The 60,948-nt window shown below is 38.2% G+C and overlaps 7 protein-coding genes across 9 annotated transcripts in view; all 7 read left to right on the top strand.

The window, feature by feature from the left end:
- Positions 1-2,163: 2,163 nt before the first annotated feature.
- Positions 2,164-7,641, top strand: LOC110871565 (serine/threonine protein phosphatase 2A 57 kDa regulatory subunit B' theta isoform). 2 transcript variants are annotated; one of them, XM_035976312.1, is made up of 3 exons: positions 2,164-2,264; positions 2,433-4,683; positions 7,130-7,641. In XM_035976312.1, the coding sequence occupies exons 2-3, from the start codon at positions 3,496-3,498 to the stop codon at positions 7,457-7,459; spliced, it is 1,518 nt and encodes a 505-aa protein (XP_035832205.1). In that variant the 5' UTR covers positions 2,164-2,264; positions 2,433-3,495; the 3' UTR covers positions 7,460-7,641. The 2 variants fall into 2 exon arrangements, with proteins under 2 accessions (XP_035832205.1, XP_021975939.1); XM_022120247.2 differs by lacking the exon at positions 2,164-2,264 and having other exon boundaries at positions 2,265-4,683.
- A 3,020-nt stretch (positions 7,642-10,661) lies between these two features.
- On the top strand, positions 10,662-17,346 carry LOC110871564 (protein HHL1, chloroplastic). Its single transcript, XM_022120246.2, has 6 exons — positions 10,662-11,038; positions 12,972-13,109; positions 13,923-14,009; positions 15,630-15,677; positions 15,791-15,939; positions 17,144-17,346. The coding sequence occupies exons 1-6, from the start codon at positions 10,760-10,762 to the stop codon at positions 17,154-17,156; spliced, it is 714 nt and encodes a 237-aa protein (XP_021975938.1). The 5' UTR covers positions 10,662-10,759; the 3' UTR covers positions 17,157-17,346.
- Positions 17,347-21,531: 4,185 nt separating this feature from the next.
- LOC110871563 (protein ODORANT1) lies at positions 21,532-22,948 on the top strand. Its single transcript, XM_022120245.2, has 3 exons — positions 21,532-21,717; positions 21,796-21,925; positions 22,416-22,948. Exons 1-3 carry the CDS (start codon positions 21,585-21,587, stop codon positions 22,816-22,818), a joined length of 666 nt encoding a protein of 221 aa, XP_021975937.1. The 5' UTR covers positions 21,532-21,584; the 3' UTR covers positions 22,819-22,948.
- Positions 22,949-24,316: 1,368 nt separating this feature from the next.
- Positions 24,317-26,362, top strand: LOC110871562 (small heat shock protein, chloroplastic). Its single transcript, XM_022120244.2, has 2 exons — positions 24,317-24,587; positions 25,831-26,362. Exons 1-2 carry the CDS (start codon positions 24,371-24,373, stop codon positions 26,304-26,306), a joined length of 693 nt encoding a protein of 230 aa, XP_021975936.1. The 5' UTR covers positions 24,317-24,370; the 3' UTR covers positions 26,307-26,362.
- Positions 26,363-46,775: 20,413 nt separating this feature from the next.
- On the top strand, positions 46,776-51,645 carry LOC110871561 (E3 ubiquitin-protein ligase AIRP2). The gene is made up of 5 exons (XM_022120243.2): positions 46,776-47,054; positions 48,855-49,017; positions 49,181-49,247; positions 50,362-50,599; positions 51,270-51,645. The coding sequence occupies exons 1-5, from the start codon at positions 46,966-46,968 to the stop codon at positions 51,478-51,480; spliced, it is 768 nt and encodes a 255-aa protein (XP_021975935.1). The 5' UTR covers positions 46,776-46,965; the 3' UTR covers positions 51,481-51,645.
- A 6,990-nt stretch (positions 51,646-58,635) lies between these two features.
- LOC110871559 lies at positions 58,636-60,422 on the top strand. 2 transcript variants are annotated; one of them, XM_035976311.1, is made up of 5 exons: positions 58,636-58,941; positions 59,011-59,169; positions 59,247-59,378; positions 59,454-59,585; positions 59,660-60,422. In XM_035976311.1, the coding sequence occupies exons 1-5, from the start codon at positions 58,671-58,673 to the stop codon at positions 60,151-60,153; spliced, it is 1,188 nt and encodes a 395-aa protein (XP_035832204.1). In that variant the 5' UTR covers positions 58,636-58,670; the 3' UTR covers positions 60,154-60,422. The 2 variants fall into 2 exon arrangements, with proteins under 2 accessions (XP_035832204.1, XP_035832203.1); XM_035976310.1 differs by having other exon boundaries at positions 59,247-59,585.
- A 138-nt stretch (positions 60,423-60,560) lies between these two features.
- The window catches only part of LOC110870705, a 968-nt gene continuing 580 nt past the window's right edge, over positions 60,561-60,948 (top strand). The window contains exons 1-3 of the mRNA XM_022119882.2: positions 60,561-60,571; positions 60,649-60,808; positions 60,938-60,948. The exon at positions 60,938-60,948 is cut by the window's right edge and continues 154 nt beyond it. Coding sequence (XP_021975574.2) covers positions 60,561-60,571; positions 60,649-60,808; positions 60,938-60,948 — 182 coding nt within the window. The remainder of the gene's footprint in view (positions 60,572-60,648; positions 60,809-60,937) is intronic.

Here is a 60,948-nt window from a genome sequence, read left to right as displayed (position 1 = left end):
AGCGATTCGTATGATACGTTTGTTTTGTCATCCTCATCCGATGACGGAGCAGAAATATTATTATCAACAGTGGCGACGGTCGTGAAAGCCATTGTTGAAAATTCAGATAAAGGGACTTCCCAACCCGAACCCAAACGGAGGAAGTACATAGTTCGTGAACACGAAACCGCAAACGATTTGCTGGTAAGAGATTATTTCTCACCCGAACCAACATATGATGCAAACATGTTTAGGTGTCATTTTCATATGAGTAAAAATTTATTTTTAAAAATATCAAAGGATTCGGAGGATAATTATCCTTATTTCCAACAAAGACCTGATGCGCGTGGTAAGATCAGATTTACCAGGTGGCAAAAGGTCACGGCGGCCCTAAGACAATTGGCTTACGGCAATAGTTCCGACATAATTGACGACTATTTAAAAATGTCGGCACGAGTGGCTTGGAAAAGTCTTCATAATTTTTGTACGTATATCAATGAACTATATATGAAAAGATACTTGAGAAAACCGACGTTTAGTGATATGCAACGAAGAGAGAACGCAAAACCAAAATCTAATCGAGTCAAGACAAATAAGTTCAAACCTTCGAGCTAATTTGGTACAACATGTTTCGACACTTCGTAGATTCGACTCAATGGAAGATGAAGATGATTAATTGATTTTTTTCATAATGTATTGTTTTATTGCAGTTTTTTAAATTATTTTATATAAATTCTATAATTAATATAAAAAAAACAAAAAAAAACTATGCACATGTGGCACCTCCACGCCGCTAACCCATCCCCTACTACACCCTACTTTTTTTTGTGTGGAGTGGTGGAGCCCCCAAAAGAATTAAGGAATCTTGTATTTGTATAACTTATCAAATTATTTATATTTATGGTTGTTTTAATTAAAATTTGACCAAAGTATAGTGATGTCAACATTTTTAGAATATGAAAGTTTAACAAGAACGCCAATGTGGTACCATCAGACGACTTTAATTTACAATAAACTTTAATAAAAGACGATTACGATGTGGTTATATTGATTCGGTTAGAGAAGAAACCTTCGGTCAAAAATTTTAACATAAGTAAAGCACTCAACTACTCATGGCATGCAAATTCAACAACAACCATACCTATTAAATCCTACAAATAGCAAAGCTATTCATAAGGTCTGAGAAAGTAGGATATAGACAAACCTTGCATTTATTCCTAAGGATAGAGAGACTGCTTCCAAAAAAGACCCTCGCTCCAAAACTCATGGCATGCAAATCTAAAGGGAAAATTCAAAACTATTATTTATTCTAATGGAAAATCTTTTAATTGGTGTCATAACAAGCAATGTGGAAAGTAAGTTTAACACAGGTAAAGTATGGGAGCATACAATTTATTGTAGAGAGCTCTCGGTATTTAAGAATCAACATGATTTCTTTAGTGGCATATTTAGACGCGTGCTGGGATTTCTGCTAACAAAGAGACACTTATGAATTTTTTTAATTGACTTATTGGAAGGAACATCTATCCTTAGATCAGCCGACGTTTTAGTCTCCAGTTGAGGAGAAAAATACGCGTGTGTGGATATAACAGAGGTTTCCCCTTGTGGGCTTAGGGGTAGTGCTTTCACTGTGAGCCAGACTGCTTTAAAGGCTGTTTCAGGCAAAGTGAGCAAACACCAGAAAGCATACATTGACAACTAGCACGTGTTTATTCTATTTGCTTTTGATATTTTTGGTTTCCTTGCGTCAGAGGCTGTGGACATATTTAGTCGAGTTCAAAGGGTCATGCATAGTAATGGTATGATCCAAGATCTATGTATGTAGTTTTTAAAAGACTTAGTTTAAAAGACTTAGTTTTGCCACATAACAAAGTTACCTTTGAGCTAATATGAGACCATCACCGGAGAAATATACGTTTGAAGTTAGGAATTCTGAGTTCTGTAAACGTTTATTGAGTTGGAATTACCCCGATCAATAAGTCAAAGTTAGAATTATTAAAATCCAGCATCTGAATAAAATATCAATAACAACTTTTGAAAACACACTATTTTTATCATTCATCATAAAAACAATAAAAAATTATTACACATAAATATACATATCATTAACCTTTTAAGAAACCCTAAAAACTATTATTTACCAAATCCAAAAAAAAAAAAAAAGTACCACAAAATTTGAGTCAAGAAACAACCACAAAGGAAAAGGCCAAGCAACAAACATAGAAAAACACACACAAACATAAACAAAGAATAAGGGTGGCTACTGGCTTGGTCTTTCTTGTTAGGTGGGTTTCAAGATATTTTCTTCCTTAACACCCCCCACCCCCCACCCCCAATTTTCTTTCCATCAAATCCCCTATATTTGTTCTTTCAAGTTTTGTTCTTGATACCCTAATTCCCAATCTTGAAACTACACTAACTTGATCCACTTTTTTTTTTTCTTTTCTTTTCAGTTATTCCCTTTCAAGTGTTTGCTAAAAGAAAGTGTGAAAGAAAGTAAAGCAGGATTCTTGTGGTGTAGTGAAACATACTTTTTTATCCATCTGTCCAGCTCACAGGGGATAAAAAAAAAGCTCTTTTTTTTACATAAAAAAAACTATGTTATTTAACTTATTTTGAGAGATTTGCCCATTATCCCTACTTTCAAGTCCCAAGATTGTTAATTTCCATATGGGGTTTTTGTGTTAAATCAAAAGCCATAAGCTTTTTCTACAAGGGTCTTGATTTACACAAAAAAAAGTCCCAAGATTGTTAATTTACATATGGGTTTTTTGTGTTAAATCAAAAGCAAGAAGCTTTTTCTGTAAGGGTCTTGATTTATACAAAAAAAAGTCCCAAGATTGTTAATTTACATATGGGTTTTTTGTGTTAAATCAAAAGGCATAAGCTTTTTCTATAAGGGTCTTGATTTATACAAAAAAAAGTCCCAAGATTGTTAATTTACATATGGGTTTTTTGTGTTAAATCAAAAGCAAGAAGCTTTTTCTATAAGGGTCTTGATTTATACAAAAAAAGTCCCAAGATTGTTAATTTACATATGGGTTTTTTGTGTTAAATCAAAAGCCATAAGCTTTTTCTATAAGGGTCTTGATTTATACAAAAAAAGTCCCAAGATTGTTAATTTACATATGGGTTTTTTGTGTTAAATCAAAAGCAAGAAGCTTTTTCTATAAGGGTCTTGGTTTATACACCAAAAAAAAAAAAAAAAAAAATCTGATGTGGGGTATTTTGAAAAAGGGGACTTTGATGGTGTTTGAGGGGGTTTGTTTGAGTTTGATTCAGATTAGTGGGTTTTTATTGTATAGTTCAGATTTGTTTTTGTGTGTTATGTGTGTATTATCATAGGATTTCAAAAGGGTTTTGCTTTTTTTTTTTTTTTTTTTCCTATTTTAGATTTTGGAATAGTCTTTATGATGAATTTCTAGGTTTTTGATGATTTGGAGTAAATCTGAGTTGGGATTTTAGGGTTTTTTTTTTTTTTTTTTTTTTTTTTTTTTTTTTTTTTTAATTTGAGACATGATCAAGCAAATTCTCAGTAAAGTTTCCAGGAAACAATCAAAATCTTCCAAAAATCAAGAATCTTCAGGTACCCAAAACCCTAATTTCACCTCTGCAAGTTCAAAAAGAAGTGATTTAGCAAGTGGGAATTCAAGAAAGCTTGTGAATTCCGATATTTCGGCCCCGTTAAACACCCGATTCAATCCAAACGAATCGAAATTTCGTAATGGCGGTCCTGTAAGTGTTTCTTATGAATCTTTACCAAGTTTTCGAGATGTACCGAGCTCCGAAAAACAGAATTTGTTCATAAAGAAAGTGATTATGTGCTCTGTGATCTTCGATTTCAATGACCCGACGAAACACCTCAAAGAAAAAGAGATAAAGCGACAAACTTTATTAGAACTAGTCGATTTTGTGGCGTCTAGTAATGTTAAGTTCACAGAATCTGTTATGCAAGAGTTTGTGAAAATGGTTTCTGCGAATTTGTTTAGAGAGTTAACGCCTCAACCGCGCGACTGCAAAGTGTTGGAATCTTACGACGTCGAAGAAGAAGAACCGTCAATGGATCCGTCATGGCCCCATTTGCAAATCGTATACGAGCTTTTACTTAGGTTTATCGCATCACCAGAAGCCGATGCAAAAGTGGCAAAAAAGTTCATCGATCATTACTTCGTTCTCAAGTTGTTAGATTTGTTTGATTCCGAAGATCCTAGAGAACGCGAGTACTTAAAGACGATTCTTCACAGGGTTTACGGTAAATTCATGGTTCATCGTCCGTTTATTCGGAAGTCTATGAACAATATCTTTTACAGGTTTGTTTTAGAGACCGAGAAACATAACGGGATTGCTGAACTTTTGGAGATTTTAGGGAGTATTGTTAATGGGTTTGCTTTGCCGTTGAAGGAAGAACACAAATTGTTTCTTTCTAGGGCTTTGATCCCGTTGCATAAACCGAAATGTTTAGCGATGTATCATCAGCAGTTATCGTATTGTATTACGCAATTTGTTGAAAAAGATTGCAAATTGGCTGATATGGTGATAAGGGGTTTACTGAAGTATTGGCCGGTTACCAACAGTTCGAAAGAAATCATGTTTTTAGGCGAGTTGGAGGAGGTTCTAGAAACGACACAACAACCGGAGTTTCATCGGTGTATGGTGCCTTTATTCAAGCAAATCGCCCGTTGCTTGAACAGTTTGCATTTTCAGGTAATATTATTATTATTATTATTCTTTTGAGCATTTTTTTAATACCAAGTAGTTTATCAACTATGATTTGTTAATTTCCATGATTCTTGTTAGAATCTCATTTTATTATTGTTGTGAATAGTGATAGATATATACATAATGATGATATGGTTCTTTCTATAGGGAGTAGGGCTGCAAACGAACCAAACGTTCGGCGAACAGTTCGTGAACCATTCGGCGTTCGTTCGTTCGTTTATGAAACAAACGAACACGAACAAGAAATTTCGTTCGTTTAGTTAAATGAACAAACATGAACAGAGGTCGTGTTCGTTCGTTTATGTTCGTGAACGTTTGGTAACGTGTTCGATAGTTAATTAGTGTTTTTAGTTTTTATATGTATTTAAATACTTCAAAATTCCGACAAATTAAATATCTAATAAGTGTCAGCGTATTATATATTTTGTTTATGAACGATTGTTTGTGTTCGTTTGTTTCCATTTGTGTTCATGAACGATTGTTTGTGTTCGTTTGTTTCCATTTGTGTTCATGAACAATAGTTTGTGCTTATTTATGTTCGTCAACGTTTGTTTTTGTTTGTTGTTTAAAATTAACAAACAAACACAAACGAACACGAACAAGTTCATTTCCTTAACAAACGAACAAGAACATAAAAGCTCGTTCGATAAGTGTTCGTGAACGGTTCACGAACACATATATTTCTTAACAAACGAATATGAACAAGGCTCTGTTCGTGTTCGTTCGGTTCGTTTGCAGCACTAGATGTGGGTTTTCATAACTAAACAGTTAATGCAGTAAAACATCGGATATCGGTCAAGGACCGATATTTGAGATATAGGTTATCGCGGTGGGATATCGGTAATTTTTAATATAATGTTGGATTTATATGAATAGCAACTTAACATTTTAACACTAACAATTCAGTATACTCTCCTACCATTAACAAATTAACCGTTTGCAACTCGAAAAACGCTAACAATTGTAGCAACTAGGAACTGATCAAGACTTAAAACACTAACATTTAACAGTTAAAACTTAAAACACTAATACCAACAATAAGAAGAAAGACCAATGTAGAGCTAAGAAGAAAGGTACTGATATCGGGAAAATCGGTGATATATCGATCAGATATTAGTCCAATATCGCCGATATTATCGGTACCGATATTCTGACAGATATTTTGCACCGATATCTCACCAGGTGACCGATAACCGATGTATCGATGACATGTTGGCGATATTAACTGGATACTTTCATAATCAATGTTGTACTTGAAGAATTAGATGGTTGGTTGCTTAGAGTAAGGGATAATTTGCGAATTTTACGCTTATCTCAATAATTAGTTTTCTTGCCAAAATTTCTGAAAATTTTACTCTCCCACAATAATAAAAGACAAAGAAAGGTGTCGGGTAAGGGTAAAATTGTCAAAAGCAAAATTTCATGATGTTTTCGACATTTGTTGCTTGTTGAAAATTATAGAGTAATGATGGTGGCGAGATCCTCATTTATCGTAAAAAAAATATTTGAAGCTTTATAAATTTTGTGTTGAAGCCTTGAAGGGTAGATTTGGTATTTCCTAATGTTCATGTATTAGTTCTTCTGCAAATCCCTTTTGTACTGGTGAATTATTCAAGTTTTTTAAACGATGGTTATAAGAGATTAAGACCCTCATTTACCGCCCGATAAACCTGATGATAGTTTTTTAAAAAAATATCTAAGCTTGCTTATTGATGTTGTCGGGTCGAGGGTAAATTGGGTATTTCTCATAATCATGTATGAATTCTTGATTCTTCAGCAAACGCCCGTTCCAGTGTCTCATTCAAGATTTCTTTGAATTTACCCTCAGAACCCCCCCCCCCCCCCCACACACACACACACCCACACACACACACACCCACCCCCTTTTTTTTAAATATCTAAGCTTGCTTATTGATGTTTTCGGGTCAAGGGTAAATTGGGTATTTCTCATAATCATGTATGAATTCTTGATTCTTCAGCAAACGCCCGTTCCAATGTCTCATTCAAGATTTCTTTGAATTTACCCTCAGAAACCCCCCCCCCCCCCCCCCCAAACCCTTTTTTTAAATATCCGCTTATTGATGTTTTCGGGTCAAGGGTAAATTGGGTATTTCTCATAATCATGTATGAATTCTTGATTCTTCAGCAAACGCCCGTTCCAATGTCTCATTCAAGATTTCTTTGAATTTACCCTCAGAGCCCCCCACACCCCCCCCCCACCCCCACCCCACACACACACACACAAAAGGGATTTTTTAAGCCTTTTTATCGGCTTTTATTGATTTTAGTAATGAATGTATATTGGTAAGACGATTCTTGAAAGAAAAAAAATCAAAGCTTTGTTACTTGAAGGGTAGATACGGTATTTCCTTGTGATCATATTTGAAAAAAAAAAATCAGTGAATACTTATTTTTTCTATTGATTTTCTAGGTGGCAGAAAGAGCACTTTTCTTTTGGAACAACGATCACATCGAGAGTTTGATCAGGCAAAACCGCAAGGTAATATTACCAATAATCTTTCCTGCACTCGAAAGAAACGGGAGGTACCATTGGAATCAAGCGGTGCATAGTTTGACCTTAAACGTTCGGAAAATCTTCTTTGACCTTGACGCTGATTTGTTCAACGAGTGTTTACTCAATTTTCAAGAAGAAGAGGCGAAGGAAGAAAAAATCAAAGCTCGACGTGAATCCACGTGGAAACGATTAGAAGAAATCGCTGTGGATAAAGTTTCGAGTAATGAAGCTGTTCTTGTGAATTAGGAGTCGGGTTTGTCTAGAAATCGGTTAAAGATTCAAGCTTTTGTAATTCCATTTACAAAAGCTACAAAGTTGATGTAAATTTCTGTTGGTTGTTATGTTGTAGGGTGACAATTTGTTAAATTTAGTAAGATAAACTAGCTAAAGAAATGCATTTTGAGCAAGTTACAAGCTTTTTTTTGCTATGTTTGTTCTATCATTTTTTTACCTTTTGATTTGGTAATGAGTTTTCACTTTTTGTTTATATTTGTTTATAGGAAAAATTACAAGTTTTGTCCTTTATCTTTAAACCACTTTTCAGACTGTGTCTTTTTAACGAATGTTGACAGGCGGTGTCCTTTACTAGATATTTTGTTGCAAGTTTAGTCCTTTACACCCAACCCAGTTAAAAAACCCTGTTAATTGTTGGGTTTAAAGGACTAAACTTACAACAAAATACTTAGGTAAAGGACTAAACTTGCAACAAAATACCTAGTAAAGGACACCGCTTGTCAACAACTAACAGGGTTTTTTAACTGGGTTGGGTGTAAAGGACTAAACTTGCAACAGAATACCTAGTAAAGGACACCGTCTGTCAACATTCGTTAAAAATGGCGCCGTCTGAAAAGTGGTATAAAGATAAAGGACAAAACTTGTAATTTTTGTACTCTACTTGTTTAATTTCATACGATTCAAATTTGAGCTTGAAGCGTTGAACTCTTCTCGAGTCTTATTGTTTTATTGGCTCGTCGTTTATTAAAAATATCATTTTGCATATGACAAGATGTATTAACTTTCACAATTGTATCATGTAAATTTTTATATTGTATTGCATGAATATTAATATTATTATAATTATGTGCGTAGTAGAGGTAAGACTGTCTACATCTTACCCTTTTCAGACTCTACCTTAGCTTTGCTATTGGTGAGATTTACTGAGTACGACGATGACGATGATGTGCGTAGTAAGCTCGTTAAGATTCTCGAGTCTAATCAAGTTTGTGTTTGAGCTTGTTTATTAAATAAACTTCAACTTAGTCTTCAACCTTAGGGTAGGTTTGAATTACGTTTTTAACGAGTCAAGCTTCAATGGCTCACAAGTAGTTTTAATAATTGTAAGAAGACAACAAATCAAGTTAAGTTGTTGGAAGTTTTATTGATGATGGATTGATGGCTTTAAGTATAACTAAGGTACATGTTGGTTTAAAATATATGGATTTAACGATCGATATTTATACAAACATACTTACATACTATAAACATTTTTTCTTTGAAATTAGTGCAAATATTGACTTTTTTCATTAAAAAAAAGATGACTGACTCATTCAAATTTGACTTTTAGTTATTCAAGTTTCAACTACACGCTGTTTGACAAATGTGTTATTTTTTACTTTTTTATTGGTTGACGGTTTCAGTCTCATTGTAAACGTTGATGTGGATTTAGATGTGCTAGTGTCTATGAGCTAGGCGATAAACTACACCTTATTGAAATATATAGTGGTGTTCGTTTACCCCTCTCATTATTGGAACACTCAATCGAGTTTAATTATCAAAAGTTATCATTAGATGTGCCGCTTTTTAGTTATTATTGGTTTATCATTAATTTACTTTATCATTTGCCTTTTAGTGGTGGCACGTGTAACAAACATAAGGTAAGGATAAGGTAAGGATGAGCAAATAATCGTGTTAACTCAACCCTAACTGAATATATCAAACCGAACAGTTAACCAATGAATCAATTAAGCCATAATCGATTTAACTAAAAAATTACTGATCAATTTTTCTTCTAGCGTGCGTCATAACCAAATTAAATCAAACATAACTTAATGTTATTAATTATCAAAGATATTTCTGGTTTTTTACTCCATTCCCATGTTTGAACGTGAGTGCTGAGATCTTCACTTAAATACATATGCCTCTTCACTTAAATACATATGCCTCTACCAAATAAACTAGCCTTAAATTTCAAAAGTCTCACTAAATAAATAAATAAATAAATAAATAAATAAATAAATAAATAGTTTATTATTAATCAAATGTATAGTTTATTATTTTAGATATTTGTTGGATTTTGAAAACAAAAAAGAAAATACTTTAAATATAAAAACTACCACTAGGATTTAAAAAGTGATCATACTAAACCGTCAAACTACTAATATAACTAAATGCCGGTCATACAATGTTACAATTTACAATCTAGTTGGTTTGATTTCATGTTTTATAATGGGTTAGCTAAACTTATAATCCACTAAATTTAAAAGGAGATTATGTCACAAACCTTCATTATTCGTTATAAAGTTTCATCTTAAAACAGGATAACATACATGTCTAGGCTTGTTATGATTGTATTATTATTAATTGCTATCTCATAAGCTTAGTTGTATACTTGAATGAGAGAATTGATTAATACATAATCACTTTTAAGCAGTTACCTAGGAGAATTATGTGGAGAGACTTACACTTATTGCTTTAAGTACGAAACAAATGATGCTTATTTAACAATGTATACATTTCTCTCTTAGAGGGTATGGGCGGTCATCACTCACTCACAACTTCCAATCAATTTCCGTCATGTCATTAAACATTATTCCATCACTAGTGATGGATTTTAGTGGAAATGTCCATCACTCACCACACCCAACAATTTCCCTCAACTTCCTCAATTTCTTCATGCGTGAAACAATTGATGCGATATATAATCAACACGTTATAAAGAAGACCGGCGGCAGTGTTTTGTTGTTCATCACGCATTGTTGAACCTCCATAACGCACCGCCCTGTCCCCCTTACCGTACCTCACTACATATGAGTGTGTATACATGGTCCACAAAAAACCAGGGTGAGAACTGAAACCAATTTTGAACCCAAACCTGACCCGACTCGATGTTGAAACCGGTTTTCCTGAACTAGGAATGAGTGTGGTACCAGGACTATACCGGAAATGTTTGGTACAATATCGGTATTTGAAGGTAAAAATCGGTATTTTATCGATTTCGGTACCAGTACCAAATACTGGGTTGAAATCAGGCTATAATCCCATACTTTAAAACCGGTCAAACCCGATCTCTTCCATCCTAAACTCGGTTTGGCCAAAACTCGGTTTTGACTTTTGTTGCATGCCAGACCGGTTTCAATAAGCTTTAACCCGGTTTTGACTTTTGTTGACCAAACCCAGGCCACTAACAGTAACAGCCACTAATATATAAATACTCCTGTAAAAATAACGCAAGTTGAGCGCTCTAGATCGTTCCACGTATACAATAATATTCCTAATAATACTGGATAAGACCATTCTAGCTCGAACAACACTGCAACAACAACAACAATGGAGGTTTGTATGTCTCTAAAATCACACTCGCTTCTTCCATTCAACTCCAAAAACCTAAAACCACTCGATGACTCAATCAGACACTCGTTTTCTTCATCATCATCATCACAAACTCAACGAAAACAGCAGAAGAAGAGATTAATGGTGGTTGAAGCGAAAGGAAAACGAGGTGGAGGAGGAATGCAAGCTCGTCAGTTTCAACGACCCATGCCTGCTATGCCCAAGATTGAAGATGATGGAAACCCTAGATTCGTCATTTTTATTCGTATGGCTAATGTTAGTATCCTCCTTTAATTATACATACACCTGTTCCTTATTTAGTTATTCGGTTCGGTAATTCGGTTTGGTTCCGTTAAGAAATTATTTTATTAGCTTCGGTTTTATACACCAGTAGCTGCTAGGGGTGTCGGTTCGGTTCGGTTATTAGCATTAACCGTAACCGAAGTTATCGGTTAATCAGTTCGGTTAATTTGTTGGTTTTTGGTTCGGTTCGGTTCGGTTCGGTTAATTTCGGTTAATAACCAAATCAAACAAAGTGATACATGAAATGAAATGGAGGTATGAACAGCGGCGGATCTAGAAAATCTTCGTAGCGGTAACGTTTTATAAAATAAAGCGGTAACACTACCGCCGGAGTGCCAAGTGGCAGCGGAGGCTACCCCTCCCCCTAAGGTAGGTCCACCCCTGGGTATCAATAAATGGAGGTATAAATACATGAAATAAAAGTATAAAACATGAATACATGAAATGGAAGTATAAAAGCTAGAAATTTATGAAAATATAAATGGTTCGGTTAATTTCGGTTAATCGATGGCAAAAAAAAACGATAACCGACTTTCGGTTAGTTCAGTTTCGTCGGTTTCGGCTAACGGTTCGGTGGTTATTGTACACCCCTAGTAGCTACTACTACTTGAAGAGTAGATCAGTTTTTTGGAGCTCTAGTTATACACGTATTCAAATGATTTGCTAACATTAGTTTTCTATATCCAAATTCCAAACCAATTATCGAAATTCGATTATTCGGTTTGGTTAAGAACTTATTTTATTCGGTTTGGTTTGGTTGATAACTAATCTTATTCGGTTTAGTTTGGTTAATAACTTGTCTATTCGGTTCGGTTTTTGGTTATGACAGAATTTAATTTTAAATCGAATAAACTGAAACCAGAACAAATACACCCCTAACTATAGCAACTGAAAGAGGAGATCAATTATTTGTTGTCTGTCTATAGGGTTGTAAATGAGCCAAACCGAACCGAACAGAGCATTGAACTTGTTCACGAACACATATCGTACGAAAATTTTTATATGTGTTTGTTCATTAAGGAATTGAACTTGTTCACCAACGGTTCACCATTTTAAAAAATAGAGTTAAATGCCATTTTAGTCCCCGTGGTTTGGTCCATTTTGCCAGTTTAGTCCAAAGGTTTCATTTTTCGCCTGTTGGTCTAAAAAGGTTTCACTGTTGCCATTTTAGTCCACAGGGTTAACTTCATCCATTATTTCTGTTAGGGTAATTCGGTCATTTTATATGGCTGAATTGCCAGTTGCCCTTCTAGTTAACAAAATTACATATAAAATGACCGAATTGCCCTTCTCGTTAACAGAAAAAATGGATGAAGTTAACCCAGTGGACTAAAATGGCAATGGTGAAACCTTTTTGGACCCACAGACGAAAAATGAAACCTTTGGACTAAACTGGCAAAACAGTCCGAAGTCCAAACCATAGGGACTAAAATGACATTTAACTCTAAAAAATAAAAAAGTAACATTTTTAATCATAAACATTAAACATAATCACCTTGTTAAAAACTTGATATAATCATAAACATAATTATCCCAAAACAAAGGCCCAAGTTAGACATAAGCATAAACATAATTATACCAAAATAATGTTTCAAATATGATATATCTAACTATCTAGGTTTCTGACGACCGAACGTAAACTAAACAAAACAAACGATCATAAATGAACGTAAACAAACATATTACTAACGTTCACGAACACAACCTTGTTCATGTTTGTTCTTTTATTAAACTAACGAACGTAAACAAACTTCCTGCCAAACGGTTCGCGAACAGTTCTCTGAACGTTCGGTTCGTTTACAGCCATATCTGTGTGTAACAAACTTGAATATCGCATTTAAACAAGATGCTTCATGTTACATTTACATTATAGCGTTAAAAGATATCGAGTTTATTTATTATGCAGGTTTATCTGTGGTATCCTGTTAGTATTGTAGCAGGTGGCACAACAGCAAAAATCATGGTCTCAGCCAAAGATAATTTTCTTGGGAAATATATATACAAGGACACTCTAGCCAGAAATCTTGCAGCAGTTATTTACAAAGTAAGTTTTAGAGTAAACTTCCGTTTTGCTCCCTGTGGTTTGGTCATTTTAACGGTTTTGCTCCAATAGTTTAAAAATAGCCATTTTCCTCCCTGATCTTTCGAGTTTGTCGCCAGTTTGCTCCCTAATCTTTCGAGTTTGTCGCCAATTTCCTCCCTGATGGAGTTAGAGGCTGGGAGCAAAATGAAGATAAGTTAGAAAAATCAGGGAGGAAAATGGCTATTTTTAAATATTGGAGTAAAACCGATAAAATGACCAAACCACAGGGAGCAAAACGGAAGTTTACTCTAAGTTTTATATCTCCAAGTTGAGTTTTCCAATATAATTAAATGAAGAGTAAATTATAAAAATCGTCCTTTATGTATGTCACGTATTGCAAATTGTGTCCTTTATCTTCAATAATTATAGAAAACCTACCCGACGTTTGCAAACCCTTGAAAGTTTTGTCCTTTAGCCCTAACTCAGTTAATTTTTGTAGTTAAATCTGACAAAATGGACCCCACATGACGGTATTTTTGTGGTTAAATCTAACCGAATGGACCCCACATGAGAGTAAAATGACCAAAATACCCTCATGTGGGGTTCATTTGGTCAGATTTAACCACAAAAAATTAACCGAGTTAGTGCTAAAGGACATAACTTGCAAAGGTTTGCAAACATCGAGTACGTTTTCTGTAATTATTGAAGATAAAGGACACAGTTTGCAATAAGTGACATTCATAAAGGACGATTTTTGTAATTTACTCTTAATAGTAATGATATCAATAGTTTTAAGACCCTTATTTATTTATTTTCTTGTGTGTCATTCCTAAGGACGAGAAGGCGGTTCAAAAGACGGCAATTCGACAACATCGCGTGTTGCGAAATGCTACAGAATTTCGATATGGCTACAAAATTGTGGTATGTTCTTTTTAGCACTTGTAGAGATAGAACTAAACCTGTAACAGCCCGTCCCATATGGTTAAAAAAACGTATCTTTCCACATAAGTAAAAGAAGAGTAAAATGCCATTTTCGGCCCTGAGGTTTGGCGCGACTTTTGTCTAAAGGTTTGTTTTTTCGCATCTGGATCCAATAGGTTTGAAATCTTGCCATTTTCACCCCGCTTGTGAATTCCATCCATTTTTCTTCGTTAAGTCAGGGGTATTTTCGTCTTTTTTGTTAACTTAAAGGGCAGTTCGGTCTTTTGAATACTTGTACATTATGCTAAATGCTTGTGCTCAAAGTGAAAAAGACCGAATTGCCTTTTATGTTAACAAAAAATACGGAAATACCCCTGACTTAATGGAGAAAAATTGATGGAGTTAACGAGCCGGATGAAAATGGCAAATTTCAAATCTTTTGGATCCGGATGCGAAAAAACAAACCTTTGGACGAAAGTCATAAAACTGGCCAACAAACCTCAGGGACGAAAATGGCATTTTACTCATAAAAGAACTAAGAAACCTTATTACGCCTTAGACTTACTTAGTAAATTTTGTAAACTGTTAACAACTTCCAACATGGATTTAAATTAGAGTAAATTGCCATTTTAGTCCCTGAGTTTTTGTCCAAATTGTCATTTTAGTCCAAATAGTTTTTTTTTCTCCTCTGGGTCCCTGACTTTTCCTTTTTTTTGCCATTTTGATCACATTGTCTAACTTAGTTTAAAAACCAGGTTATGATCAGGGGTATTTTTGGTATTAAATTATTATGAGGTTTATAAATAGTGTTGTAAACTACCCCTGGTTATCACTACACAACAATTATGCCAAAAATACCCCTGGTTATAACCAGATTTTTAGACTGAGTTAGGCAATGTGATCAAAATGGCAAGAAAATGGAGAAGTCAGGGACCCAGAGGAGGAAAAAAACTATTTGGACTAAAATGGCAATTTGGACCAAACCTCAGGGACTAAAATGGCAATTTACTCTTTAAGTTAATTTAGATTTTATTGGGTTTTAACTTGGGGTGTAAACAAGCCCAAAGGCTCGAGAGCTACTCGTGATCGGCTCGGTTAAAAGCTCGAACGAGTCGAGCCTTAACGAGCCCGAGCCTGAAATAGAGCTCGTTTAGTTATCGAGCCCAAGCTCGAGCCTGAAATACAAAGCTCGTTTAGGCTCGCGAGCCCAAACGAGCCTAAACAAAATTTTAGTTTTTTATATATATCATATAATGATGATGATAACATTGGTGAGCCGAGCTCGAGCCGAGCTTTGGCTCGCTTAATCACTGTTGAAACGAGCCCGGGCCGAGCTTTTAGTTCATTTGAGGTTGTTCCAGAAATAGCTCGAGCCGAGTCGAGCCGAGCTCGAGCTTTGGGTTTTACTCGCGAGCCGAGCTCGAGCTCTGAGAAGTAGGCTCGAACCGAGCCGAGCTCGAGCTCGAGCTTCACAAAAACATAACGAGCCGAGCTCGAGCGTAGTCGGGCTCGAGCTCGGCTCAGCTCGTTTACACCCCTAGTTTTAACTTTTAAGTTGATTCAGATGTTATTGTGTCAGTTCACAAAATTGTCGTTTTAATTCTCGTGTGGATTATGCAGGAAGGTACCAACATAAGAGCGGCACTTGCAAGCAACGATGTAGTCGAGGTATTTATGATTATATATTTATACGTCACCAAATTTCCTAATAAACATTTGTATTAAACCAAGTTTCCGCCTGTTTAACTGATCTAAGAGTTTAACGTCTGATCTTTTTTAAGCTCCCAACCCAAGCCGAGCTGAAAACAGTGCTTGATAAAGTTGTTGATTTCTTCGGTGATGCCAAAGAGTCGTTTGGGAAATTGACTGATCTAAAGTCAACATCCGACACTGAGTCTGAGTCGACGGAAAACGCCAGTGATAAACCCAAGTGAGTTTTGTATTTATGGCTATATTTAACCAACTTTTGCTAGCTTAAACATTTTTGGCCTCTTCTTTAAACTTTAGAGTAAAATGCACGGATAGTCCCTGTGGTTTGGTGAAATTTCACCTTTAGTCCCCAACTTTTCAAAATTACACTCTGAGTCCCTGTGGTTTGACAAGTTGTTACTCGGATAGTCCCCAAAGCGGATGAAGGTTACTCGGATAGTCCCCAAAGCGGATGAAGGTTACTCGGATAGTCCCTGTGGTTTGACAAGTTGTTACTCGGATAGTCCTTGTCATTTCACACCCACTTAACCAGAAAAACTAACCTCCATTCGCTTCGGGGCTATCCGAGTAACAACTTATCAAACCACAGGGACTAAGAGTGTAATTTTGAAAAGTTGGGGACTAAAGGTGAAATTTCACCAAACCACAGGGACTATCCGTGCATTTTACTCTAAACTTTATTTCAAAAGTAATGTATATTATAAGAGTAAAGTACACAATGGTCCCTGTGGTTTGACAAGTTGTTACTCGGATAGTCCTTGTCATTTCACACCCACTTAACCAGAAAAACTAACCTCCATTCGCTTCGGGGCTATCCGAGTAACAACTTATCAAACCACAGGGACTAAGAGTGTAATTTTGAAAAGTTGGGGACTAAAGGTGAAATTTCACCAAACCACAGGGACTATCCGTGCATTTTACTCTAAACTTTATTTCAAAAGTAATGTATATTATAAGAGTAAAGTACACAATGGTCCCTGTGGTTTACCAAAATTCCGAATTTGGTCCTTAGCTTTCTAAAAGTACATGGATGGTCCCTGTGGTTTGCAGTTTGTAACCTATTTAGTCCCCAACTTTTCCAAAAGTACACCGACGGTCCCTATGGTTTGCACTTTGTAACGCATTTAGTTCGTAACTTGGAAATGCTAAAACCTTTAGATTTGTTGGTTGGAGACTAAATGCGTTACAAAGTGCAAACCATAGGGACCGTCGGTGTGCTTTTGAAAAGCTAAGGACCAAATCCAAAATTTTGGTACACTGCCAGGACGATCCGTGTACTTTACTCGTATTATAAATCTGTTTCTTTGAATAAAAACATCTAGTATATTGTATGCGTTAACTTCGACCCGTTTGATTCAAACTGATTTGACAAGTAAATGGTTGAAACCGTTTTTTTCTAACCACCGGTCGGCATCCATTGACAGGGTCAAAAGCTGAATGACAAGGAGAAAGAAGGATATGTGGATTCACTGTACCTTGTTACAAACAAAATACAGAAGCGGGTTTCGCACCCGAAATTTTTCTGAATATTTTTGCTTTAAATCTGTGTTCAATAGACCAACACTTGCTATTTATTGTCAATAGTACATAATCGCTGTTAATCGTTATGCCTTCTTTAAACGTTGAATGATTATTAGTTTCGTTAAAAACCGATTACAGACACAATGAAGAACATGCATGCACAGCTAACCTTGATCACATAACAAAGACGTGACCTGGACTCGTCGCTATCATCTCATCTTTCCCAACGTCAAGGATCTCGTCAACATCGTAATATCGTGGGTTAACCAAGCAACCTCCGAGACGTCATCCAACCTGTACCTTTACACTACAAAGACGTGACCAATCTCGCACGCATTAGCATGTATTAGATACATCGTGATTTGCAAAAATAGCTACGACTGTGACAGTATGGTCACAAGAGCTACGACCGCCACAACATGTGCTATGACAGACAATGTTGTAGAAGGCGCTAGGCGCTAGTCGGGCGGTGAGGTACCGCCTAGGGATTAATCGGAATGGGATTTTTATATATATTTTTTCAAAATTATATATATATACCCAATAATATAAAAATAATACTTCAAAATTCACATAAATACTTCAAGTTTCAGATAGTATGGTTCGATTTTGACCAATTTTGACCGCCTAGGACCGATTTTGACCGATTAATATAGTCCGATTAATCCGATTTTTGACCGCCTAGGACCGACTTTGACATGGCTGATTAATTGACCGACTAGCTCAAAATTAGGCAGTAAGTGACCGCCTAGCGCCTAGGCGCCGATTAATCGGCCGCCTAGGCCGATTTCTGCAACACTAATGACAGTGGCGGCTAAAAAAAGAATTAATAAATGAGAAATTCATCACACAAGGGAGACGATGAGGGAAGAGAACCGACAACCAACCAACATTTGGTGGCATTGAGAGGGAGAGAAGTAAAAGGCAAGAACGCTAAGGCCCTGATACCATGTATAATAATGAAGACTTCGTAAGGTCTTGTCACTGTTGTGTTATATTAATCAACTATGTATATGAGTAGAATGACTAACCTTAATCTAAACCCTAAAATATGTATTTTATTTATTAACAAGACCATATTTGTAATCTACTACATATATTGTGACAAACTATAACGCCTTATCTAAATCTCCAATTGGTCGTGGACAAGAGTAATACTAGATTAAATATAGTGTATCGTGTTATCAGACAATTCACAGACAAAACATACCCTTGTTCAATTTCTCGAAGTCAGAGTTGTATCCGATTGAATTATTCGGGTGAACCACCAAAATAATTTGATCTGAGAGTGATTACACGCCTCTCTGATCATCCGGTTTTCTGAAATTCCCCAACAGGCATGACGTGTTTTATGACCTCAACGTGATGAATCCTATCAAAACGTCACATTCACGTATGTTAGGTGAGAGAATTACCGTGATAGTGAAAAACAGAGTTATGGGAGCAAACTCCAAAGTGGACAATGTCATGGTTGTGATGAGAGTTTTACAACATAGGATTGGAGCAACTCTTGTATCGTTTCGGATCGGATGCATGAACAACTCTATCAAGGATAATAAAGCCTTATTAGATTAGTTGAATTTCACATTAGATACAGATAAAATAGATGTCGATGGTCTTTTGGTCTAGTGGCATCAGTTTTTTTTATCTTTTATCAAAGTGATGTCGGTTTAAATTACATAGTGGGTAATAGGTGGATTTTAGGAGGAGGTGTTCACCGTAAAAAAAAATACACATAATGATAATCCTATGGTAACTTCATAATGGAATGTGATAACTTCACAATTGAATGTGTTGATACGATAGAATCTCCAAGAAGGATGATTTTCTAGTAAGTTCTTGCAATATTATCAAAAGAGTTAAAAGTCATTTTAGTCCCTGTAGTTTGGATCATTTTGTCAGTTTAGTCCAAATGTTTCATTTTTTCACCTGTGGGTCTAAAAAGGTTTCACTGTTGCCACTTTAGTCCACTGGGTTAACATCATCCATTTTTTCTGTTAACGATAAAGGCAATTCGGTCATTTTAAATATAATTTTGTTAACTAGAAGGGCAATTCGACCATAAAAAATGACCGAATTGCCCTTCTCGTTAACCCAGTGGACTAAAATAGCAACGGTAAAACCTTTTTTTGGACCCACATGCGAAAAATAAAACTTTTGGACTAAACTGGCAAAATGACTCAAACCACATGTACTAAAACGACATTTAACTTTTATCAAAATAAAACCTTTAAAATGTGTAGTAAAAAACAAATCAAATAATGATCATGGAGACGTGTTACGCAAATACCATTTTATTATATAAATGCACTACTAAAAAAGTACATAAAAAATTCAATGAATGGAGTGGGTTTGTACCATGCGCAGCCTGATATACTTATTTTTATTTTTTCAATGATTAGTTTTAATTAAATAAAAACTTGTTTAGCAAATAAAGACTCATTTAAAGGGAATATTTTCATAAAGAATTACTTAAAGCTCACCAACCCAAAGAACATAAATAAAAAAGGTTGCTCCCCATTCATGAAACTTGACAACCATAAGGGGACCTTGCAATTATAGACCCTATCCAATATTTTATTTAGAAAATCAAACGTTTTTAAATATAAAACAACTTTGGAATGTTAAATTAGTGAAATTGAACATAAATGTCATATCACTCCATTGGAAATTAAGTTTATGAGCCTCACAAGTAACAAACAATAATCCTTGCACATTCTTATGCATATGTTAATTTTAAGAGTAAACTGCCATTTTGGTCCCTGTGGTTTGGTCAATTTTGCCACTTTAGTCCAAAACTCAAACTTTTTGCATCTGGGTCACTGTGGTTTCAGTTTTATTGCCATTTTGGTCCAAAAATGAAATCAGGTCATATTTTTCTTATAAAATCCTGTTATTTTGTCATTTTCTACAGGGGCAAAATGATCATTTCTTTTTTATAAATAAATACCATATTTTATAAGACAAATATGACCTGATTTGCCCCTGAGGAAAATGACAAAATTGCATAATTTTATAAGACAAGTATGACCTGATTTCATTTTTGGACCAAAATGGCAATAAAACTGAAACCACGGGGACCCAGATGCAAAAGGTTTGAGTTTTGGACTAAAGTGGCAAAAGTAACCAAACCTCAGGGACCAAAATGGCAGTTTACTCTAATTTTAAAGGTTGATATAATGGTACATGTAGTATTCTTTGTTGTAAGTTCATTACTAATTCTTCGATTCCTTGAAGTCGACTTTGAATACTAGGGGTCAACTTTCAAGATTCGTATTCGAGATACTACAACAAATACATGGCGAAGGAGAACCGTCTTGTCAAGATGAGTAGACGAAAATCCATTCTCTATCCTTAAATAGTATGAGTTACACAAAAAATAAATAAGTTTTACAGTCGAACTATCATATAAAATGCGAAACTCTTAAAACCTTAGACACATTGATTAGACGAGGATTATGGGGTAAAGTTATTCTACAAAGGCTCTTAAAAACAAAAAGTGTACAAAGACACAATGGATCGCAAAATATAACACAATAGCGAGCAAAATATAACACAATCCCGAAAAGTATAACACAATATCGAAGAAAAAACACACAATGACTCAAATATATAAAAGACACAATGATGTAAACAAAAGTCCAAAATCTACAAGCTAAACATCTAGAAACAAAAACCTAAAATCTCACATCGTAGAGTTCGATGAGACGATTCCAATGCAGCTTCAATGAGGTCAAACTGAGTCTGTTTGATACCATTCTTATGACTTCTTATTTTTAATAGACTTTATATTTGATCCTAACACGAGCTTTATCTATCATTGAGTTTTGCTTCCAAGGGAATACATATAATTATGCTTAAGTAAGTTCGGTAATGATTGGTGTCATATAATTTATCCAAATAACTTATAGATTAAATTAATTTCACAAGACTTTTTGTGATACTAACTCATAATAATCACAAATAATTAAAACCACAGTCGAACTCATCCTTCTCCCCTTTCTTGATTACTTTTTTGGACAACAATGATTAATCATTGTCAAAAGATAATGAATCTTTAGTCATAAAGTTTGGTGCTTTCTTACTCAATCATGAGTTGTGATAGTTGGCAGAATCTTCACTTTCAAACTAGCATGCAAACGGTACAAGTTTCTATCCTCTATCAATCATCATCATGATTTACAATGTCCTTATATGCATATATAGACATATATATACACACACATGCATACATATATCTATCTATACACACATATATATACATCATACATATATAGTTTGTTTATCAATCTTTTACTCATTGCTACATCAACCATTTGATTTCTAGTTCTTGATGCAATCAAGATGGGAAGACAACCATGTTGTGAGAAAAATGGACTAAGAAGAGGACCATGGACAGTTGAAGAAGATCATAAACTCATGACCTTCATCCTCAACAATGGTATTCAATGTTGGCGAATTGTCCCGAAGCTTGCAGGTTTGATTTTCATCTATGTTTGATCTTTTAGAAGAACTCGAGCGTTGGGAGTTGATTTCTTTGTGTGTTATATTGTAGGGTTGATGAGATGTGGAAAGAGTTGTAGGCTACGATGGATTAATTATCTAAGACCTGACCTTAAAAGAGGCGGGTTTACAGAAGCCGAAGAAGATATGATCATTCAACTCCATTCTCGACTTGGCAATAGGTAATTTTTTAATATGACTCAAAACACGACACGTAAATAATCAGGTTTTGGGTTGTCATGTATAACCGGTTTAATAAATGGGTTGTGTTTTAGTTTGACATGCTTAATTAAACATGTCATTTTCAAGTTGATCTTTTCACATGTTTCATCAAACAGGTCAACCCATTAATCCGTTTGATTAAACATGTCTACTCACCAATTCATTTAACCCATTTATTACGATGCATCAACCTATTTAACATATTTACAACTTAATTACAACCCGTCAACCTGTTTGACTATTTTAGACGTTGGTTAAATTAGTCATATTTGGGTTATACGCATTTAAATGTATTAGGTCAAGAGTTGATATCTTTAACACGAATAAATATACGGGTGGTGCTTGTTTAGATGATTCAACTCACTAACCTCACACAATTGACACCCGTACATGAATTATTGTTTTTATGTGTGTAAAGATACCAATGTATAACGATTATGGTCGTATTAGATGGTCAAAAATCGCAGCTCAATTTCCTGGGAGAACAGATAACGAGATCAAGAATCACTGGAATACTCGGATCAAGAAGAAGATGAAGTTTATGGGATTAGACCCTCGTACACACCATCCAATCGTGCAACAACGTACTCTTGACCCGATTATCACAAGAGAGAACGGTGAATCCACTTCTTCGCATAACGTGTTCAATAATCACATGATCAAAGAAGAGAAACCCGACGTTTTAAACGACAACATTCCGACAATTGAGGATATTGGATTGATGATGTTGTCTCATAATCAACAACTTGAATCTTTAAACCCTTCATTTGAATTTGAATTCCCACAAAATTGGAATGATAATCCAGGATTTCAATGGGATGTGTTCAATGATCCAGGATTGGGTTTTCATTGATCTCAGATTAATTTGTAATTTCTTTTATTGAAATAAATATCATGTTTAACCATGTAATTTAGTATTTTAAACAAAGTTACTTGTGTTAAAATATTTACATTCTGTAATTTAGTTTTGGCATTCTTTTGCATTTTTTGTACATTGGATGTTGATGTTTAGTTAGCACTTTTTATAACTTTTATTAAATAAATCTGATTTTTAAGTCGAGCTTCATATACTTTATACTTATGAAAATTATTGATTGGAGAAACTGAAATAGGAGGATATTTTTGCTAGAGAAAAATCGATATATAATTTATTGGTTCATTTGTATATATAGTTATATGAACTTGATTATTTATGATTTCAAAACTCAATAATCTAAAAATCTCCTTCAAAACTCAACCCCAAACACTCTCTAAACCATATTTTTTTACAGGGGACGTCTATTTTTATAGTTTTGGCCAAAATCTTGATATTAAAAGTTGACGGGTTTATGATTGAAACTAAGTGTATACGTAAATACATGAAATAATAAATTCAGAGACTCCGAGTAAAACTACTATCAAGCTGGGGTCTCACTCGAAGCAACCTCTCTGTTCCTACAGGGTAGAGGTAAGGATGTCTATATCTTACCCTCCTCAGACTTTACCTTAGCTTTGCTATTGATGGGATTTACCGAGTATGATGATGATGATGATGACACGTTTGAAAAAAAAAAGTACGTGAAAATTGGCTAATTATTTCGGGAAATTACTGTTATCATCGAAATCGGATGGAATTTGAACGAAAACTTAGTGGGGCCGGACTCTCAAATTCCAAATCGGTGGGGGCTGGACTCTAAAAAATCCAATATTTTACACTACAAAAAATATTTTTTTTCGTAAATTTTCGGTAAAATTAACACTACGAACGAAAACTCGATGGGAGCCTGGGCACCCTCTGGCCCCAATAAATCACCGTCCATGGGCATTTGCCACATGATTCGGCATGGTGATGTGACGGTAAATGATGGAAGGATGAGGTATAAATACAATGCGTAGCCTAAACAAAGAAATATACAATTTTTTACATCTAAATTAAATACCAACTAACCTTATTAAATGTCATCTAAAAGTATTAAAATTATTTTCACCTTTTAAATTGTTTAAAACACGATTATAAATTTACAATTAAAAAAAATCAACCAACCCGAGTAGGAGTTTTTCTTCCGAGTCAAACCATTCAAGCTTGATTCTGGGCTGATGGCCCTTCAGCTTCTTTCCTCTTGTGGGCCAAAAAAAAACTCTAAAGAAACAGCTTCTTTTTATTTCTCTTGTGGGCCAAATAAACTCTGAAGAAACACCTTCTCGCTTCTAGAGCTATCTAGATTCTATAAACACTCAAAAAAGACAACAATTTTTATTAAAAAAAAAAATGTAAAGATCAGGTGGGCCTCTGATCCAGTTTCTCATCACTTCTAGAAATTTCCATTCTTATCCTGTACTTATCTATATATACAAATGACCCCCTATGCATTTTCATCAAAGTTCTCTTGAGTAATTGAGTGTACTAGAAAGCAAATAGTAGAAGCATGGCCCTCTCATTATTCTCTCAAAGAATTACCACTCCCAAATCACACCCTTCATCTTTAATATTAGCCCCAAAATCCCACAAAAAGAACCATAATTTTAACATCATCAAAGCACAATCAGGAAATGGAAATTTGGATCATTTACAAAGAGCAAGCATCAAGACTCCACAACAAAAACAACCCATCAAGAAAAGAGTAGTCCAATCTCCTCCAATTGGTAATTTTCATTTTTCTTTTCTTTCTTTTTGGTTTTTCTTTACTATTTTTTTATTTTGAATTCATGAAAGGGATATGCATGATTCTTCAATATAAAATGAAAACACCAATCAAGAGTTAAATCATCTAGTGTCATCTATCTAGGGGGCTGTTTGGTAATTTATGAATTGTTAAATGTTTGGGTGGGGAGAGTAGGGGTGTAAACGAGTCGAGCTACTCGCGAGCTACTCGAGCTCGGCTTGAAAAAAAGCTCGAACGCGCCGAGCTTAAACGAGCTCGAGCCCGAGCCTAAAAACAAGCTCGTTTAGTAAATGAGCCCGAGCCCGAGCTTCGCTTATCGAGCTCGAGCCGGCTCGTGAGTCTTAACGAGCTTTCTTTATATATATTTTTTATTAATATATTAAACATGTATTTAAATAATAATATTTACCATTTATATAAATATAAAAAATAACTAAATAATATGTATAACATTTATTATAATTAATAAAAAATTAATTAATAAATACTAAACGAGTCGAGCCCGAGCCGAGCTCGAGCTTGAAAAATAACATTCGAGCCGAGCTCGAGCTTTAGAAATAAAGCTCGAATCGAGCCGAGCTCGAGCTCGAGCCTGGTCGAGCTCGGACTCGGCTCGGCTCGTTTCCACCCCTAGTGGAGAGTTATGCTCCCAATAGTAAATTTTAAATTTTAAAGTGGATATTTTTTTCTTGAACTAATGATATGGGTATACATAATTCTTTGATATATGTTTAAAAAACCCAATCAAGATTCAATCTTTTTGTGTGCATTGTTATGCTCAAAAGTAATTTTTAACTCAAAATTATGCTCAAAAACTAATTTTTAACTCAAAATTATCATTTTGTTTTTTCTTGAACTAATGATATGGGTATGCATAATTCTTTGATACAAGATTAAAAAACCAATCAAGATTCAATTTTTTTTTTTTTTTTTTTGTGTAGAGTTATGCTCCCAATAGTAATTTTCAACTATAAATCAAGGTTTTTTCTTGAACTAGTGATATGGGTATGCATAATTCTTTATTACAAAGATCAAAATTCAATCTTTTTGTGTGCATGTAATGAGAAAATTCATAATTAAGACAAAAAATAAAATAAAAAAAATTCAAGATTGTATTTTTCTCAAACCCTTTATCATAAAAATATAATATAGCCATGTATAATTCATTAATTTCTCCATAAAACATCAAAATACTAATCAAAATCCAATCTTTTCAACTACAGGCTTATGGGACAGATTCCCAACAGCAAGAACAGTCTCACAAATGATGGACACAATGGAAAGACTAATGGAAGATCCACAACCATACCGAGTCGACCGCGGTAACCCGTGGGGCCCACAAGGCGAACCCACAAGCAGTTACAGCAGGGGAAGAACACCATGGGAGATCAAAGAAACTGAACAAGACTATAAAATGAGGTTTGACATGCCTGGAATGACTAAACAAGATGTGAAAGTATGGGTTGAAGAGAAGATGTTGGTTTTGAAAGCAGAGAAATTGAAGAAAGAAAACAATGATGAAAATGAAAATAATAAGGAATGGAGTTCTGAGAGTTATGGAAAGTATGGTTTCAGGATTGGATTGCCTGAGAATATACAGTTTGAGAAGATTAAAGCAGAGGTTAAAGATGGTGTTTTGTATGTAACTATTCCTAAAGCTCCTGTTTCTTCAAAGGTTTTGGATATAAATGTCCAGTGAATGAAATTGTAGGGGCTAGATTTGTTTTGTTTTAATATAAATAGCAGTTTTCAAAATATTGGGATAATGTGATATTTTTTGTTTTAATTTAGGTAAAGTGGATTTTTAAAATCTTATTTTTTATCACTTGGTGAATAACTAGTAAGGTGCCTCGTGTGTTGTCGTGACGTTGAAACGTAAAGTACATCAAGTTATACTGTATAATGAAAAGATATTATATTTGATCTGGTTTTTCAAAAAAAAAAAAAAATCAAATCGTAGACCAATTTAAAATGTATATAAAAATAATCAGTAGACCAATTTAAAATGTATATAAAAATAATCACGAAAAACGTATTTTATTTGATCCGACCCATTTTGGGAAAAAATAAAATATATGTTAAAACATAGAACAGCTGGAAATGTATATTTTATTTGATATGACCCATTTCAGGAAAAAATAAAATATACGTTTAAACATAGAACAACTGAAAATGTACGTAATAATAAAATATACGTTAAAACATAGACCAACTAAACTTGAGGGGTAAAAGTATATACGACGACAAAAACACAAAAAGAGAAAAGTCAAAGGGTCTGTTTGGTATGGCGTAATGGAATAGACGGGTGGATGGAATGTACGAGGTAACGGAATGGACGATGTAATGGAATGGATCATTGCCATTCCATGTCTTGTTTGATTACCATGTGAGAAGGAAATGAATCATTACTTTGTGTTGTTTGGTAGGAAAGAATAGACGAATGAATAAAATCGGTGATGAGTGATGGTAGTCGGTGGTGATAGGTGGCAATGGTAGGGATGGTCGGAGGTGGTGGCAATGGGTGGCTGCAGTGAGTGGTGGCGAGTGACGGCGGGGGCGGATGTGTGGATGGTGGGTGACAGTTGGTAGCGGCGGAGGTGGGTGACGACTGGGGTTGAGGTGGGTGGTGGTGGGAAACAACTGGGTGGTGGTGGTGGTGGCGGCAGCGGAAGTGGGTGACGGCGGCGACGGTAGTCACGGCGGCAGCTATGGCAGTAATGGTGTCGCTCGTGAGTGAGTTATTAAAACCAATAATAATAATAATAATACTAATAATATTAATGGTAAAATAATAATAATAATAATAATAATAATAATAATAATAATAATAATAATAATAATAATAATAATATATCTTTCTATTCCATTCCATGAAGGAATGAAAAAAAAACACCACCATAGTAAGGAATGAAAATTATTATATTTGGAAGGTTTACATTCCTTGTGGAATGATTCATTCCATTACCACTTGACAACCAAACATGTTTCTTTTCATTCCAATAGAATGATCCATTCCATTCCGCATTCTATTCCTTCGTACCAAACGCTACCAAAGTATTCTTCACGTAAGTTGATAATTGTAATATAGTACCAATGGGGTGGTGATCCATTGATAAAGGCAAAGCCTTTAAACACTTTGAGAGAGGGATGTCTTGAGTTCAAGTCACATAAACGGTAGGAAATAAAAGAAATTTGCCGTAAAAAAAAGATAATTGTAATATAGATAATACATAACTGAGATTGTTTTTAGACCCCACTTTCAACCTGTTTTCTTATAATGAATCTTCGTTAAAAGAGAACTTAATCTACTTAGTTTTTTGTTATCGTGGACATATGAACGGGATGATTTTACCTGGTTTCATTCGTACATACATATTTAAGAACTTTAATATATACCAAAATTTGGTAGAAAATCCCCCTTAAAAAAACTTATTTTTTTTTTTTTTTTTTTACGTGGACATACGAAATGGATAATTTTAACTATTTTCATACATACATGCGTTTTATATAAATTTAAGAGGTTTAATATATACCAAAATTTGGTAGAGGAGTGACAAAAATATGTTCATTACATGTGACAAAATATGTTCGTTTTGATATTAACTTTTTTTAAAATAAGGTGATTAATTTTAACTAAGGGGTCATAATCAGTTGATATTTAGCTAACTTTTAATTAAGAAATAATATTTTACTGATTAATTTCTAAAACACAGTTCTTGAGCTTGTTCGTTAATCTTTTTCATGACAACCATGTAATTATCTCGCCATCAACCACCATGCCACCATCTGCCACAGTGGTGGAACCATAGTGTAACGAGCCGTAGCCCCTTATTCGTATCGCTTTTTTCGGTTTTACAGAAAGGATACCCTAAAAAATAGGAGGATACCCTTAGCAAAAAATAGGATACTTGATATTACTAAAATCCCATTTTTTATAAGCTCAAACATTTTACAACCAAAAAACTTATAGAATAACTAAGCCCGAATGATAAAATAAGCCCAAATTAACAATAATAGAATTGAAAGGAGACCATAAGTATAATTGATAAAGTTAGCCCAAAACCCAAAACCCAAAACAATATTATAATTGAATAAGTACAGAAAATGTACTCGATGTTTGCAAACCCTTACAAGTTATGTCCTTTTGCCATAACTCAGTTAATTTTTTGGTTAAATCTGACCAAATGGACCCCACATGAGAGTAAAATGACCAAAATATCCTCATGTGGGGTCCATTTGGTCAGATTTAACTATAAAAATTAACTGAATTAGGGCTAAAGGACATAACTTGCAAGGGCTTGCAAACATCGAGTACGTTTTCTGTAATTATTGAAAACAAAGGATACAATTTAGAATAAGTGACATGCATAAAAGGACGATTTTTGTAATTTAAAATAATGACAAAAGTGAGTTATTTTTAGCTTTACAAATCACTATGATAAAATATTAAAATATGTACTTTTTTGCGTTGTTTTTATTAAACTGTAGTTGGAAACTATTATTGTAATAAAATAAAGAGTTAATTGTCCGGATGGTCCCTCTGGTTTCACGTTTTTTCACGTTTAGTCCCCACCTTTTGAAAATAGCAGGTATGCTCTCTATGGTTTGTTAGTTTGTTACTCGGATAGTCCCCGAGTAGATGTCAGTTAGTTTGGAAATAGCAGGTATGCTCCCTATGGTTTGTCATTTTGTTACTCGGATAGTCCCTTGAGTAAATGCCAGGGGACTATCTGAGTAACAAAATGACAAACTATAGGGAGCATACCTGTTATTCCCTAAAGGTGAGGACTAAACGTGAAAAAACATAAAACCACAGGGACCATCCGGGTAATTAACTCTAAAATAAAATAAAATAAAAATGATGATAAGGTAATCAAGATTCCTGAGGAGAATATGTTCGATCAATGTATTCCTTTATTTGGTATCTTTAATTAAAACTTTCATATATTGGTACCTACGATTTTTTTTCCTTCTAATAGTAATCAATGGTGTTGAAGCATTCAAGAAATGACGATATTTTGAATTACTTTAGGGTGAGAGGGGCACTCCCCTTTTTAGGGGAGTCCCCTCTCTTACGCACACCCAATTACGTTATGCCACGTTAACTCCTCTCTTAAACTCCTCTCACACCCTAAATTGATGGCGGCCTTCCCCTCTTAGGTGACTTGGTTTTTTATTTTTGTTTTTGTTTTTTTATTTGTTGTAATTATGCATGTTTGTAAAAAAATATTAATAAAATTTAACAAAAGACATTTCAAAATAGAAAATAAAAATAAAAATTAAATTCAAACTAGAAAATTAAAATTACATTCAAACTAGAAAATAAAAATTACATTAAAACTAGAAAATAAAAATTACATTAAAACTAGAAAATAAAAATTTTAGAAATCGCACGGCCACCCGTACTTGTTAGCGATGTCGCGCTTTCGGGCGAGGATGAACGGCAACATATTTGGCGGAGCATCGTCGTGCGGCTTGAGGAATGTTTTCATATCTCGATCGTAATTGTAGTTTTTCATCGTCTCGCGTTGTTCCGATATGAGCTCGCGAGCCTCCGACTCTCTTTTCTTCCTCAATTCAATCGCGTCTAATTCCATCGCGTGCTTCGCTTCTTTCATGGCGGTGTACTCTTTGAATTGTGCCGCCAACTCGGCCGAGCTTCCCTCGGACGATGTCGCTTGACGCTTGTCTCGCCGTTGTGTTCTTTGTGGCGAGGGGTCTTCGTTCATATCGGGTATGGAAGGGTCCACGTCAAGGGGCTTTCTTTTTTGTGCCGAACCTTCCCCTTCCTCACCCAACAATGGGACTTGGGCCCATTTGTCGTGTTTTCGAACGACCCCCCACGCCTCGACATGTTGAAAACCGTTCGGATATCTCTCTTTAAATTCCTTTAAAGCGACTTTCATCACGTCGAGATCCTTACACCCGCTTCCTCGTGTGCGATCCTACATATTATAGAATAATAAGTGTTAAAAAAAATATGAACTTAGTAAAGAAAATTAAAAAATATACAATGTTAAAAAATATAATTTTTATCGCTTGTTGGTATAGGCCGTTGAAAAAGTTTATTTTCGTCATCATCGGGGTCCATTTATGTCACACCCCCAATTTCCACCTAGGGCATGTCCCTAATGGAGATGCAACGATCCAACAAAGAGCCACCAATCATATCAAACACAAGTTATAATGTATTGAAATACCCAATTGAAAGAAATGTATCGTTTGAAAAGTTAAACCAAAACCAAAGTATTGAGCGGAAGCATAAATGTATAAGCGTATAAATGTATCAAAACCAAATCAATGTAATTGTTTATTATGATCACAACCACTCCAGCAGCATCAGACGGCAAGCTCCCAAGTTCCTTCAATAATTACCTACAAGCATGTAAACAAGTGTGTCAGACTACGCTGGTGAGTTCAAGGTTTGTGTTTGTTTACCAAGTTATGTTACCGATCACGTGAGTAAAACAGTTTACGAGACGATATGTTGTTTGTTGTTATGATGTTTGATGTTTCGATGTTGTTATTACTCGATTACCGTATGTGGCGACTAGATGTGAATGCCCAACCCCAATGCCTCCATTTAGGCATTGGTCATGATGTCAAGGTGTCAAACAACCTTGAATAGATGTAAGGGGTCTTATATGTACACGATGTGAATGCCCAACCCCAATGCCTCTAACTAGGCATTGGTCATGAAGTCCAGGTAATTAGTTCACGCCCGTCCTTTCGGCCCGGTGTGAGGGTGCCAAACCTAATAGCGCTATCAACTAAATACCTCGTTGCTTCTTCAGCAACACGGTAGATGTATGGGGTCTTACATGATTTATACTGTGTTCAATAACCAACATCCCAAATAAACAGTTTACCCAATATTCCCTTTAGAAACGTTTACCAGATGTCCCAAACCACCGGGACGCATGCTTAGAAAAGTGCAGTGAACTCACCTTGGGTTTGCTCGGTAAGATTAAGATTAAATATCTTGTTTATCAGTTATACAGACACGTCCTATAATGGTTACCGATAACAGTTAGTTCCATAAGCACACGGATCACATCTTTCACGTGCAAATAAGTCACGTATTCGTTGTTCATGTGAAACACTATTACTAGGTATGCACATATCCAATTAATTCAACTCAATATACAATCAGTCACATACCACATACACACCTTCATGGTCGACTAAAATATGTTTCAAACCTACTTATAGAATGTGGCCCATATTGCTGGACTCATCAGCCCAATATATCACATGTATATTAACACTTATCTGTTAAGTCAAGGTTACATGAATAAAACCTCCTCTAGCATACAAACCATCGAGATAGCTATTAACAGTTAATGCTGATTCTAAAAATCCCCAATTACTATATACAATTAATTAACAACATGTGAGTTTCGTTTACATACTAGACACTATTAACCCACACCATTACCACATGTTGACACCCAACCAGCCCAAAGTATTAAGTCCCTAACTCAACCCATTCGGCCCACATTTGTCCAATTCCTATTACCTGAACAAATATATTAAGTCTAATCCAACAATACCCCTTATAGCCGTAGGTACTTCTGTTCACAGTTTATGATTTCACATACAAAAGTCAAATTATAGCACAACATACACCATCCACAGATTACTCACAATCCCCTGTTGGGCTTCTAGTTTTCACGGCCCAATTGTCTAGATCCAATTCAGCATATGTTTGCAACAACTAGTTCAATATTACGTAAAATAAGTGTGGCCCTATGATAGCATTTAACATATAACCCTGCTATACATATACCCCAGCCGTTATATTTAACCAATACATACTACCCGAACCAACCGAGCCCCTTTCAGTTAACACTTATTATTTAAAGCATTCAAAAGGTATTCACATTATCAAGCAAATAATATTTAAAGCATTCAAAAGCTGTTGGACCGTTCATACCCCCCCCCTATCAAATTTGGACGGTAACCCATTATTGATGGCATGCAAAAGTCAATCATAACACACCCACTTATGTAGCATAGATAATTTGGTCCAATCATAAGCCATAATCACTTGATAATCACATGCAACCATACTTACATAGCCGACAAGAGGTAATCATCATGAACATGCAATTTATTAACAACTAATAAGAACATGGAAACTTACTAACCGACTAGATGAAACGAGGTTCTGCTCGGGGGGGGGGGGGGGGGTTCTTCAATCGCCGATCGCAATATATATGGAACAATAGGGTTTGTTTTGTTTTTAAGCTAGTCGAACATATCAGGAAGTCTATATATATATCACGTATACTTGTTAGCCAAGGTTTGGGGCGGTTTCCTTATAACCGTAATGGGCCTAAGCCCACCTCAATATTAACTAAAATATTAGTCGGTTTCTATTAAATAAAAATAACCGAATTGGGCATGAGTATTAGAACACTAATGGGCCGATTTCTATTTGGAATAATGACAGTCCACATAATTTATTAGTCGGACCTGGCACGATTGGGTCAGCATAGAAGGCATAAATATAAGAGTTTACGCGGATAATTGTCACTGGGTTAATCGTTCGAGTTGTCAAGCACCTTAATTTAGAGAAATTAAGATTGAATGGCAAGAAATTAAAATGTTACAAACCTCAAAGGTTCGGGTTGTCACATCATCCCCAACTTGAAGGAAATTTCGTCCCGAAATTGGCAAGCGTCAAGTGAGAGAAACGAAGTGAGAAATCAGGATTGTTGCGGGTTCTGCTCAGTTGTGACATCATCCCCAACTTGAAGGGGAATCTCGCCCCGAGATTCACCAGTTTTGCTCGACCCGGCTTTGTCTTTAGGAAAAAGGTGAGGATACTTAAGCTTCATCTGATCCTCGCGCTCCCACGTGAACTCTGGTCCACGTCTTGAGTTCCAACGAACTCTAACGATGGGAATACGACTGTGTTTACGCACTTTGACCTCACGGTCCATGATCTCGATAGGTTCTTCAACAAACTGTAACTTGTCGTCGACTTTTAACTCTTGAAGAGGTACCGCTAATGGGTCATCAGCATAACACTTCTTTAATTGTGATACATGAAATACGTCGTGAACATTACCCAGCTCAGTAGGTAACTCCAACCTATAAGCCACCTTACCGATACGCTCAAGAACTTTAAACGGCCCAACATAACGTGGGTTCAGCTTGCCCCGCTTCCCAAAGCGTACAACCCCTTTCCACGGCGAGACTTTCAGCATGACTCGGTCATTCACTTCAAACACTACCTCTTTGGCACGCTTGTCCGCATAGGCCTTCTGGCGGTCACGAGCAGCTGCCATACATTCTCTGATTTTTACGATCATATCTGACGTCTCGAGTACCATCTCAGGACCGGTGATCTGACTATCACCCACCTCAGCCCAGCAGAGAGGTGAACGACACTTCCTCCCATACAGTGCCTCAAATGGTGCCGCTTTGATACTGGTGTGATAGCTGTTATTGTAGGAAAACTCTACTAACGGTAAATGCTTCTCCCATCCTTTCCCAAAATCAATAACACATGCCCGCAGCATATCCTCTAGTGTCTGAATAGTACGCTCACTCTGACCATCTGTTTGTGGATGATAAGCCGTACTCATATCGAGACGTGAGCCGAATGACTTATGCATAGCCTGCCATAACTCTGAAGTAAAACGAGGATCTCGATCAGAAATAATAGAAGTTGGCACCCCGTGCCTAGAAACCACCTCTTTAAGGTACACTGCTGCGAGCTGCGAATACTTATCTGTCTCCTTGATTGCTAGGAAATGTGCTGACTTTGTGAGACGGTCGATAATCACCCATATAGTATCGTTCCCTGCCTGTGTTCTAGGTAACCCCGTAACAAAATCCATAGCGATCTGTTCCCATTTCCACATAGGTATCTCCGGCTGCTGAAGTGGACCCGAAGGCTTCTGGTACTCTGCCTTGACCCTAGCACAGGTCAAACACTTACTCACGTAGGTGGCAATAATAGCTTTCATGTTCGGCCACCAATACAAAACCTTGAGGTCCTGGTACATCTTATCAGACCCTGGATGAATAGAATATCGTGACTTGTGTGCTTCGTCCATCACAAGTTCCCGAAGATCACCAAATGAAGGAACCCATATCCGTTCCATGAAGTAGTAGATATTGTCAGACCGTTGCTCGAACTTCTTCTTGTGCAGCCCTCGTAATCCTTCGGCTTCGATATTTTCTTCCTTTAACGCTTCAATCTGAGCTGAACGAATCCGGGCAGGTAAATCAGAGTGAATAGTAAGCTGTAGGGCACGAACACGCTTCTGCTTCGGTTCCTTGCGACTAAGGGCATCAGCTACAACATTAGCTTTACCCGGATGATACTTGATAGCACACTCATAATCATTAAAAAGCTCGACCCAACGACGTTGCCGCATATTTAATTCCTTCTGGTCGAAGATATGTTGAAGACTCTTGTGATCGGTATAGATGGTACACTTGGTACCGTACAGGTAATGCCTCCAAATCTTCAACGCAAAGACTACGGCTCCTAACTCCAGGTCGTGTGTCGTATAGTTCTTCTCGTGTACCTTCAGCTGTCGAGAAGCATAAGCTATCACTTTGTCTCGCTGCATCAACACACAGCCGAGACCCTGAATAGACGCATCGCAATAAACCACAAAATATTCAGTACCCTCCGGTAGTGATAAAATTGGCGCGCTGCACAACTTCTGTTTTAAGAGCTGAAATGCTTCTTCCTGGTTCGATCCCCAAGAATAAACAACTTTCTTTTGAGTCAGGGCGGTGAGGGGTTGAGCAATTTTAGAAAAATCCCGAATAAACCGACGATAATATCCCGCAAGACCAAGAAATTGACGCACCTCCGAAGGATTCTTTGGTGCCGCCCAATTTCGAATAGCATCGATCTTGGCAGGATCCACATGAATACCCATTTCGTTAACGATATGCCCGAGAAAGTGTACTTCCCGAATCCAGAAGTCACACTTAGAAAACTTTGCATACAACTGCTCCTTCCTCAGGAGCTCCAAAATAAGACGAAGATGGCGCTCGTGGTCTTCCTTGTTCTTGGAGTAGATCAATATGTCGTCAATGAAAACGATAACGAAGTCGTCAAGGTAAGGTTTGCACACGCGGTTCATGAGATCCATGAAGACCGCCGGTGCGTTGGTCATCCCAAATGGCATAACCAGAAATTCATAGTGGCCATACCGCGTTCGAAAAGCTGTTCGAGGCACATCCTCCTCCCTAACCCGTACCTGATGATATCCGGACCTCAAATCGATCTTGGAATAGAAACTTGACCCTTGCAGCTGGTCAAACAAGTCGTCAATGCGTGGCAGAGGATAACGATTTTTGATCGTCACCTTGTTGAGCTCGCGATAGTCGACGCACATACGAAAAGACCCGTCCTTCTTCTTCACAAATAATACAGGGGCTCCCCAAGGAGAAGAGCTAGGACGAATGAAACCCCTGTCTAGTAACTCTTGAAGTTGATTCGATAATTCTTGCAACTCTCCTGGTGCAAGACGGTATGGAGCACGAGCAATCGGTGCTGCTCCTGGCTGGAGTTCAATCTGAAATTCTACCTGACGATGTGGAGGTAAACCAGGGAGCTCTTCAGGAAAAACATCAGGAAACTCTCGAACAACAGGAAGGTCTTCGAGTTTCCTCTCGTCAGTCTGAGAGTCAGTGATAAGGGCCAAGAGGGAAGGATAGCCCTTACGTAGACAACTTAGAGCCTTCATGGCTGAGATAATACCTACTGTAGCACCGCTACGATGACCCTGAACCGATAAGGATTCACCACTAGCAAGGGGAATACGAACGACTTTCTCCTTGCAGAGAATTTCCGCCTGATATTTGGATAACCAATCCATTCCAACAACTACATCGAAGCTTCTGAGAGTGACAGGAAGTAGGTCAATGTCAAATACTTGACCTAAGAGATCTAATTTGCAACCCATGAGGACATGAGATGCTTCAATAGTTTTACCATTTGCTATTTCCACTACATGCTTAACAACAAGAGGTGTAGGACTCAATCCTAGACGACTACTGAACCCCGTAGACACATAACTCCAATCGGCACCCGAATCAAATAAAATAGAAGCATAAACACCATTCACAGAGAACGTACCAGTAACTACATTGCCGTCGTTCCGAGCTTCACCAGCTCCAATAGTAAATCCACGCCCACGCGCCACGTTGCCCCCATTGTTCCCATCATTGCTCCCTGCGTTGTTACCACCTGTATTATGTTTCAATTGTGGGCAATCCCGCTTCATATGTCCCTCAGCCCCACACTGATAACATCCTTTTCTAAACCCCTGACCCTGCTGAGATTGTTGCCCTTGCTGTCTCTGATTCGGCTGGGTCTGCTGCTGCTGCTGTTTTGGCTGAGGAGCCCTACAATCCTTGGCCTCATGGCCTACCTTGTCGCACCTGCGACAAACTCGAGCACACTGCCCATAATGATGAAACCCACATTTGCTACACTGAGGCTTCTTTCCCACATAAGAGCTCTGATTTTGATTCACTGAGGATGATTGGCTAAAGCTGCGAGTACTGCCAGTGTCTGTCTTCTTTTGGGGCTGAATCGAGTGGGACGCCTTGTCCACATCACCCCACTTGCGCTTACTATCAGTGACAGGAGTAGTGGCTGTGGTGGTGGCAGCAGTAGCTTTAGAAACACGCGGTGGTAGTGAGTTGCTTTCCACCTCCTGATCTATAATCTTGTTAGTCAACCGGACAATCTGGGTTAAGTTATTGAGGTTTGCAGCAGTAACCAAACCCTTCACTCGTGGAGGTAACCCCTTGATGAATAAATCAATCCTTCGAGACATAGGTCGAGACAAATTCGGACACAAGTCAGCCAACTCATACGACCGCTTCACGTACGCTTCAACCTCAGATCCCACCAGTTTCAGATCGTAATACTCGTTCTCTAGCTTCTGTATCTCATCACGAGGACAGTACTCCTCCCTCATTAATTCCTTGAAGTCGTCCCAAGTAGTAGCGTTTGCTGCATCAATACCCAGCAGCTGAACCTGGGCATTCCACCAGGTTAAGGCACCATCCTCAAGCGTGCCTGTCGCATACTTCACGCGGTCCCCCACGGGACAGTTGCACATAGCGAACACTGACTCAGCTTTCTCGAACCACCTCAATAGTCCCACAGCCCCTTCCGTCCCGCTGAAGGTCTGTGGCTTACAATCCATAAACATCTTGAACGTACAGGCAGGCTGGTTGCTCGGGTGCGCTGAGTGAAAGAAGATACAACACGGGAGTAAGAGTTGTGTACACGATACAGAATTAAAAGTATTTGGTACAGTTCATACCAGCTTGGTAGGCTGCCAGAGCCTCAGCCACACGTGTGTTTATCAGATTTGTTAACTCAGCCTGAGTCATGTTGATGCTACCACGTCCGTGTCCTCGTCCACTCATGTTTCTATATATGGAAATGAACTAATTTAGGGGTCGAAGACGAGGAAGGTGTTCAGGTTTATCACGTTAAGAACGATTAACTACCATGTTCATACACAAACAGGGAAGAACCCCTCTTACACTCGTTAAGCCTCATTGGGAATTGCATGCACCTCGCGTTATTATTATGTGTGCACCCATGATAATAAGGCGGTTTGCATGCTCCTCTTGATGCTTCTTAACTTATGTTTGAAGTTTCTCCCACCCAATCAACACAAAATATGCACTACCAACAAGATTAGGATTTACTAGATGCAAGTGTTATGTTACACTATCAATGTGTCATGATGCCTACCATGCCGTATCGTGTATGCTATAAATATAGTTACGTTTACTAGGCATATAATGCGTAAACTAATGAGGAACGAACCTTGCAATCTGAAGCTGAGTGTCATGGTCATCGTTTGGATCAATTCGGTTATAGTCTGGTTTTATGAAAACATTTTAAAACCGAGTTCTCTATAACCAGTGGCTCTGATACCAAACTGTCACACCCCCAATTTCCACCTAGGGCATGTCCCTAATGGAGATGCAACGATCCAACAAAGAGCCACCAATCATATCAAACACAAGTTATAATGTATTGAAATACCCAATTGAAAGAAATGTATCGTTTGAAAAGTTAAACCAAAACCAAAGTATTGAGCGGAAGCATAAATGTATAAGCGTATAAATGTATCAAAACCAAATCAATGTAAATGTTTATTATGACCACAACCACTCCAGCAGCATCAGACGGCAAGCTCCCAAGTTCCTTCAATAATTACCTACAAGCATGTAAACAAGTGTGTCAGACTACGCTGGTGAGTTCAAGGTTTGTGTTTGTTTACCAAGTTATGTTACCGATCACGTGAGTAAAACAGTTTACGAGACGATATGTTGTTTGTTGTTATGATGTTTGATGTTTCGATGTTGTTATTACTCGATTACCGTATGTGGCGACTAGATGTGAATGCCCAACCCCAATGCCTCCATTTAGGCATTGGTCATGATGTCAAGGTGTCAAACAACCTTGAATAGATGTAAGGGGTCTTATATGTACACGATGTGAATGCCCAACCCCAATGCCTCTAACTAGGCATTGGTCATGAAGTCCAGGTAATTAGTTCACGCCCGTCCTTTCGGCCCGGTGTGAGGGTGCCAAACCTAATAGCGCTATCAACTAAATACCTCGTTGCTTCTTCAGCAACACGGTAGATGTATGGGGTCTTACATGATTTATACTGTGTTCAATAACCAACATCCCAAATAAACAGTTTACCCAATATTCCCTTTAGAAACGTTTACCAGATGTCCCAAACCACCGGGACACATGCTTAGAAAAGTGCAGTGAACTCACCTTGGGTTTGCTCGGTAAGATTAAGATTAAATATCTTGTTTATCAGTTATACAGACACGTCCTATAATGGTTACCGATAACAGTTAGTTCCATAAGCACACGGATCACATCTTTCACGTGCAAATAAGTCACGTATTCGTTGTTCATGTGAAACACTATTACTAGGTATGCACATATCCAATTAATTCAACTCAATATACAATCAGTCACATACCACATACACACCTTCATGGTCGACTAAAATATGTTTCAAACCTACTTATAGAATGTGGCCCATATTGCTGGACTCATCAGCCCAATATATCACATGTATATTAACACTTATCTGTTAAGTCAAGGTTACATGAATAAAACCTCCTCTAGCATACAAACCATCGAGATAGCTATTAACAGTTAATGCCGATTCTAAAAATCCCCAATTACTATATACAATTAATTAACAACATGTGAGTTTCGTTTACATACTAGACACTATTAACCCACACCATTACCACATGTTGACACCCAACCAGCCCAAAGTATTAAGTCCCTAACTCAACCCATTCGGCCCACATTTGTCCAATTCCTATTACCTGAACAAATATATTAAGTCTAATCCAACAATACCCCTTATAGCCGTAGGTACTTCTGTTCACAGTTTATGATTTCACATACAAAAGTCAAATTATAGCATAACATACACCATCCACAGATTACTCACAATCCCCTGTTGGGCTTCTAGTTTTCACGGCCCAATTGTCTAGATCCAATTCAGCATATGTTTGCAACAACTAGTTCAATATTACGTAAAATAAGTGTGGCCCTATGATAGCATTTAACATATAACCCTGCTATACATATACCCCAGCCGTTATATTTAACCAATACATACTACCCGAACCAACCGAGCCCCTTTCAGTTAACACTTATTATTTAAAGCATTCAAAAGGTATTCACATTATCAAGCAAATAATATTTAAAGCATTCAAAAGCTGTTGGACCGTTCATACCCCCCCCTATCAAATTTGGACGGTAACCCATTATTGATGGCATGCAAAAGTCAATCATAACACACCCACTTATGTAGCATAGATAATTTGGTCCAATCATAAGCCATAATCACTTGATAATCACATGCAACCATACTTACATAGCCGACAAGAGGTAATCATCATGAACATGCAATTTATTAACAACTAATAAGAACATGGAAACTTACTAACCGACTAGATGAAACGAGGTTCTGCTCGGGGGGGGGGGGTTCTTCAATCGCCGATCGCAATATATATGGAGCAATAGGGTTTGTTTTGTTTTTAAGCTAGTCGAACATATCAGGAAGTCTATATATATATCACGTATACTTGTTAGCCAAGGTTTGGGGCGGTTTCCTTATAACCGTAATGGGCCTAAGCCCACCTCAATATTAACTAAAATATTAGTCGGTTTCTATTAAATAAAAATAACCGAATTGGGCATGAGTATTAGAACACTAATGGGCCGATTTCTATCTGGAATAATGACAGTCCACATAATTTATTAGTCGGACCTGGCACGATTGGGTCAGCATAGAAGGCATAAATATAAGAGTTTACGCGGATAATTGTCAGTGGGTTAATCGTTCGAGTTGTCAAGCACCTTAATTTAGAGAAATTAAGATTGAATGGCAAGAAATTAAAATGTTACAAACCTCAAAGGTTCGGGTTGTCACAATTTAGACCGTACTTGATGCACGGTCCGGTTACTTCCACCAACGGTGGCGTTAAAATGATCTAAAATCTTACGCCAAAAATTATCGCGGTTTTGTTGATTGCCCTTCTTTTTGTTGGTAGAGCAATGTACCCACGCCTTCGCCAACGACTCTTCTTGGACCTTTGTCCATTTTTCGCTCGCCATTTTTCCCTTTTTATCCCGAGCGTCATCTTCTTCGTTGCCGGCGTCTTCATCCACATTATATTCATCGTCGCCGGTGTCATCTTCATCGTCGCCCAAATTTTGAGTTTCGGGCACTACCTTCTCGTCCCCGTCGTCGTAAATAGGTAGAGGACGTTCAACATTTCCTCGTGTAGATGGAACTTGTGGGGAACGAAAACCATATGGGTCGAAGGCGGGGGATTGAGGAGGATCCATTGATAACAAATTTTGAAAATAGCCGAAATTGGGATGAAGGTTGGGTGTTGTAAAAGGAGGGGTGTGAAGGTTGTTGGAAAAAAACGGGGGTTGTGAAGTATATCCGAAAGGGGGTTGTGGTTGTGCACTTGCACCGCTTGAACCACCACGAGACGGTTGCGAGCCCCGTCCCTTAGTTTTTTTCCTGGCTTCGCGGGGTTGGTTCTCCATTGCTCGGTTTGAAGTGGGTGTGGTTTGAAAGTATACAAAATTAGTAAAGTGGGTGTGGTTCGAGAGTATAAAAATTAGTGAAGTGGGTGTGGTTTGAGAGTATAAAAAATTAGTGGTGGGTGTGGTTATTTATATTTGTTTAAAAAGTGATTTTTTTTTTAAATTTGACCGTTTAAAATATTATCGTTCCTCAAACCTCGTGCCAATTCAACGCGGTAAACTCATGCCGAATCCCCTCCCCGAATCAGGTCCCCGCGGTGATGGCGACGGTGTTCCCAATTGGAGAATGGGGTCACCGCACCCTCTCCCCGAGAGTGCCCCGGATACCCTTATGATATGGTTTATTGGATGTCATTTTCTATATAATTTTTAAAAGACAGATAATCTATGAAATTAGCAAAAAAACTTCTAGCAAGGAACTAGAAGTCGATTATATAACCAAACCAATTACAATGGAAAACTTACGGGATTAAAATTACACCAATTAAACATTTAGATCATTTCAAGGATGGGAGGAGGTTCGCCTAGTTTTTAGGCATGTAAATTAGTTTATCCAAAAACAAACTCAAGTTCATATATTTAATTTTTAAAGTTATATAACTTAATAATTACCGATAATTTATACTTATCTAATTAATTTAAATCTCATTTGGTAGCTATAAGTTTATCTAATTGGCTAATTGCTATATGCCTAATCTAAACATTTCAACAATATTTTTAGAACTAATAAATTAAGACCACTGTTATTTAAATAAAACTTAGGTTCACGTCGTGAGAAAGTCGATGATACAGTTTGTCTTCTAATCGATGGTTCAAATGCTTTCATATTTATAAACTTGACAAACATCACAAGTTTTGATCACGCATAAAACAAAATTTTGTGCGGATATCAGAAAAGTGTGTCTTAAAATAGCGTTTTATAATTGTTAAATCTTCGTTATTAACTATTTGATATTTTATTTACTTAACCCATGTAATACACAGGGTTATAACGTAGTATAGTAATATAGAAGATATAAAATGATAAAAAAAAAAAACTCACAAATTATCGAAGTTATTGTAAGCTTAATGTCGAAATTATGAAAGGTTGGCAAAAAAATGATTAACTATACTGAAAAGTATAATTTGTGATGCAAATTTTATAATACAACAATTGTAACAAATCAAATTTTGATAGATTGATTAGATGAAAGTATAATAATTGGAAAGAATAACAATAAAAAAACATTTATGATTCAGTGTGGAATTAATAATATTAAGGTTAAGGGTATCATTAATTAATTAACATCTTTAATCAATTTGTAGGTGAGAGGCTAAAAAAAACCCACGAATCATGAGTTTGTATCGTTGAACCATCCAAATATATTGATTAATTCCAACTGCCCATATTTATTTATTTATGTACTTTATCAAACTTTGATTTTTAAATTAAGCTATCCTATTATGTTAATGTTTATATGCATATTCTTCTTTGTATTGGGTTTTTTTTTTTTAATAATGGCAATTTTTTTTAATTATGTTGTTTGTGAGACTTGAACTTAAAACTTACGTCCATGGCTTTATAGTCTAGTGGCATTTTGGTGGTGGGATAAGACTTTAAGACCAATAGGTCTTGGGTTCGATTCCCACACAGGGGTTTTCCCATATTTATTGGGTTTTCTCCTGAATTGGTGTATAGGCATTATGCCTAGTGGAGATGGATATGATCGGGTGGTTCCGCTGGTGGATACTCCAGTGGTCCGTCAGTGATCCAAATTTGTCGTTCAAAAAAAAACAAAAAAACTTAAAACCTACAAACCTAGGTGTGAACATTGTGAATGAAGTCTATGTTTCGAAAAAGAATGTACTTAAACGTTTTGTCTTTGCCAATAGATCACCAACCTCCTTGATTTATTTATTTAAAAAGTAACTACATATACATATATAATTAACTGGGAATATATTTTTTTAATGATTCAGGAAAACGAGGGATAATATTTTTAGTGATAAAATAGTTGGGTGATATATAAAACTTTTTATATAAATTCCAATAATGATTTACGAAAACGAAGGATAAATGTTTGAGCGATAAAATATCTAGTGTGACTACTTGACAATACAAAAAATAAATACGCATTAACCTTTTATTTCAAATGTAAATATGTTCTCTTAAATGGTTAAATTTTGACAACTTCAACCGGTTCACGAAAAAGTATCTCAAACCCATTAGATAAGAGCTGGTAATTCAAGTTTATAAAATGGTTCGATTAAATGGTTGTTCAATTTGGTACATCATCTCAATTAACACCAATGACAATGGATTGAATTGAATTGAATTGGATTTGGTATGTTAAAATGGGAAAATGATAACAAGGGGTAACTATTATACATGTGATGAAGTTGAAGATACAAAAATGTAAAAAGAAAAAAAGAATAGCTTTTGACCCATTCAACCAACCTCAACTTGTATCTTTCTCTAATTCTTAATATTCATTGGTATATATTTATTTCTTAATCTTTGTCAAAAGTATCAACTTGCAAATTGCAATAATGGGGATATGTTCGATGGTCAACTTAATTTGCTAGGTCTTTTTCATTCATCTTATAAAATCTGTAATAACGATAATATATGGCTCAACTCGTCGTTTGGAGACTCGTTATCATAAAATTTATGAGACCCGCTAATACCCTGTTAAACAACGAGTTCAGATAAAATAACCATTTGTATTGGACACACGATCTTCAAGAAGGTTTAAATAGAACCATTGATTTTCCTAATAGGAGACTCAGACATTTACCACTATGACCCCTTACTCGTAATCTAGTTTTATATGAATAATCTTTTAATATAAACACATCAACATGTTTCGTTGTTTATTCATGTATCTATATAAAAACAAATATTAATTACAAAACAAATTTTAATTACAAACAAATGACCAAACCATGCCATTTTGTAATCAAAACAAAATGCTAATTTTTTATATGACAAGTAAATGTAGTCCAGAAAGACACCCCCTTCAAAGTCCCATTTGGACGGAGCATTCATATTAAAAAATGCATGCCAAATATGATTACATTATTTGAGGTTTGGATAATTTGGTGACTTGTATTTTTGTATTCAAATGATTATTAAAATATTAATAAAAAAATATAGAAAATATGTCATCCTATTCACAACCGTTTCTTTAGACTTTTGTGTTCTTTTATAAAAAGGGTAACAAATTTATCCATATTATAACTACATTTTCATGTTATTTTTGTTGGTATGAAATCCCGATTGATTTGATTTGATTTGACGACGACCCGAGAAGAACCCTTACAAGTCGTGCAAGAAACTCATCGGTGCTAACCATTGTTTTAAAAACGGTTCAAACCGGCCGGTTGTATTGTCTGGTAGAACCGGTTAAACCGTTTGATACACCCGGTTGAACCAGCCGATACATCCGGTTAAACCTTTTTTAAATCAAATCCAGTACGGTATAAAAACCAGATTTTAAAACATTGACGCTAACTTATCAAAGGGCCGTTATTTCACATCTAAACTTTATATAGAAAAACCAGTTGTTTAATTAATAATATATAAAAAGTCCCTCCCCTAGTCCAGTTGGTTCCCATGTGGTTGGTTGGGCCGGTTTCCTCCTTGAGAGGTTGCCGGTTCAACTCCCGGTTGCGGCATTTTTTTTGGGGGGGGGGGGTCCCAATGATGGATCGTATCCTACCGAGCCATGGTGCGTTCCCGAGGGCACACCCGGTTTTACCCAGCTGTTACCCTAGCGAGTCTCTAGTGTGATGGCAGTATGGTTTCCGGGGGGAGATCAGCTTGCGCGGGAGCCGAGGCCCGATAAAACATCGCGTCTTCAAGTGTGGGGCTGACGGGAGTTTGTCTTTGACAAACTCTCAGTAACAGCAAGTCATGTACATAGAAAGTCACTCTAAAAAAAATCACCGCAATTAAACCCGTGAACAAAAGAATTGACTGTCTTGTCTATTTCTGATGTTACTTTCGTAGTTTAATTTTTTACGCTAACTTTTTAATTCCCGTTTTTATTATATTTTATTTCATTGAATTTCTCTCTACCAAACAACCTAGTGTTTTGTCACCTTGCAATTATATAACTCAAATAAAAACAGAATTTTAATTAAAACAAACATTACTTAATTTGGTAAGAATAAATAACAAAACCATATGCATTAATGTAGCAACATAATAACCAATGTTTTAAAATCTGGTTTTTATATTGTATTAGATTTAGCTTAGAAACAGTTTAATCAAATGTACCAGACAATTTAACCGGGTGTACCAGATACTTCAACTAGGGCTGCAAACGAACCGAACAAACACGAACAAGACCTTGTTCGTGTTCGTTTGTTAAGAAATATATGTGTTCGTGAACCGTTCACGAACACTTATCGAACGAGATTTTATGTTCGTGTTCGTTTGTTAAAGATATGAACCTGTTTGTGTTCGTTTGTGTTTGTTTGTTATTTCGGCAACGAATAAAAACGAACGTTGACGAACACAAATAGCACAAATTAATCTTCATGAACACAAATGGAAATAAATGAACACAAACAATCGTTTCACGAACATAATATATAATACACTGACACTTATTAGATATTTAATTTGTCAGAATTTTTGAAGTATTTAAATAGATATAAAAACTAAAAACACTAATGAACTATCGAACACAAACGGACACGTTACCGAACGTTCACGAACATAAACGAACGAACACAACCTCTGTTCATGTTTGTTCATTTAACTAAACGAACGAAATTTCTTGTTCATATTCGTTTGTTTAATAAACGAACGAACACAAACGAACTTCCCGCCGAACAGTTCACGAACTGTTCGCCAAACGTTTGGTTCATTTACAGCCTTACCTTCAACTGACCGGTTTAAACCGGTTTTTAAAACATTGATAATAGCATTTAAAGATTAGGAGGCACCAAAGCATCTTTTTAACCAACCCAATACCCAACCAACACCTCCTAACCTCATTTTGAAGTCTTCAATTTCCTACTTGACCCTCAAATATTATAATTATTATTCCCTTTTATCATATCAACAAAGAAAAGGATAAGTTTATAACAACCCTTCTTTCTTTCTTTCCCTTTTCTTCCACCCTTTTGTCCCATCTCTCATTTAAAGCATCAACAATCCACACAATTTTCATTTCAAACTCTTTCAAATTCTTTCAAGAATCAAAGAAAGATCATAAAGTTCAAATCTTTTTCACCTAAAAAGCTGAAGAAGATGGAGATGATGTATTACCCACTTGGCAGGTCTTCTTATGAAGATTCTTTGAAGGTTATTGAGGCTGATATTCAACATGCTAATGCTTTGTAAGTTGATCTTTAAAGTTTTTTTTTTTTTTTTTTTTTTCATATGGGTGTTTGATTATTTGCTAGGTTTCTTGTTTGTTTTTTTTAAGGGTTTTTGCGTGTGTTTTAAGTTGTTGAATATTGGTTTATTTTCTTGTTTTGTGTTTGATTGTTTGATCAATTGAAGTTGGAAGTTTGGTATTTTGAAAGGTTTTGTGTTATTGTAAAGCAGAGTTTTTTTTTTTTTTTTTTTTTTTTTTTTTTTTTTTTAAATGGGATTATGATAATTTAGTTCTTAAAGTTTTGATGAATCTTGCAGAACAAGTAGATGAAAATAAAATTAGTTGATTTTTTTTTTTTTTTTTGAGATTATGATGATTCATGTGGAAGATTTGGTCCAATTTGTTGGCTTATTGAAATTGTTTTTTTTTTAATTTAAAAATTTATATAACAGGGTATGAAATTTTGAGTCCAAGCTGTTGAACTCCTATGTTGTTCTTAGTTCAAATTTGACTTTTGACTTTTTATAGCTAACTATCTATAATTTGTATTGGCTTATTGAAATTGTTTTATTTTTTTTTATTTTTTTTATTTTATTTTAAAAATTTATATAACAGGGTATGAAATTTTGAGTCCAAGCTGTTGAACTCCTATGTTGTTCTTAGTTCAATTTTGACTTTTGACTTTTTATAGGTAACTATCTATAAATTTGTATTGGCTTACTGAAATTGTTTTTTTTTTTAATTTTAAAAATTTATATAACAAGGGTATGAAATTTTGAGTCCAAGCTGTTGAACTCCTATGTTGTTCTTAGTTCAATTTTGACTTTTGACTTTTTATAGCTAACTATCTATAATTTGTATATAAATGGAGTTAGAAAGAGAGTGGAGTAACCGGTAACATAACCGACTTATGTATCATTGTTAAAGCAAAAGGTACAAGTGTCTATGTTGCTTTCGCCGTTCATTACTTAAAATTGATTCTGAACGGCCCCTATGCATACGGTAAGCGCATAGACACTTGTACATAATGCTATAGGTGTCATACATAACACAATTGTTTTCGCGCATATCTTTGTTTCTCCATCTATAGTTACATTTCACAAAATATATGTTTTATTTTTATTTATTTTATTTTACAAAACAATGGTTAGTTTGCAATAAAATGTGAAAATGGAGTGTTTTTATTGCATTTTTGGTAGTTAAGTGTTTATTTTCTATGAAATGGTAAGCATAACTCAAGTTGTAAGTTGTAACACATAAAAACAAACTTTACTTTAAAACCACATAAGAATTTAATGCTTATAATCTTATATAATTTTGTGACGAGTAAATTACGTTTTTGGCCCTTGTGGTTATATCACTTTTACTATATTAGCCCAAAATAAGAATTTTTAACATATCTGCCCCATAGTCTCTATAACTAACCATTTTGGCCCCTAAGTCTAACCATTTTGGCCCCCATGGTCTCTATAACTAACCATTTTGGCCCCCATGATCTCTAGACTTAGGGGCCAAAATGGTTAGTTATAGAGACCATGAGGGCAGATATGTTAAAAATTCTTATTTTGGGCTAATATAGTAAAAGTGATATAACCACAGGGGCCAAAAACGTAATTTACTCTTTTGTGACAAAATGAATTTGCGTTCGGTCAAAAAGAACTTTAATTGATTATTGAAATGAAAATGACATAAACGAATGTATCATTTTTCTTTCTCTACTTAATGGCATTGAATCTTGAAAAATTAAGAGGAAGATAGATTTTTATTTAATTTTCTGATCAATTTTTCTATGTTTTTTTTTTTTTTTTTTTTTTTGCAGGGCTGCTGCAATTCCTAGAGCCAAAGATGGTGCGCGGTTTCAAATGAAACTAGTTCACGATCAGTTGACACCTCTAATTATGTTCTTGTTACAATGGATCGATTCTTCTTGTGCGTGTCTCCTGCCTAGATACTTGAATCTTTTCCACGTTATTATCTATAAGGTTAGTTCTTGATTAAACCTCATTTCATTAGTTGTGAGCGCGTGACTTAAAAGTTAAACCACAAAAAAAGATACCTTTTTTTTAGAAACCAAGATGGGAAAGTGTGCTAGATGTTTCGACTTTAATAATAATTTGTTACATAAGTGAATGTCTTACCTTATAGGTATATACTGACGGGAGACCGAAGATTTCTAGACATGGAAGGAAGGCGACTGTCAATGACTTTTATGGTTAGTTACTCTATCTCCAGTGGCGGATCTAGGATTCCGACCAAGCGGTAACGTTTTACAAATAGGCGGTAACGAAATCGAAAAAACGTCAATTTTTTCCAAAATTTACACTAAAAACGTCAAAAAATTTCCGACCAAGCGGTAGCCATCCGCCCCTGTCTATCTCTACCGCGGGTTGCCATTTATGGATGTATAGGTTGATTTCGGTTGTGTTTTATCTCAAATGGGTCAAATGCAAAACAGTTTGACCATGGTCAAACACACAGAAAGTTGGCCGTAGTTTGTTCGTAAAGCAAACAGCTTCCTATATTTTCTTTAAAGATTTAGATTAGTGTTGTAGTAGTCTTGTCTTTTAGTCATAATTAACACATCAAGTATTTATAACGACCCATTTTGCCGAGAAGTTTTAATAGTCCATAATTTGTTTGAAGTCATAAGTGTATATATTGTCCAATTTGTCGAAAAATTACTTATGTCTAAATGTATTAATTTTATTATTTAACTGAAGCAAAAAAAGTGTTTGCGGGTCAACTTAGGGGTGTAAACAAGCCCAGAGGCTCGAGAACTACTCGTTATCGGCTCGGTTAAAAGCTCGAACGAGCCGAGCTGTAACTAGCCCTGAAATAGAGCTCGAGCTCGAGCCTGAAATACAAAGCTCGTTTAGGCTCGTGAGCCTAAACGAGCCCGAACAAAAATTTATTTAGTTTATATATAATATAATAATAACGATGATAACATTGGCGAGCCGAGCTTTGTCTCGTTTAAGCGATGTTGCAGCGAGTTCGAGCCGAGTTTGTTGCTCATCTGAGGTTGTTCTCAAAATAGCTCGAGTCGAGTCGAGCCGAGCTCGAGCTTTGAGTTTTACTCGCGAGCCGAGTTCGAGCTCAAATAAGTAGGCTCGAACCGAGCAGAGCTCGAGCTCGAGTTTCATAAAAACATGACGAGCCGAGCTCGAGCCCAGTCGAGCTCGGGCTCGGCCCGGCTCGTTTACACCCCTAAGTCGGTCAACTCAACCTCCTATATCGTCGTATTCAAAGATTTGGATTTTAAATGGAATAATAATTTTTTTTGTTATAATTAATAATTAATACATCAAGTTTTTTTTTCTGTGCAGCCATCATACTACCTTCTCTTAGAAGGCTGCATTACGACTTGGTGGAACTCGATAACGGGCCTAAAGAAGAGAGCCCAAAGTTGCAAATATCGGGCCCAAAAAAACTCGAAAAGGACGAAAAGTTCACCAACATTGATTTGGAACGAGAAGATGAATGCGGGATTTGCTTAGAACCTTGCACCAAAATCGTCTTGCCTAATTGCTGCCACGCAATGTGCATCAACTGTTACCGCGATTGGTAAGATACGTAACATCATGCATCATTGAGTCATACAGTACAACCGGTGTTTTGAAACTTGGACCGGCCTGTCGGACCGTGAACTGGAGGTTGGACCGGTCCGGGTCATGGTATTCGACCGGGAAACCGACCGGTCGAACCGGTTTTATAAAGTAGTTGGACCGGTTTTTTATATATTTTTCAAATTTTACCATATTTGTTTTTAGAGTTAATTACTGTTTTCGTCCCCATGGTTTGTCAAAAATCACTATTTCAGTCCATTAGTTTAAAAATTGCGATTTTAGTCCCTGTGGTTTCACTTTCGTAACCATTTCAGTCCACCGCGTAAGTATTTCAGTCCCTGTACTTAACAAAATAATGGATTGAAATAGTTACGAAAGTGAAACCACAGGGACTGAAATGGTTACGAAAGTGAAACCACAGGGACTGAAATCGTAATTTTTAAACTAATGGACTGAATTAGTGATTTTTGACAAACCACAAGGACGAAAACAGTAATTAACTCTTGTTTTTATAATATTTACGACACCATCCGGTTCTTACGTCCGGTTCGACCAGTCATAGTCATACCACTGAACTAGTAAGGAGACCGGTTCGACATTCAGTCCGGTTCTTTAAACATTGAGTACAACAACACACTAATCTTATACATCTTTTTCCATATTTGCAGGAACTCGAGACAAGCGTCATGCCCGTTTTGTCGGGGTAATATAAAGAGAGTAAAGTCACGAGATTTATGGGTTCTCACATGCAACGATGACGTCATAGACGCCGATCTCGTTTCAAAAGAGGATTTGGTTCGTTTCTATTTATACATCAATAATCTACCTAAAGATTCGCCAGATGCCCTTTTCTTTATGTTTTACGAGTATCTAATATAACATCAACAAACTAGAGAATTCGATGTATAGAGGGCAAAACGTTCGAAAAAAAAAAAAAAAAACAAAAAAGCCGACCCTTAGAATGTAAATAGAGGTCGGTTTTAATTGTAAGTATATTTCTTCCAAATTGTTAACATGAAATAAATACAAGCTTGTTTATTACTATCTTACTATTTTACTCTATATGGATCCGGGTCGGGTCGGGTCGGGCCGGGCTACACTACAACGGGCTTTTTTTGTTTTTCATAAGCTCTTCAAACGGCGGATGACAACACCCGTGATTTATGAATTGATCTGTCATGTGAGAATTCATAGATTCCGTGGGATGAATTCCATCCCAACTGATATATTGGCTCGGATCACCGCATATGGTAGCACCCGCGGACCCGCATAACGATAGTATATTGAAATTCATATCTTCCGGCTTGAGGGTGGTCCCACAACAAGTTTTTTGAGTTTCTAGAATTTGGTATTTTTGCGGGTCGTTTACGATTGTGTAGTAAGCTTTCCACGAATCCGCGTATATGAGTGTAACGTCTGGGTACGATTTCCTGTACGAGTCTAACTTGGCTTGCAGGAGTTGGTTGTGGATCATTACCGCCCCGTTAACAACCGGGGAACAGCCCGATTTGTCGCGACCGTTTAATGGTGTCACGGAAACGTCTACCGGAAGACAACCGATCGGTGGTAAACCTTGAACTACTATATGCTTTGCACCGGTTTGTATTAATGTCTGTATCGCAAGATACGTTAGTAACAAACAACGATCTAAAATTTCCGGTTTCTGCGTGTTTTTTGTAGGAATGCTACTTTCAAATTTCGATACGTACCCGTACGAGTTCAATGGTGTATGCAGCCGATGACTTGGCTATAGAGGGAAGCGAGATCTTCGATCCAACGGCTCGTGAGTAATCGTTGATTCCCATCTCTCCGACCCAGAACAAAGCGGTTTTCAGTTTTTCTGCACATGCTTTTTGATCCAGCTCCTTGCATAAGTGCTCTTTTTGAAACTTTTTGTACCACTCCAGTTGAGTCATTACGCTTAGGGGTGCGCCTTTCGATAGAAAAAACCGAGCCAGCTTAGACAAAAGGTCACCGGCTAGAGCCGTGGCTCCAGCAATTGCAAAGTTTACACCATGTGTGAAGTTACCTGTGGTTGATTGGTAGGGCGGTAGGACCGGCAAACCAAGCGAGTCGGTTATGTAATCGATAACTAGACGACCGTCACTTAACCGGTTCGAGCCGTACGGTGAGCTTTTGGAATCCGAAAACGATGGAGTAAGACTCCCCATGGATTGAGCGTTTCCCGTATCCGTATACGAATCTCCAAACGCGTAGACCGCCGAGAATTGGCCTTTGAAGCGATTATGGAATTGGGTCGGTCTCTGCGCTTCGTCTTGTGGTGGTGGTATCGGTATCGAGTCTCGTCGGGGCTTTATTTTCGGGTTTTGCGGTAGGTGATTTTCCGGGATCGGTGGCGGCGGACTTTTCGGGTTTTGCGGTAGGTGATTTTTCGGGATTGGTGGCGGATCTTTCTGCTCTGGGTCCCGTGGCGGCTGTTGATCTTTCTGCAACAGTACCCGTGTCATGCGATCTTTCTGCAACGGGTCCCTTGGCGGCTGCTGATCTTTCTGCTCCCTCGGGTCTTGCGGCGTCAGTTGACCTTTCTGCTCCGTTGGGTCTCGTGGCGGCTGCTGATCTTTCTGCTTCCTCGGGTCCTGCGACGGCTGTTGTTCTTTCTGCTCCGGGTCCTGCGACGGCTGTTGACTTTTCGGCTTCGGGTCCCGCGGCGGTTGTTGATCTTTCTGCTCCCTCGGGTCTTGTGCCGGTTGTTGAACTTTCGGCACCGGGTCCTGTGGTGGCTGTTGATCTTTCTGCAACAGTACCCGTGTCGTGCGATCTTTCTGCAACGGGTCCCCTGGCGGCTGCTGATCTTTCTGCTCCCTCGGGTCTGGTGCCGGCTGTTGACCTTTTTGCTGCGTCGGGTCTCGTGGCGGCTGCTGATCTTTCTGCTTCCCCGGGTCCTGCGACGGCTGTTGTTCTTTCTTCTCCGGGTCCTGTGACAGCTGTTGACTTTTCGGCTTCGGGTCCCGCGGCGGTTGTTGATCTTTCTGCTCTCTCGGGTCTGGTGCCGGTTGTTGAACTTTCGGCACCGGGTCCTGTGGTGGCTGTTGATCTTTCTGCAACAGTACCCATGTCGTGCGATCTTTCTGCAACGGGTCCCCTGGCGGCTGCTGATCTTTCTGCTCCCTCGGGTCTGGTGCCGGCTGTTGACCTTTCTGCTCCGTCGGGTCTCGTGGCGGCTGCTGATCTTTCTGCTTCCCCGGGTCTTGCGACGGCTGTTGTTCTTTCTGCTCCGGGTCCTGCGACGGCTGTTGACTTTTCGGCTTCGGGTCCCGCGGCGCTTGTTGATCTTTCTGCTCCCTCGGGTCTAGTGCCGGTTTTTGACCTTTCGGCTCCGGGTCCTGCGGTGGCTGTTGATCTTTCTGCAACAGTACCCGTGTCGTGCGATCTTTCTGCAACGGGCCCCCTGGCGGCTGCTGATCTTTCTGCTCCCGCGGGTCTTGCGGTGGCAGTTGACCTTTCTGCTCCGTCGGGTCTCGTGGCGGCTGCTGATCTTTCTGCTTCCCCGGGTCCTGCGACGGCTGTTGTTCTTTCTGCTCCGGGTCCTGCGACGCCTCTTGACTTTTCGGCTTAGGGTCCCGCGGCGGTTGTTGATCTTTCTGCTCCCTCGGGTCTTGTGCCGGTTGTTGAACTTTTGGCTCCGGGTCCTGCGGTGGCTGTTGATCTTTTTGCTCCCTCGGGTCCGGCGATGAACCTTTTTGTTTCAGATCCCTACGTGGAGTTGCGATCGCAATCGGGTCTTGTCGAAGCGTTTGATTCGGGTCGTTTGGTGGAGGTTGTTTACGCGCAAATGTGGGATAAAGAATTAAGGATACAAGCAAAACCACAAGAGGGAGAGAGATACCTCTGGATTTCATCATTTTTTAGTTTTTTTTTTTTTTTTTTTAAATAAATCTAAACCTAAAATCTTTAGATCATGAAATCACTGATCCTTTTTTAAAGGGGTTATCTTCTTTCTTTTAGGAATAATAAAGGTCAAAAATGGTTTGAAAATGGTTGATTGTTAATGACCAGACTTTTCACAAACAGGTGGTGTGCAATATATATGTAAATCACAAATCATATATGTATATATTTCTTACTATATTTGGAAACTGGTTGATCCTATGCCCACAATGTAAGCCATTAGCAAACACATGACTCCAAAATACAGCATACATTCTTTGATGGGACCCCTTTTTTGCTTGGTGACAATTAAGGCTATGCGGTATAGTAGAGGCCCACGTAAGCGCCACGTAGATCGTGTGTGAGGATGGGGCAAAGAGGATGGAGGTAAGGAAAATGGAGGATGGGCCTAAAATATATATGTATATGTTGTATGTATATGTGTGTGAGAGAGGGGAAGCCCGTCGAATTCGTCACACCCCGACGATCTCGACGAAGGAGGCACGGCGACGAAGTGAGGGAAATGGAGAGGGGGCACAGCGTCGGGGCGGGACGGTCCCCATACAGTCCAGCTTAAGAACCAACTTTTACTTGAAAACAATGTTCATATATTATAGTAGATCGTGTTTCATTGATGGGACCATCTTATAATATCATAAATAATTTAAAATAAAAATTGTACATACCTGTTCATTTACTACTTCATACTCTAATTTTGCTCATCTCAAGCTAACACCAAAAGCCAAGTAGTTTCATATTTTGTTTCAAACAAAATCATTAAATAATTAAGAATCATTAAACAAGTCGAGCCAACGTCAAACTCGAGCTATAAAAATTGTTACTGAACTCAAGACTTAGGGCACCCGTCACAGTTATCACACCATCACATCCAATCACAATGTGACTAGGGATGGCAATGAGACGGATTTGGGGCGAGTATGCCTAATCCCAACCCCATACCCGGTTATGAAAACTCATCCTACACACGGCCCAAAACCCGTCGGGTATCGGGTATGTTTGTAGGTTTCGGATTTTGGGCACATCCATCGGGTATCAACAAGTAAAAATCGATGAATGTTAAGTATTGTTCTTAGTGTGGCAACATTTAATAACATTGAAAAAGTAGTAGGCTTCTACCGTCAAATAAAATTCAATTTTAAAATCAATACTGATGAAACAATGGTTAACCGGGCAGGGTTAACACACTGGTCTCGTCAAGAAGGGTTAATCCCTTCCTCTCGAGCCGGTGGTTGATCTCCTGCACAAGGAAACAAGCCGTGACTCGTAACAAGGAGGATGGGGTGGGGGGGTGCTCCTTGTTACCACTCTCCGGCGTGAGAATCAGTAGTTTGCTTTGGAAGCAAAGTAAGATAGTAGTAGTAGTAGTAGTAGTAGTGAGAGAGTTGTGAAGAGATACCTCAAACCTGGTTTGGGGTTGGTATTTATAGCCGAGGAGTGAAGGAGGAGGATGATGGATGAACTGACGACGTGCTGCACCTTTGCAGGTGTGTCAGGCTTGTCGGTTGTGGAGGTTACGCCACGTCAGTCCATTGCTTACGTAGCTCTGACAGGTAACTGCCATTGGTGCCACTTGCACTGTGGTGTCAGTCCCACTTGTTGAGTGCATAGGATGCGGTGCAAGCCGCATCGCTGCATGCGGTAACGTCTGAGGTTACCGCGTCTCCTGCTTGTGATCAAGAAATACGCGAGATGCGGTGCTAGCCGCATCGTCGTCCGCGGAGACTGTTTGCCTGCATCCCTTGTCGTGACGAAAATGCCCATATGATGCGGTGCCAGCCGCATCGTTATGTTCATCTTCTTCTACGCCTAAGGAAAGGCTTCTCATCCTCTGACCGATTGGATTCGAAGGATGTGACCGCATGGGTGCGGTTCATTACTGGCGGGGGTTTGTTTGATACGGGTGATGGTCGATTTGGGACCATACCCCTTCAAGTCCCCCCAGTCTAGTGTTGCTGCCTCGTGCAAGTTGCATGTGGGAGGAGCACTGGACTATAGTATGGGAAGGTAGTTGGCAGTCTGGAGAAAATTCTAGGCCAGATCAGGCTGGTGATCTGGTAGAGTCATGTGACGCCTCTTCCGTACCGGTGAAGGAATTTCGTCTGATGCGAAATTCTCAGCCGTTTTATGTCACCAGGTGGGTTGCCACCTGTTGTTGTGTCGAAGGTCTCTTGGAGACCTTGTTAGTAATGCTGCACAAACTTCGAACCAACCTCTGAGATGGTGGTTTGAAGGTATGAAGAAGAAAAGAAACTTTGGACCAATCTCTGAGATCGGGATCAAAAGTAGTTGATGCTTGTAAGTGCTTTGCTCAAGCTCTATGTTCAGCATCTAGTCATGAGATGACGATCCCTTTTTTGTTGGGTTTTCGTGTTCATCGTCATAGCTCTCTAGTAACCGCACGTCCTTTGCGGTTACCTCGTTGCGTCATTGTTGGCCATGTTTGGTCGAACAATGTAGATTTGTACTATGGGTAAATAAACATGGTCATAGGCAAGGGTATGCCCACCATTGTTTATTCTATGCGGCCCTTAGGCGGGCAAACAAAGTCATAAGCAGACTTGTTACCGCTGTTCGGACGTTTGCTGTTCGACAAGGGCTTGTTTAGAGCGCTTATCTGCGTTCTTTCTGGAGCCACTTTCCTTCACGCTCCAATACCGAGTTTGCCTTGAAGTAGCTTCGCTCGGTGATGTGGAGTTAGCTTGGCTCTTCCGTAGCAACCAGTCTGCGGAAGCTATGGTTATGTCCACAGCTACTCATGAGTGTCTGCGGTTTTGCATTCCCATATTCGCTCGAAGTGGGTGTGTTGCTCGGATGTAGCTCTTGAAGGTTCAGGAGTCAGGGTTGCTGATGTGCGGTCACGTATATTCCCTTCCTTCTTCGTGCTGAAGAAGTTGTTTATGCACCCTCTGTGGTTGTGAACCGGACATGAGGGATTTGAAGCTTGAAGAGAATGAAGGTAATGCGGTTTACCTGTTCCTGAGATGCGGTCAGTCCAAAGAACAACGCTGGTTCTGAGCATCTGACACACCTGAACGGGCTCGTGTGTGTCATGTCCGCATATTCCACGTGTGCTCGTGGATAGTGCGGATAGGTATTATACCCCCTTATAGTATAGAGATATATATTTTTACCTATTTTTAGGGGTATGTAAAAAAAACGACATGCGGTATGGGTTATGGTGCGGTATACCAGAGAAACCGCATGCCGCTTATAATTGGATAATGTAGTCGCTTTTTGTTGCATACGTGGCTGATCTCACGTGTGAGTTGGTGTAAGTTGGTGAGATCTTTCTGGCATGTGCTGAAATGAAAGGACATTTGCACTGCCCGAGGCATTAAATGCACTGTAGCAAGGAGTGTAAACGTCTCCTATGTGAGGCGCGTGGGCGGCCACGCGCGCGTGATAACCGTCAGCGAAAACGGCGCTTGACACGTGGTGTCGCGCAATTCGTTTTATTTTTGTGAACATGATGATTCGTTTTCTCCCTCCGCATTAATTGCGATGGGTATATAAGGGGAAACCGTTCGTGGTTTCCCCTCACTTGTTCGAAATTTAAAAAATTTGCCGGTGAGAGAAAGCTTTTCTTTGTCTTCTCCGACTATATTTGTTGAAGTTACGGTGAGGTTGGGTTTAACTTTTTCCACTCATTTTCTTTCGTTTCTTTGATATATCTGATGGCTGAACCATCAAGTCCACATAATGTGGAGGGTGAAAACCCAGAGCCTTCCTCGCCGATGGCGGCAGAGGAGGAAGAGGGAGGAAACGCCGGTGGTGATTTACCGGTGCTAAAGTGGACCAAGAAGACTTTTGATCGTCTAATGCTTAACGTTCAAATGCCCCCTGAATATGGGGCATTCTACCCATCGGAAGGTGACACCGGTGCTGATGCTCCAGCCGGTTATGTGACCCTGTGGGCCGACTTTTTTGGTGACTGTAATCTCCGGTTACCTTTGACTGTTTTTGTTGTTGAGATTTTGGAGTGGTACAAGATCCACATTTCTCAACTGAGTCCGTTTGGTATGATCCAGATTCGAAATTTTGAATCAACCTTTCGTGCTCTTGGCATCGAGCCTACCGTTGGAGATTTCCGGCGGTTTTATCAAATGACGGTGTCCTTGGGGTTTTTTTCTTTCCGTCAACGAGATGGTAGCCCCAAACTGATGACTCCTCCCAAGGGGATGACGAAGTGGAAGATGAAGTTCTTTTACATCAAGGCTGCTGCCATTGTTGCAAAGATGACGTTTCGGAATGTGACCGAGACGATCATAGCAGAGACCATTGCGGTCCCAAGTTTGAAGACGGTGGAGTGGTTTCCGCAGTTGCAGACCATTGAGTCTGTGAAGTTGACCAACACACAGTTGTGGGTGTTGCGCATGATGTTGACAAGGAGGAACAAGAAGTCGAAGCCCGTGGTGCGTGAGAAAAGTGGTGGTACGTATTTTTCATTTGTTTAACTTTCTTATCCTTGTATGCGTTACTGACTTGTGCATTTGTTATCAGAGGACGCTCCCTTGTGGAGGATGTTTGCCCCGGATTTCCTGGGTATGGTTGAAACAGTTGTTTGCGCGGATGGCGAGGAGGAGTTTAATGTCCTCATTCGAGATAACTTACGGGTGCCTACTGAGGCCGCATTGGCAGTTGAGTTGCCGCGGGGCAAAGGTATATCTAGGAATTCTTTTTACCTGTGATAACAACATTGGTTCCACTGACTCACCTTTTGGATGGTTTCCATGCAGGTGATCTTGGGGCCTTAGGGGATCTTGACGCGAAGGGTGTGCCCAAGAGGCAAACGGTGAAAAGTGTGCGCTTTCGTCAAAAGAAAATACCGGAGGTCACTGTTGTGCCTCATCTGGTGCCGCAGGCGGCAGGTATCTCTCACTCTTCTTTCCGTAGATACTTGGATTATGTGATAGTATCTGATACCATTGAGGTTTTGGGTATAGCTGCGGGCTCGCAGTCTGGTGCTGGGAAGAGGCAAGTAGAAGAGACGGCCGCTGGTGCCGGTGGACCGAAACGTCGGAGGTTGCAGTCTAAGAGGATTGGTCCGACATCAAAGAAACCTGCGGGTACTGTTGGTAAGTGTTGTATTGCTTGTCTCAAGTGTTATGTACAACTTGTGTTTTAATAGCTATTTGACTTTGTTTTGCAGAGCTTCAAGATAAAGATTTTTCTATCTTTGATGCTCCGTTGTCACCTCCGCATGCCACGGGTGCAGGTGCGGGTGCGGGTGCGTCAGAGGAACCTTCGGCACCCTTTGTCAAGGTGGTGCCTGATTCAACCGTGCAAACGGAGGGTACCGCAGAGAAGGTCGCGACCCAGATATTCGATACCGTTGATTCGTCCAACAATCTGATCTCTCCCAATGAGGGTGATAATTTGGGTCTGCGGTTTTCTGATTCTGGGAAGCAAAAGTCTGATGCTGAGCCGCAAAAAACTGATGCTGAGGTGCGGCAGCATGATGCTGAGCCGCAGAAGTCTTCTGCTGGTGAGAAGGGTATCGGTTCGTCTGCCGGTGGTGCGGGTTATGATGGGCCTCCAATTCAGCCTGGGGAGTCTGAATTGGAGTATTATTATCGCACCTATACCAAGGGTCGAAGTACTATTTATCACCGACCTCCCTGGACTGTTATGCATGGGGGATGATATTTCCAACGACCCCTCTGCGTGCAAGGAGATTCTGGGTGGTTTGGGCACCCCCTTTGAAGTAGAACGTGCCCGTGCCGCCCCTCGTGAGTTGCGCATCAATCAACTTTCCACCTTGCTAGTAGGAAGTTACATAGTGTCTAACGCCATTTTGGAAGACTACAAGGTGTTAGGCCGCAGAGAGGAGGAAGCTGCTCGCATACGGGCCGAAGCGGAAGAGTTGATCAAGGCTGCTCGTGCGGGTGCGGAGCAGCTTGAGAAAGATAGGGCTGCTTTTGAGAAGCAGAACCAGACCTCGGAGTGGGCTGCCACTGCTCAGCTGAAACAGGTTCGTACTCTTGCCAAACTCCTTTCTGATGAACGCAAGAGCTGGAACGAAAAGTTGTCCAATGAGCGTAGGAAGTGGAATGAATCTTGGGCTAAGCAAAATGACAATTTGTTCCGTGCTCGGCAGGAGTTGACGAACGCCAAGGCAGCGAACGTTGCCTTGGGTAGAGAGAAAGCTGCAGCTGAGGCAATTGCGGTTAAAGCGCAGCAGGCGGAGGCCGGGGCTATAAAGGCTTTTGAAGAGGCCAAGGAAGCCGGGGCGCGTGCTGCGAAGGCCTTGGAGGAGGCCGAAGAGAGGGAGAGCCGTTCTTACAAGGCTCTTGAAGAGGCGAATGCTGAGCGCATTCGTTTGGATAAAGTTGTTGCCAGCCTTCAGGTATGACTTGTTACTTTTGTTTTATATTTCCCTGCTTTTTGAGAATGTTTACTGAGTAAACTGTTTTCTGCTCTTTGACAGGCTGAGTTTCA

This window comes from Helianthus annuus, chromosome 8 (assembly GCF_002127325.2).
Source record: "Helianthus annuus cultivar XRQ/B chromosome 8, HanXRQr2.0-SUNRISE, whole genome shotgun sequence".
In the NCBI taxonomy this organism is placed as follows: Eukaryota; Viridiplantae; Streptophyta; class Magnoliopsida; order Asterales; family Asteraceae; genus Helianthus; species Helianthus annuus.
Note: the sequence above shows the minus strand (reverse complement) of the source record. Positions and strands in the feature narration are given on the sequence as shown.

Coding starts and splice junctions, on each gene's coding strand:
- LOC110871565 (XM_035976312.1), top strand. CDS start 3,496: ATGATCAAGCAAATTCTCAGTAAAGTTTCCAGGAAACAATCAAAATCT. Junction 4,684..7,129: donor TGAACAGTTTGCATTTTCAG/GTAATATTATTA, acceptor TTGATTTTCTAG/GTGGCAGAAAGAGCACTTTT.
- LOC110871561 (XM_022120243.2), top strand. CDS start 46,966: ATGGAGATGATGTATTACCCACTTGGCAGGTCTTCTTATGAAGATTCT. Junction 47,055..48,854: donor ATTCAACATGCTAATGCTTT/GTAAGTTGATCT, acceptor TTTTTTTTGCAG/GGCTGCTGCAATTCCTAGAG. Junction 49,018..49,180: donor TCCACGTTATTATCTATAAG/GTTAGTTCTTGA, acceptor CTTACCTTATAG/GTATATACTGACGGGAGACC.
- LOC110871564 (XM_022120246.2), top strand. CDS start 10,760: ATGGAGGTTTGTATGTCTCTAAAATCACACTCGCTTCTTCCATTCAAC. Junction 11,039..12,971: donor TTTTTATTCGTATGGCTAAT/GTTAGTATCCTC, acceptor TTTATTATGCAG/GTTTATCTGTGGTATCCTGT. Junction 15,678..15,790: donor CAAGCAACGATGTAGTCGAG/GTATTTATGATT, acceptor ATCTTTTTTAAG/CTCCCAACCCAAGCCGAGCT.
- LOC110871563 (XM_022120245.2), top strand. CDS start 21,585: ATGGGAAGACAACCATGTTGTGAGAAAAATGGACTAAGAAGAGGACCA. Junction 21,718..21,795: donor AATTGTCCCGAAGCTTGCAG/GTTTGATTTTCA, acceptor GTTATATTGTAG/GGTTGATGAGATGTGGAAAG. Junction 21,926..22,415: donor CATTCTCGACTTGGCAATAG/GTAATTTTTTAA, acceptor TGGTCGTATTAG/ATGGTCAAAAATCGCAGCTC.
- LOC110871559 (XM_035976310.1), top strand. CDS start 58,671: ATGACTCCTCCCAAGGGGATGACGAAGTGGAAGATGAAGTTCTTTTAC. Junction 59,170..59,246: donor TGAGTTGCCGCGGGGCAAAG/GTATATCTAGGA, acceptor GTTTCCATGCAG/GTGATCTTGGGGCCTTAGGG. Junction 59,586..59,659: donor GAAACCTGCGGGTACTGTTG/GTAAGTGTTGTA, acceptor TTTGTTTTGCAG/AGCTTCAAGATAAAGATTTT.
- LOC110871562 (XM_022120244.2), top strand. CDS start 24,371: ATGGCCCTCTCATTATTCTCTCAAAGAATTACCACTCCCAAATCACAC. Junction 24,588..25,830: donor AGTCCAATCTCCTCCAATTG/GTAATTTTCATT, acceptor TTTCAACTACAG/GCTTATGGGACAGATTCCCA.